The sequence below is a fragment of the Lontra canadensis genome, unplaced genomic scaffold, assembly GCF_010015895.1.
Source record: "Lontra canadensis isolate GAN:19392208 unplaced genomic scaffold, GSC_riverotter_1.0 scaffold32, whole genome shotgun sequence".
NCBI lineage: Eukaryota > Metazoa > Chordata > Mammalia > Carnivora > Mustelidae > Lontra > Lontra canadensis.
In genome coordinates, this window is record NW_022631026.1 from 16134434 (window position 1) to 16206522 (window position 72089).

Genomic DNA, 72089 nt, shown 5'->3' on the forward strand with positions numbered 1-72089 from the left:
ATTTCAGTTTTTTCTATTCTTAACTCCTTATTACACATGAAGATCATGTTCCCAATTTCTCATAATACTAGCCCTTGTATTAGACCACGTATATTGTAAGAGCTTAGTCAATACTTTTTGATTGATTGAATGTATGCATATTTTTAAATCCAAAGAATAGTTTTCTAGTTTCATTTTTGTGATGTATTTGATTATTTATGATAATACATATTGAATCCATGGTAGTAATAAAGTAAAAAACCACAATTTTGTTTATGTACAAGTTCAGTTTGTTTTCCTTGGATACAGCATCTATTTTTCCATAGCTATTATGAACTGTAACTACCACCCTCAGCACTGGCCCAAAGCTATACTATTGGTTATAAGCGGTATGTGGTATGAATACAAATGATTGGTGGGACTCAAAATGCCACAGGAGAATGTTTGTGTCATCTTTGTATTTAAAGGAATAGATACATATTCAAAGGAATACATGCTTATATATGTATGCATGGTGATAGATAGATATTTACATAATGTCTTGAGGATAATGATAATCCAGGAAATATTTGTTAAATCATTTAAACTGAGCTACTTATTTGCCTTCAGTTGATTCACATCACAAGAAAGGTGATTAACCTCTGACTCAAGAATTAGTGTCCTGAGCTTTGGTCCCATTTCTTACTCTGAATAAGTCATAAAGAAATGCCTCACTTGTCCATAGGTCATGTTTCCAGGCACTCCATCCACACAAAGCACTTGAAATTAGTTAAACAGATTTCTAAGAAGCAAAAGAGTTTCACAAATAATATGCTCTTGCGCCTTTTGGTGAGATACAACACGACCTTCAGAACAGAGGAGACTTAGTATGGCTAGTAACGTTAAGTTTCTTAGGAGAGATCATTAGAAATAATGGAACAGTGAAGGTTTTGGTGTATGGATAATTCAGTAGAGTGCTTAAAATCTGTGGTAACACAATGCATAAGTAGTTTCCAAGTCCAAATTTGTTTTACCTCTCTGGCCTCAATTTCCTCATATGTGAAATGGGGATACTTCACAGGGTTTGTATAGACTTTACTTCACATGGTGCAGCACCATGGGACAGAAAAAAACAAATTACACTTAATTATATGGAAAAGTCACATATATGAAATAGATAATTTTCTAATAATATTGGAAAAATGAGTCATCTCTCTATATATCTACATTTCTGTATTTTATGTTAAACCTAATTCTGAAATTCCAGTGACATGCATACAAAATGCATAAATTCAGCTCGCATCTCTATGCTCCATAGAGAAGGTGATATCATAAAATGCATAAACATGCATTCAGACAAACATACTCAGATACATAAGCACACACATGAAATTGTTACCATCTCAGGAAGTATGGAAAGAAGGAGCCTACAAACTTTTGTTTACTCATGAATTCTGTTCATTTTCTGCAAACAGAATAATGATTGAAGAGAGGTACTTTCACTTTTCTCTCTGTCTGAAATTCTAAAGCCTGGAGGCCATCCGAGTTCTCCTTTTAGGTTTTGACAGTTATTTGAGAAGTGGCATAGGAGGGTAAGTAATCACAGCAGGTTCTAAGGAAGGAAGCACCACCTGAATTGCTATTCTAAGGTAGTAAACAGGATTCCAGCAACTTCTGAGAGTCAGATAACTTCTAAGAGAGTAAGCCCAAGACTGAAGTGGGATGTGTAGCCCTGTTTTGTGAGCTTCACTCTGCTCTATTGTTGACGAATTTATTATTTTTCTCTTTGGAGAGTAAGTACAGTTTCTGCCTCTTGAACTAGGTTATTTTAGTCTGCAGGTTGCAGGAGTGGGTTAGTGAAGAACTTTCCTAAGTTTGGAGAATCAAGGTTGGGTTGGGACAAGTATGAATTGAAGCTTGGATAGTGAGACTGGGAGGTCAGGACTAGTGGAGTTGCTGGACATTTTGCATTGTTGGTGTGTTCAGCACAGGTTGCAATCCTCATGTAATTGGCAGATCTCTCTGAAAAAAAACGCTCAAGTCATGGTCTTAGTCTAGACTCTGTATCTGCACTTTCCCATATAGTAGCCACTAGCCACATGTGCCATTCAGTGCTTGAAACATGGCTAGTCCAAACGTATATATCTGTAAGTATAAAATGCATACCAGGGTTCAAAGATTTAATATGGAGAAAAGGATAGAAAACACTTATTACTAAATTTTTATATAATTTGCATATTGAAATGACAGTATTTCGGATATCTGGATTTTTTTTTTTAACATCTTAGTGTGGCTCCTAGAAAATCTAAAATTGCAGATGAGGCTTACACTATATTTCTGTGTAGAATATTGCTGTTCTACATAGCGGCAGACTCAAAATATAGGTAAGACTTACCCAGCCAGCTAATGAGCCTACTAAATAGTCACATCCCTTCTAAGAACCTGTTTTGCTGATTGTAACATAAGGTATATTGGTAGTAGATCGGAAAAAGTTGGGATTTGAGAGGGATAGTAAGAAAAGTAGACAGAGAAGGAAGTAGGAAAGTGGGTACAACAAGCAACTATGTATATGTATGGAGTTATACACATATAAATACACATAAATTTTATAATCTATTTACATATGTGTAATTATTTACAATACAGTTTTGGAAATAGGAAAAAAAGAGAAGTAGGAAAAAAAAAAAGCAGAGACCAAGTCCACTTAAGCTATCTATTAGGGTGGGAAGATTAAGATATGGATGAGAATCTGATGGATTTGTGTCAAAGCAGGCAGCAGACTTTGTCAGAGGGAGAAGTTACGCTGTGATAAAGTTTCCATCCAGATTTCTGCTGACCACACAGAGATCTCCTACCCTGAGATGGCCTTTTAGAGTTTTCCAGAGATAGAGTAAAGGGCTAGGCCTTTAACCTTACATTAGGCAGTCAAAGGATGTTGTTTTCATTGGCAAAGGGATTCATCTTTGCATAAAGCAATTCTCTTTATGGAAGCAACTCCTGAAGAAGGTTGCTGATAAGCAGCACTCCCCATAGCTAGGAGCTAAGGTCTTCACTTCTGAAAGGAGCATTGGGCATACATGGCAGCATCCCCTATACTCATCATGACCAGCCCTATCATTTGGCAAGGAGCGTGCAGTATCCTGTAAGGCAATATTGTCTGCTGGGTTTCGAGGGGGTATTCAGCAAAAACAGCCTCTTTAGTTTTCTCCTGAGTTTGAAGCCACTTGAGATGCAAAATAGAGGAATCATACACTTGGAGTTAGATGTATTACTGATAAAGGTGAATTGGAGAAAGTAGAGTTATTTCATTCAATAATCACCCTATATGATATGCTTCCTCTCTGGAACTGGACATAGTCTCAAAACTGTAGGTCTCCCTCTACAGCATCTGGGGCTGGCACTGTCTGAAATGCATACCACTGGGCTACCAGAGGACACCCGTGTCCTGAGGGCAGTCCAAGTGGAAAGAGGAAACATCCCCAGAAGCAACTGAGCATTATATACTCAGTGCCTTCTCTTCATTTCATCAGAGGTCATGGAAGAAAGCAGAAAGTGTTTCCATGCCCTTCTCTCATGGGGAGCAGAAAATGAGAACATTTCTCATTCTGCAAAAATGAGGAGTGGGATTTAAGGATTCCTTCTTAATTCTGCTGCTTCCTCTGGCTTCTTGTGGCCTCCCCCAGAGGCTTTGCATCCTCAAAATAGCTCAACAGAAGATGTTGGTACCTTCTAACAAGGTCCTTCTGTCCCTGAGGCTAGCTTCAGGCTTATTGAAAGAGAATGTGTAGTTATGAGTCTGAACTTTGTAGACATGCAATACATTTTTGTATTTCCCACAGAACACATAGTTTAAAGACATAAATTCAACCAAATTAATTTTGAGAAATATGATAGTCTTTCCACGCCCAATTACTCCTCCAGAAACTGGCAGCTTGCAAATATTTTTGCTTTCCTTTGTTATCTGACTTCACATTAACACCACCCTTACACTGACACTTCTTGATTTTACCATTTTTAAAGCATTATCTGTTGACTTCCCACTGTGGAAGAGAAAGCGCCAGTGTGTTTTGTTTGTTTGTTTGTTTGCTGCTCCCCTTCCACTCCATCCTACCATCATAATTATGACTTAATTTTGGCTAGATCAGAATTATGATTGTGTTAGTGTTATTCACAAGGAAGCCATGTACTATATCATGACCACTTTTTCTTTCTTGCAAAACTTCTTGGTTTCTCAGGAATTAGGAATACTCTTTTTTAATGTTTAATGTTCCATGGTCTTACCACTAATTCATCATTAAACTCTTATCTGTGATGTATACATCTCTTCTCAACATGTCAAAACACATCATTTATCATATATTTGGTCACTTTTCATCTTCTTGAAGAATCTATTTTTTTGGAGGGGTGTTATTGTGGTCCCTCTAACCTGCTCCAATCTGAGCAGATTTATCTCTAGGACTGAGAAACATCTTTTATTACCACATCTCCTCCCATTATCAGATTGGGGATTTCCTTTTTCTGCCTTGATTCCTAGATCCCATGTGTTTTCATTTCCTGGTTTACTTATTTTGGTGTAACACCTCTTCTAGCACTTTCCTGAGAAAGGGTATATGGAAGACAAATCTCTGATATTACATGTCTCAAATGCTTTTATTTATACTCCTGTTTCAGTGAGAGTTAAGCTGATTAAAGAATTCAAAATTGGAAATAATTTTTCCTCAAGGTTTTGAAGACTTTGTTCCTTTATTTTATAAATTTAAGTACTACTTTTGAGAAGTGTGAAGCTTTTCTTATTCTCCATTCTTTGAAGTCGCTTACTTTTTTCTTTTTTTCTCTTCAATTTTCAGATTTTTCTTTTTTTATTTCAGTGTTCTAAAATTTCATGACGTTGTGCCTTGTAGTGTATTTTTATTCATTTTTTTTTGCAGGGAACTTGATGACACTGTTCATTCTAGGAGCTCAGATAATCATGTCTAAGAAGCTCTTTTGAATTATTTTACTCTCTATTTTTATTGTTTATATATGAAACCTCTTGTAGTAATCTTAACCTAACCATAATCTTATTTTTTTTTTTTTTATTTTCTTTTCTATTCACTGGTCCCCATCCTCTCTTCCACTTTCTGGAGGAAACCTACAACTGTTCATAACTGTGTAGTTCAATCCATTTATTTAACTTCTAATTTTTCCCTTTTTGCATTCATTTTCAGCTATTCCTTTCCTCTGGTTATCCTCTCTGTATGATAGTCTGTTACTACTTAGGGGATGCAGTATTTTCTTTTATTTCACTAAGGATATGATTAGAGTAGTACTTTTTTTTTCAAGTTTTGCTCTCTTAGATGATTTTTAAATTTCCTCCAATGTATTTTTACTGTTTGTTTTGTTCTTTGTCTTCTGCATGCTATTTTACTTGGATTTCTTGGTCCTTTTTTTTTTTTTTTTCTAAACTACATGTTCATTTACGAGAATGACACAAAAAACCTGATTAGATGTTAATAAAGTGTTCATGTTGGTAGGTTTTATTATAGGTGGAACTGGTTAAGCTTTTCACTGGAGGTTTAAGTTTTTTCTCCAGGACTGAGAATTTTCTGCCTACATTGTATAATTCTGGCTGCCTACAGTCTTAGAGCCTTGTGAGAGGAGAGTAGCATATCACATCTTTGCTCTCATCTCTTTCTGGTCTTTTACCATCTCCAGGGCTGATGCCTCCACCTCCAATCTGCTAGCATGGTATGGGAGGAAAGTTGCTCAGCTGATCCAAGAGGAGAAGGGAATCTCTGACCTAGCTTGATAAAAAATCTTTTACCTAATCTTTTTTCTCTTCGTCCCTTCTAGATGGCTGATTTTGGCAATTCTTAAGCTTATGGGAGACTTTTTTTGTGGGAGGTAAATTGAATCTCTTCTCTATTTTCCCTACTACGAGTTGAGTATTCAATATACTCACATGTGATAAGTTAGATTCACTCATTCTTCTGCTTTCTTGTTGCAGCATTTGGTTATTATCATCCTTTCTCCTATTTTCTATCTGGGGTACCAGTGGTCCTCTTGCTGTTGTTTCAGTTGGATCTGTAGAGAGGTAACAGAGACAAATGTGTTTGCTCAATATGCTGTCTTTAACAAAAATGTCTTCTTTAATACATCAGTGCTGTATTCTCCCCAGATGCACACATTTATTCCCTTTTCTTTATGTCCCATACATTCATACTTCATGTTTAGTAAATATGTGTTCACAAATCTGGACATTCTTTGAATCTTTTAAAATTCATACACAAAACAGAGATTGATTTCCAACTGCTATCTCCCTGCATACTATCCAGAACAGGTCTTACACATTTCATCTTAATGACTACTTTAGACCCAAAATAATTTTTATTGATAACAGTAATATGGTAATTCATTATGGTATGCTGTTACCCGAGTGCTAATTAAAAGGAAAGATAGTTGAAGGATAAAGGAGGGCTTGAAAGCACATCACACAAAAGTTCCTTCCTAATATATTTCTTGTCTATCACACTTATTACTGCAGGGTGGGTTGACAGGTTAATTATGTACTAGGCAGGAGAGCTGGTACAGAGGATGTTACAATCTCAAAAGCAAACACTTATAATCATTTTATCTAAATATAAGACAAACTCACCTTGATGAAGGACTGCATTTAGTGATTATATGTAAGGCGACCTCCCTACCTATAGATTACAAATGGCACCTAGTTAGATGTTATACCATAGAGTTAGTACATAAATGCTGACCCTGCAGCAGCTAGCTATGACTCGTATCTAGGGATTCTGTCAAAATTTGCAAATTTGCTTTATTCTTTCACTGTTGAGGATTCTGCTTTCCCTATTTCCTTTTCAAGCCATAGTTTTTAATAACATCTTCCATATGATAATCATAAACATATCATTGAAAAATATGATATTCACAGTGCATGTTTATTTTACAATGCAAGAGTTTATTATTTTACTTAGGGAGGACCTTTGCATCATGAAAGAATCTTCTATTAACATCCTGCCAGGGGCCTCCATCTTGCTCTGTCCTGTACTAAAATATATCTGGGGCAAGAAGCTCATTTCTACCTTGGACAGTTCATTGCACCACCTGATTCCCCTTGGAAAGTTATGGTTACTGTTGTTTTATTTTGTTTTATATTGAGAAGGTACTTCCTTATTTTTTCTTTCCAGTGACATTAATTCTTACTTTCTGGACTTGTGCATCAACTCTCAACATTTTTCACAGGAAAGTTTTCTAATATCTGAATATAGTTGACATATCTCTTGAAAATCTGTTTTCTCTTTTGTATCCCTATTCAATTTCGTCTTTTGTTCCTACTTGTCATTTTTTCCCCAGAATCTTTTTTTAAGTTAGTTGCCATTCTACGTAAAGTTCTCTATGATCCTCTAAATGAATAGCTCATAGCTTAATATAATATGTCAGATGTATAAATATACAGCTTAGAGTAAACCTATTAAATTTATTCCTATGAACATTATGCTTTCCCTGTGCATTTCAAGATCCCAATGTCTGTGCTGGCAGTGACTTTCCATTGTAGTAGCTTATAATGAAGCACAGACTCCTTCCTGTCCCCACAACTTTACTGACTACTCCCAAATAAACATGACTTTTCTATTTTCTATCAAGATATTTTCAGACTTCAAAAAAATAGAAACAACACACAGCTTTGTGACATTCTCAATTTATTTTCTGTCCTAAAAATTCTACGTTTTCCCAAAATGGGTACATTTTTTCTAATGTGCAGACCACATGTAGAATTTAAGTCACTCTTCTTCACTGTTTAGCACTCAGAATATGGAGAATAGTTAGTAATACTTAATCCATTTCAATTTAACAATAAAATAAATATTTATGGAACAAATACAGACCCAGGTACAGTGCTAAGTTCTGCTGAGGTACATATTAGTAACCAAGGAAGATCTAGTCTGCAATACGACGGAGCGTGGACCAGGAGCTCTAATAAACTGATCAGTTCGGTAGAACTTGTATTATAGATGTAATACAATGACAATGAGGCAGAATGGTTCCCCCAACCTTCCAGGCTATCTTTAATATGCTATGTCTTTCAGTGGCCAAAATCATAGGCCCATGAGTTGATATGATGCTTTGACAAATCTGAATTACTTGACAGTTCATAAATGATAATGCTACCTCGATAAGCCTGCCAGCTTGTTGATATTGTTTTATTGGTATCATCAGATGCTCAACTCTGAGAAAAATGGTAATCAACTGTGAACAAAGCCAAATAAAACTCATTTAGATTTATTAATCTCTAAAGTGCAAGAACAATGTCATTCCTTCTCTGATCATCCTTGACCTAAGGACAGTGCTTTGCTTCTCACAGAACATTTTCATATCTTCAATTCTGTTTGATCCTTATAGTAACATGATGAGGTAGGAGGAATAGAGATTGCTTGTCTCCACTTTGCAGATTAAGAATACTGAGGAGGGGGTGCCTGGGTGGCTCAGTCGGTTAAAGCCTCTGCCTTCGGCTCAGGTCATGATCCCAGAGTCCTGGGATCGAGCCCCGCATCAGGCTCTCTGCTCATCAGGGAGCCTGCTTCCCTTCCTTTCTCTCTGCCTGCCTCTGTGCCTAGTTGTGATCTCTGTCTGTCAAATAAATAAATAAAATCTTTAAAAAAATACTGAAGAGATATGACTTGCTGGGCTGAAGATTTAGGACCAGTAAGAGTCACCCAGCTTTTTGATTCTATCAAAAGCCAATCTGAGGGGCAATCTTATCTGTATGTATGTTGGGAGAGAGAACATTTGGGTGATGCCCACAACTCAAAGGGGTCATGCATAGCTTGTGAACTTTACTGAGCAAGTACTCAGCACAGATCCAAAAGGCAGATTTGTGAAAGGGAGTGCTGGGCCAACCTAATTTAGACCTTCCTTCGTGAAAGCTAAGGCATTCAAACCATGTGATGGATTCTTTTTAATATGGTATTATTGTCAGGGAATAGCTTCAATATGCACTGTAAGCATTAAATGCTAAAAATAATAACAGCAATTATAGATTGTTCTGACACCAGAAGAGTAGAATTATACTTCTTAACTGCATTGTCTTCAGCCAATAAAAATGCAAAATCACTTTTCTAGAAACTGTTTCCTCTGTGCTAGATTACCAAGAGGTGGCAGCATTCTATCCATCATTCAGCAACTATATATTCCTTGTTGAGAACTAAGATTTCCTCTTTTCTCAAGAAAGTGTTGAGAACAAAGAATAGAATTTAAAATATGAATTTGTTTCATAATCATCCATTGTCACACGGTCATGCAGCTCTCGATTGCCGACATCTAAGTTTAGGAGCTGATATAAAGAACTATAGAGATTCCAGTGACCTATTTTAAAATAATACATGGCATTTAGTTGATGGTAATATACAAAAGCCACTAAGTAATGATTCGAGAAAGTGAATGGTGATATATGATTCCACCTTGGATGCACCTGAAGCCTTCCATTTGAGAGTTTCCTTTTTCTGCAGAACTTGGTAATCCAGAGTCAAATATACTGTGTTAATAAAGTCAGGGACAGCTCTTTGTTATTTTGTTTGGAGTTTGATGTTATATTTGGAGTTTGGCAGAAACTCCAGAAAATAGAAAATTTTAGGAAATGTACCATTACAATCCTCTAGTATATGCTAGTTGATGCAAGAAGCCCCAGATATGTGATCATTTCTGGGGAGAGGTGGAAGAAATTCTTTATTAAGGAGGATTGAGAAATGGTCATAAAGTTAAGTATTTCCAAAGTTCATATTTTCAGTGCTCAGCTTGTCATAAATTTTAAGGGTATTTTTTTCATAATTGAGTTATTATTTCATGACAGAGGCCAATGGAAAAATAATTTTGATATATTACTCATACCAAAAGTGGATACTTTTAAAGTATATGGATACATTGCTAGTGTCCTGTTTTCTTTTTTGGAGGGTAGTAATTATATACTTTTTTAATAAGAAATTGTCTTTAGTTATCAAATACCACAGATTTGTCATAGAGTTAACTTGTCAGCCAGTGACCTCTTATGGTGAAGTTCCTTAGACTTAGGTTTGGAAACTATAGAATCTCTGCTAGAGATCTCCTTGCCTGAAGCTTTTATGGAGGACATTATATCCTCACCTGATCAAAGAGCCATGGATCTGGGAAGCATTATTTATTTTCATCTCACTCTGAAGAGATGACTCATTCTTCCCAGAGTTGAAGAAAGGTACTGAAAATCACACAAATTAGTGGTAGAGGCAGCCACACCCATTTCTAGTTTCCTGACTTCCAAACTAGCATATTTTCTACCATATCGTGATACATAAAAATAAGTTCAGAAAATGACACCTTTGGTTTTTAAGGTGAGCCAGTGCCACTGTCCCCTTTAGGTATCCACGTTAACTGGAATGAAGGTATTTGAACCACCATTAAAAGAAGGTTTGGGCCTGGCGATTCACAGACCTGTACCCCTGGGGCTAAAATTACATGATATGTTTATAAAAAAAAAATAATAATAAAAATAGATGGTTGAGAGTAAATTTTTCAAAAAAAAGAAGAAGGTTTGGGGCAAGCTGATGCAGCAGAAATAAGTAATGGATCTCTGCATAGCCAGGGAATCTGCCAGTGATTTCTGCGTGCTCACTTAGAAGGCATAGGTCCACTCTCACGACAAGAGGTCTGAGTATTCTCAGCTTTTCTCCATGTCTGGGGCAGGAATCTTAATCTTTTATAGGAAACCCTGTGCTCTTGTTTCTACACACTCCTAAGAGAGAGGGTCAACCAAGCAGGACCTCAGAGAACTTGCCAGTTGTTTCCTGAGGATAGGACATTTTTCCTAAGCAAACTGGTACCTTTGATGGGAGGGATATCCTTCTCTCTTCGGGGAGCCCAGGATAGGTTGCACACAGATCGGGTCCTGGGCTTAGAGTTGTTGAAAAGTATCACAGGTACTGTTGCAATCACGGGAGCCTGAAAGATGGCTCTTACGTGGCTGTCAAACAAGTGAACTGACAGTCTTTCAGCTTCTGTCAACAGTGCTCCTGGTAGGGACTTACAGTGATATGGGGTGTTATTGGTAGATCACATAACCTATCATCTTGGTTTCCGTGCGTATTCCTATAATAAACAGGACAACATTGAGAAAGGAGCTGCCTCTTAAGAAGCATTTTTTTTTTACTTCTACAAAGAAATCATGAGAAGATATTATCCAAAGGCCTGCATAGGTGGACCTAGTTGTCATTTTCCTAGGCTCAAATTAGGAAAAAGGTATGAACAATTTTCGGTAATAATGGTAACCTTTTGTTATGTGTCAGGTATTATTTGGAGTGCTTTTTTCATATATTTATATTTATTCCCCATAATAACTCTGTGGAATTGCTACTATCATTACCTCCATTTGCATGTGAAACTGAGGCTTAGAGAGATTCAATAACTTCTTATGGTTACCTAGGTAGTAAATGCTAAAACCAGGGATTGAACTCAGGGAGGCTGACTTCAGACTCTTTGCTCTTAATCATACTGTCCCTGTGCCTGTTTCTGTAACACAAAGACAATGAAGGTGTGAGTCTGGATAACTACAGAGTTTCTCCCTGGCTTGGAAGTTTCACAGGCTGCCTAATAGGACCGTAGGTGGTGCTCAGCCCTGGGGACAGCAGCCTCCTTGCTGAAGCTGTCCTTCTTCACATGGCTGCAAAGAATCCACCAGAAGTGAAGCTGCTCCATAGCAGGTTTGGCCCCTTACGTGGAAAGGTGACCTGCCTGGGCTTGCCCTCTAATGAGAAGGATCTCATGGGCATTGATTTTCCAGCAAGCTCTAGAGTCATTCTGTGGGGAGCCTTTGCCTATTTGAGTCCATCAAATTTATCTCATTTTCATTTATTGCTGGAAATAGAAATGTAACTCTGATGTATACTTCTCTCAGAAAGTAAACTTTTCAGCCGTTGGTTTCCAGAGAGCTTCCTTTAGGAGATATTCTCATGGAAACATTCACCTAAGGACTTTTCTCCACCTCCCCACCTAGTTCAGTCTGGACTAAAGAGAGACCCCATAAACATCTTGCTCCTTTTTTAACCTCTGGTGCTTCACCAGTTTCTACACCCCAGTAGTTTTGATCTGGTCTCTGCTTCAGGGTCTCTACCTGCCTATCTTTCTTCCATAATGTTGAGTTGAGTCTAACTGCTCATGAATTCCTTAGTTGAAGAAGTTTGCCAAGGTAAATTCGGCCGTTTCTATATTTCATCTGTGACCGTCTTTGAGGATCCTTCGAAATAACTCATGCCTCTGTCCCCTGTTATTAACAGCATGGCTTATCTCCAGATATGTAAAATGGTTTGCAAGAGGACTTTTACTACTGTGCAAAGCTTCCAGAGACCTAGGAAATATTTTATGGCAAAAATTTGACAAAAGTCTTAGGAACTCCTTAATTACTGAGTGTCAACGATGCAGTAGAAAATGATGCCCTTTGTAGGAGTAAGGAGAAGAGGCCTCAGCCTTGGACAAGAGTCAGGATGACTGAAAGCGTTAGGGAAAATGGATAGGTCATGAACACACTACCCACCTTCCCTATTTCTGTATCTTTGGACTCAAGGCAGCCTGAATTCATGCTGTGTGCTGTGCATTGACATAGTAGAGAAAATTAACCATTTAAGTCAACCAAATCTACTTCTAAGATACATTTACTTCCTCAGTCACTGTAGGGGTTCGGTCATAAGGCTCTATATATCTTAGTAGCAATATCACTGACTAGAAGAATTCATTTGTTCTGTTAGATTTTATTATCTTGTAGGTGACTGTGGTTATCCTGACTTGGAAGAAGATGATGAAAGGACCTCCATTAGACTGTGTGCTTCATTTTAATAAAAGAATAATATCATTTATTAGTATTCAATATCAGTTTATAACTATACAAGGGTTTTAACCATATTCTTATATAAATACATATATACATATATACCTTATGAGGTAACTAGTATTAATTATCCCCATTTTACTTGCCCAAAGGCATGTTGCTGGTAAGGAGAAGAGCAAAGTTTTGAATCTGGCAAATCTGCCTAAGAGGGCTACACTAGAAACAGTTATGCCTCTCTCTCTGTGTCTCCTTGGGGCTTTAATTTTGTCCTGGAGTGTAGACCCCACCTGTCTTGTTCTTTACATCCTTGAAGCCTGAAATATGGAAGGTGCACAGGAAATACTTAATGGTGTTGACATATTAGATTTAATGGCTCTTCTCAATGAAATCTTCCCAGACGTGATGTATAGTTATAGTTGAAACAGTTTTTAGACTGCATTCTACTCCTTTGACCCTGCCTAGCTAGACTTCATACCATATTTGTGTTTTCTCAATAATGATATTATATGCAGACTTTAAGTTCCTTAGGAGTAGGGATTTTGTCTTTTGCTTCATTTACTGAGTAAGTCTTTTGAACAGGGATGACCTCACAGTGTGTGTGTGTGTAGGTGAATATGTACATATATGTCATTATATTCAAAGATGACATTGACTTAATGGATAAAGCATGGCTTGGAATGTGTCACAGAAAATCATGCTGGGGCTGACTTCTCATAATGAGTGATGTGCCATATGCTTTCATTTCACTCTGTACTGTGCCTTTTGCAGTATCTGGTATATTTTACAGTAATTGTGTCTATTCACTTTTCTGTCTTTCTGGCTGGACTATGATCTCTAGAAAGGCAAATACCATTTATCCATAGAACTCAGCACATGATTGCTCATTAAATATTTGAGGAATGATTGAAAGTGCTTATCTGTGGTTATCCACATCTTCAGATGCTAAATACTAAGTATGAGTCATTTGGATTGGACAAACTAAAGCACAATCCTGAGACCTGGGGTTGGCAAGCACGTAGAATCCTCAGAAATAGGTGGACTTGTGGCATTCTCAACAACAACAATAACAACAAAACGGGATGAATTTAATTCTGTGTGGAAGAATTTTGAATGCTCATCCTTCTGATCAATCCTTTTAAGTGGCAATTAGAGAATAGGAGCCTGAAATCCTGCATATGGCACCAACATTGAGGTCCTCCAAATGCAGTGGACTGAGCCTTCTTGACGTATAGGTCTTGACCCATTCAGTACATAGACGTGACTGAGACAGAGTCTGCGGAGTTTGTGCCACATGCAAAGGTCACAACCATAGAGCTGCAAGATACAAATTGAATTTGATAGATATTAATGGCAGAGCCATGTGCTTGATTCCTAGAATTCCACAATTCAGAGAAAAGCTGGAGAATCTTCTTTTTTCAAGCTAATAGTAGATAAAGGGTTTAATAGGCCTCCCTCCATCTATACAGAACTCCGGTCAGGCTGTGAATGCTTTTTCTCCTGTAACACAGATCCCTGCAGGAACTAGCTGCTTGCTTAGAAATGCCAGCACCAGAAAAAAGCTGCTCTAGGCTGAATAATTATTTCATGTCTGATCCCTAAGTCTAATACCAAGTGAGTGAAGCAAACCCTTTAGTAAAACAAATACCCACATTAGGCCAATAGGAACAAGGAGACAAATAGGAAGAGGCAGCCAATCTGCTGCAGATGCGGGCACCAGGCACTAGGGAGGACTGCCAGAGGGCATCTGCCCTGGCTAACAACAAAGCCCATTGCTGCGTGGAATCCAGGGGTGCTCCTTGCTGCTAGCCAGCCCCAGTCCCAACACAGAAGGCAACACCAAAGCGGATATTAGGGCAGCCCCGCTTCCAGCATGGCTGTGGGGTTTGGTAAATTGATTTCCATTTTTACTAACTGAAAGCCAGTAGCTAATGGGAGAATAATTTCTGGGTGCCATGTGGGCACATGGATATTTTCTAATTTATTTGCTCGAATGTTATCTCTTCCTCTTTATATTAAGACATTTTATTATAATTATTTATACTGCCCCCCAGCTGAAACAAACAGAGCTATTTGTTGAAAGATTAAATGAGGAGAGTTGATGACTGCAGTTCATGTTTGGGGAATCAAAAGAGATATGACACCCACATTATTTCAATTATGTTCCAGGAAGCACAGCATGTCAGGAAAAAGTATGGTCTGCAGCATTGATCAAAGGATGGCAGGAAAACTCAGATCTCATTCACAACCCTAGAGCTGTGGGCTGACAGAGCTGGAAGCACCTTAGGGATCATTTATTCAAAAGCTTTTATTTTAGAAACCCAATGCCTGGAGAAGGGAGGTGACTCTCCCAAGATCACACAGCTATTACAGAGATTTAAAAATGTTCCAGGTCTTCTGAAGCTGTTCTGTGAGCTCTCCACTTAACCCCATGGTTCTGCCTCCTCCTTTCACCTGGCCTTGGTTCATTTTCTAGATATGATGTCATGATTACACTGGTTTCAAAACTGGAAAATGTGCTACAACACATATTTTTTTGTGTGTGTGATAAAATCTTTAAAGATTACTCTCCTAGCAAGTTGTATATATACAATATAATATTATTAACTATAGTCACCATGGTGCACATTGTATGTCTATGAATTCTTTATTTTATAACTGGAAGTGTATACCTTTTATATATTTTTGAAGAAAAAGATCAGAGTCAATAACTTACTACTGGAATGTGGTTGATATAGCACTTATGTGGTACAGACAATTAAAAATGTTCCATCCGTACTTACAGCTGAGTTTCCAGAGACACTCAGTCCTTGACCTTGTTCTCTGGGATGCTGAGGGTGGAGGAGCAGAAGAGATGTTAGAGTGAAATTCTTGTGTGATGGGTACCTGTCATCTGCTGCCAGGTCAAATTCTCATACACCGGAATCTCTCTCACTTGCTCACTTGCTTGCATACATGTATAATTGTGTAAAGTTAAATTAATCAGGTGTTATCTGACAATCGCTAAATAATTGATTTCCTGAATACTATAGAATTTAAGCAAACTGATAGATTTCTTTTCCTCGGAGAAGCATTCTTGGAGCCGGTGGGACTTAATGGATGTTGAAAGATGAAGAGAATCTGGATCATAATCAGAGAAGAGGATATATGATGTAGGATGAAACATGATGTATTAGTGATGGGCTGTGGCTAGGACTAGGTGAAACAGTTGGCATTGGACTCACTGGCCCCAGGGGCATGGGGCATGTATAGAGGCAGAAGTAAAATATGCTTTCAGGGAGATCCAGGAGATTAAGATTATTGAGAAGACATACTAAGACAACACACTATAAAGTTGACACTATACACTATGTGTAGGAACAATACTTTTTTTTTTTTTTTTTTTTTGGTCAAGAACTAAACTGGATTCTATGTAAAATAGCTTTCTTTCTCTTTGATTGGTGCCATAGAGGGAGCTATCTCTTCCCTGACTCCCACATCCATCTGGCCCCAACCTCTTTCTCTGTCACTCCAAGTCAAATTTAACGTAAGGAAAAAAAAATCCTGTAATTGAAGTTGTCTATTTTTTGCTAGTTATATCTGGCTCTTCACTGCTGTCTATGATTTAATCAAATGTTCAAATAGCTGCTAATAGGGATAGTTTAGATTAAAACTTTTTAGTCTCATTCAACACATATTCAACAAATATTTATTAAGTCTTACTGTGTACCTGAAATTGGGTTGGGACTTGGGATTTGAAACAAGAACAAAATAGAGTCTTAGTCATTAAGCAGCTTCAATCTAATAGGACAAATGTTAGAAAATATTCCCGATGTGATACCAGAAATCCGTGCAATGAAACATGGCACATAGGGAGCATTTAATAAATGTCTGTGGAATAGGAATCCCTCCTCTTGTGCTCTAGACTCCCTTCTTTCTTGCCTTTCAAGGACTTTTCTCCAGTATTTCTCTCCCCTCCCCCCGATTCACTGAGGTTTCCCTTTCTGTAAGATCAGTTCATTAGCATACAAACACATTCTGATTATTCCTATCTAAAAAGTAAGATGAGCAAGCACCTCTTTTGACCTCAAATCCTCCATCAGCTGTTGTCTCCCCCCTGCCCCCTTAATAACCAATTCTGCTTCTTCACTGCATGTGCTTTCTCATATTTATTCCAGGGAGGTTTCCTATAGTCTCACTCCTTCATTAATGTTGCTACTGTAAGAAGCATTCTTTATCCCATTGTCACCAGTCAAAGTGACTTCTCTCCTCTTATCTTACTTGATTTCCAGTGGCATTCAACAAAATGGACTCTTGATTTCCTGGAGCTGTTTTCTCTTGGCATCATGGCACCAGACTCCCCTGGTTTTCCTCCAAGCTGGTTTGTTGGCTCTTCCCCTTCTGCTCTGCCTCCATTTTTACCTTCCATTTTCTCTCTTTGGACTCTCCCTGGGCGATCGAACCTGAACTTTGGTTTTAAGTATTACTATATGCCAGTAACTCTCAAACTGTATCTCCAGTTCTTATCTCTCCCCAATAACCCAAGTACAAATATCCTCCTCCTCCTCTCTATTTGACATTTCCACATGGATGCCATATACATATCTCCAACTTAACAGAGTGAGTATAATTTTCTTAATTTCCCACTTCACCACTGCTCTAACATAAATTCTTTACTTCTCAGTTTATTGCATTGTCATATACCTAGTTTTTCAAGTTAAAACTGAAAAATTATCCTTGTTTCCTCTCATTCCTTCAGTTCCTACATCAAATCCATGAGCAAGAAGTATCTATTCTACTACTTCTATACCAATAAGTCTCAAATTTTTAATTTTCTTCATTTTTCTTTAGTATATCCTAGTCAAAGCCACTGTGGCTTCTCAAGCAAATCAACTGATTTTCCTATTTCCCATTTTTTCCTACTTTCAGTTTTCTGCAACACAGCCTGAACTGTCTTTTAAAATGCAAATCAGATCACATCCTTGTCCTATTTAAGACCCTCTAATGGCTTCTCATCACACTTAAAATAAAATAAAAAACTCCTTTACCCTGGCTTATAACGCCTTCAGTGTTTGGTCCCTGGTTACTTCTCGAGTTTCCTCTCATATCCACCCTATGGTATGCTGGTAAATGTTTAAGAACAGGCTCTATAAATGGGGTGTTGAGTTGGAGGAGGGGACTGGGAACTGTAGGGAAGCTTGATTTACAGTGTTTTCCAATTTCTTTCTTGTAAATTCTCCCACCAAGGCCAGTTACAAGCTACCAAAATGATATCAGCTGATTCAGAAATTCCCTGGCGATGTAACAATTGTCTCTCAGTAGCCAGTACAAGTCAGCCCCACCACCTGGTATAAATCTTCATCACAGTGCTCTAGCCACTCTAGCCATTTATTTCCTCCAACACGTTATTCAAGTTTCTGGTTTAGGCATCGTTTCTCTCTCTGCCTGAAATGCTCTTCTACTTGATCATGATGTAGAATGAGAAGAATTCTGTTTATTTAGGTCTTACCTGAGCCCAAAGTGCTCCTCAGTGAGGTTTTCCTTGAATATCCCTTATAATTACCATTTAGTCATTCCGTGGTACATAGCGATATTAATTCTCTCCATGAGACTTGAATCTATCTGATGTTTACCTAATGTATACATTTATCTATATTCCATTTGCCTCACAAATGTAATATCTACAATGGCAAGGTTTTTGTCTTAGCACCCCCAGCATAAAGAGCAGTGCATAACACACCCTGGATGCTCAATTTGAAAAACAAATTAATGAATAAAATAACATTTCCAGCACAATTGATCTCTGCTTGTTTATCTAGTCCTTGTAATAACTAGATAGTCAAATTTCTCAAGCACATCTCGCTTTTCTTCCGTTCTGCCATTTTGCAGTCACTCATTTCCTAGCCTACAATGTTGTACCTGTCCTTTTGCTCTTTATCTATCGGGATGTTTTTTATCCAGCAAGGCTCAAATCATGGCCCTTCTATTAAGAAGTGTTTTATGGTCATTGTAGGCTATAGAGTTCCTCACCTCTGATGGCCACCAGCACATTTTAACTGTATACATTGATAATTGTTCACATACTGCCAAGTGACACTCTGTGTTGCTCTCTTGTCCTCTGATTTATCACTTCTCTTTTTTTTTTTTTAAAGATTTTATTTTATTTTTTATTTTTTATTTTTTTTAATTTTATTTTTTATAAACATATATTTTTTTTCCCCAGGGGTACAGGTCTGTGAATCGCCAGGTTGACACACTTCCCCACACTCATCATAGCACATACCCTCCCCAATGTCCATAATAACCCCATCCCCCCCACCCCCCTCCCCCCAGCAACCCTCAGTTTGTTTTGTGAGATTAAGAGTCACTTATGGTTTATCTCCCTCCCAATCCCATCTTGCTTCATTTACTCTTCTCCTACCCCCTTAACCCCCCATGTTGCATCTCCTCTCCCTCATATCAGGGAGATCATATGATAGTTGTCTTTCTCTGATTGACTTATTTCGCTAAGCATGATACCCTCTAGTTCCATCCACGTCGTCGCAAATGGCAAGATTTCATTTCTTTTGATGGCTGCATAGTATTCCATTGTGTATATATACCACATCTTCTTTATCCATTCGTCTGTTGATGGACATCTAGGTTCTTTCCATAGTTTGGCTATTGTAGACATTGCTGCTATAAACATTCGGGTGCATGTGCCCCTTCGGATCACTACGTTTGTATCTTTGGGGTAAATACCCAGCAGTGCAATTGCTGGGTCATAGGGTAGTTCTATTTTCAACATTTTGAGGAACCTCCATGCTGTTTTCCAGAGTGGTTGCACCAGCTTGCATTCCCACCAACAGTGTAGGAGGGTTCCCCTTTCTCCGCATCCTCGCCAGCATCTGTCATTTCCTGACTTGTTAATTTTAGCCATTCTGACTGGCGTGAGGTGGTATCTCATTGTGGTTTTGATTTGTATTTCCCTGATGCCGAGTGATATGGAACACTTTTTCATGTGTCTGTTGGCCATCTGGATGTCTTCTTTGCAGAAATGTCTGTTCATGTCTTCTGCCCATTTCTTGATTGGATTATTCGTTCTTTGGGTGTTGAGTTTGCTAAGTTCTTTATAGATTCTGGAGACTAGCCCTTTATCTGATATGTCGTTTGCAAATATCTTCTCCCATTCTGTCAGTTGTCTTTTGGTTTTGTTCACTGTTTCCTTTGCTGTGCAAAAGCTTTTGATCTTGATAAAATCCCAATAGTTCATTTTTGCCCTTGCTTCCCTTGCCTTTGGCGATGTTCCTAGGAAGATGTTGCTGCGGCTGAGGTCGAAGAGGTTGCTGCCTGGGTTCTCCTCAAGGATTCTGATGGATTCCTTTCTCACATTGAGGTCCTTCATCCATTTTGAGTCTATTTTCGTGTGTGGTGTAAGGAAGTGATCCAATTTCATTTTTCTGCATGTGGCTGTCCAATTTTCCCAACACCATTTATTGAAGAGGCTGTCTTTTTTCCATTGGACATTCTTTCCTGCTTTGTCGAAGATTAGTTGACCATAGAGTTGAGGGTCTATTTCTGGGCTCTCTATTCTGTTCCATTGATCTATGTGTCTGTTTTTGTGCCAGTACCATGCTGTCTTGATGATGACAGCTTTGTAGTAGAGCTTGAAGTCTGGAATTGTGATGCCACCGACTTTGGCTTTCTTTTTCAATATTCCTTTGGCTATTCGAGGTCTTTTCTGGTTCCATATAAATTTTAGGATTATTTGTTCCATTTCTTTGAAAAAAATGGATGGTACTTTGATAGGAATTGCATTAAATGTGTAGATTGCTTTAGGTAGCATAGACATTTTCACAATATTTATTCTTCCAATCCAGGAGCATGGAACATTTTTCCATTTCTTTGTGTCTTCCTCAATTTCTTTCATGAGTACTTTATAGTTTTCTGTGTATAGATTCTTAGTCTTTTTGGTTAGGTTTATTCCTAGGTATCTTATAGTTTTGGGTGCAATTGTAAATGGGATGGACTCCTTAATTTCTCTTTCTTCTGTCTTGTTGTTGGTGTAGAGAAATGCGACTGATTTCTGTGCATTGATTTTATATCCTGACACTTTACTGAATTCCTGTACCAGTTCTAGCAGTTTTGGAGTGGAGTCTTTTGGGTTTTCCACATATAGTATCATATCATCTGCGAAGAGTGATAGTTTGACTTCTTCTTTGCCGATTTGGGTGCCTTTAATTTCTTTTTGTTGTCTGATTGCTGAGGCTAGGACTTCTAGTACTATGTTGAATAGCAGTGGTGATAACGGACATCCCTGCCGTGTTCCTGACCTTAGCGGAAATGCTTTCAGTTTTTCTCCATTGAGAATGATATTTGCGATGGGTTTTTCATAGATGGCTTTGATAATATTGAGGTATGTGCCCTCTATCCCTACACTTTGAAGAGTTTTGATCAGGAAGGGATGCTGTACTTTGTCAAATGCTTTTTCAGCATCTATGGAGAGTATCATATGGTTCTTGTTCTTTCTTTTATTAATGTGTTGTATCACATTGATTGATTTGCGGATGTTGAACCAACCTTGCAGTCCTGGAATAAATCCCACTTGGTCATGGTGAATAATCCTTTTAATGTACTGTTGAATTCTATTGGCTAGTATTTTGGTGAGAATTTTTGCATCTGTGTTCATCAAGGATATTGGTCTGTAGTTCTCTTTTTTGATGGGATCCTTGTCTGGTTTTGGGATCAAGGTGATGCTGGCCTCATAAAATGAGTTTGGAAGTTTTCCTTCCATTTCTATATTTTGGAACAGTTTCAGGAGAATAGGAATTAGTTCTTCCTTATCACTTCTCTTTTTATTTAGTGTTTCTAATGCCCATATAGTCTCACCCCTCTTCCCTTTTTGATTCTGACCTCTTATAGTTCCAAAATAGACTTGTACCCCTTTCAGCGTTCACTAAGATTCCCAGGTTCCCATTCTGTGAACACAGTGTGTCCTTAGTAAATGTCTATTTGTTAGATTTGTTTTATGGGTTTTGATTATCCATGAGCTGGCTCTTCTTTTGCTTTTCTCTGTAGATAGACTCTCCATCCCTCTTTCTCTTCCTTTGTGCCCTAGGAGACTGACATGTATGTACTTTATCAAACAACCCTCTTGCCTTCTGGCTTTGAACTGAGATAAGTCAATAAGGAGCATAGGTCAGAGATCTGGAGGAAGAAGGGAGAGTGAGGGAAGAGGTTTCGTTCTCTGGTTCCTCCTCAGCCTGCAGGATCATCACAGACTCTTTAATTTGTTGAAATGCCTTGCTCCACTCTCATCACTTTCTCTACACACAACACTCTCTAAATTCCAGGGGCTATTTCCTCACTTCAGTGCATCAATCCTAAGGGTGGTCACTAGATCTCTGGCTCTTCACCATTGCTTACGATTTCTATATCCATTGCCCATATCCTTACAAATACTCCTTTACTTAAACCCTCCTTAAATTACCCAGTTTGAGGGTACCTCCTGTTTCTTGCTAAATTCCACAGGAATCTTTTCCTTTTTCATAGAACCTGATCTATTCTTTAGTACATAGCTTAGGTCCTACCTCTGCTGTTAAGGTTTCTCTAATTACTTCTGATAGAAATGTGGCTCAGTAATTTTAGTTCAATTATATTTGCCCATGTCATGTTTTTTATATATTTAAATTCCTTTGCCTGTAACAAAAAAATTCCTGCCTCTGACAGAAATTAAATTTCCTGAAAACAGAGCTGTGGCTATACACCTAAATATCTCTCAGACTCTCCTGTATATCCTTCATCACCAACCTAACATAAGCTACCAACCTCTCCCTCACTGCCCCTGGTTCATGCCCATTCTGGAGACTTTTGTAATTAATTTCCCTGTGTCCTCTTTGGATCTTCTCAAATCTGCTCTCCACACCAGGGTCAGGATTATGCCCAAACAATGCAATTCTGATCATGCGTCATCTACCACATCCCAAAGACACTTACATATAGATACTACATCCACGTACACTTGTAGATACTACATCCTTGTACACTTGTAGACTTCCCATGCTTTGAGAAAAAAGACGAAACTCTTGCATTTGATCCCATATCACATAATCTGGTCACTACCTGTTTCTCCAGTCTCTTCTCTGACTCTGGCTTCCTTGCTCCTTCCACATAAAGGGAACTGAACTTGTAGTGTCTCAGATGCCCCATACCTCCTCCTGGATGGAGACTTTGCTGTGGAGTCTCCATTCTTTCCTTTTCTCTCTTCCTCATTGAATTCCTGCTTCTTGCTCAGGTCTCAGCTTAAGTGTCATTTTGCTCCAGGAAGTGTTCTTGATTTTTCTAACTTAGTCACATCTTTTTAATTCCAAGTTGCTCTCATTATAGCACACATTGTAGTTGCAACTTTACATGTATTTGGGTGATTACTGATGTATCCATATTTCCCACAAGTTCAGACACTGCACAATCAATGTCCAGATTTTCTTACTCCATACCTCCCGTTTCTGGCAGTACTGGGCAGTAAATATTTGTAGAACAGACATAGAATCCTGATCCAGTCGGGGAAGAGGGTCACCTCATATCTAGGTGACTTCCTCCACAGTTATGTTTGTTATTCTTTTGACAAGTACTTTTCTCTTAATTAGATAAATCATCTGACAAAATCATTTTGATCAAAATATTATGTGAATTTTGACCAAAATATTATAATGCAGTGGCAAATGCAGAGAAGGAAAAGAAAAAAAAAATAGAGATAAATACTGTTACTATATCAGAGTATATTATTCAAGAATATATATCTGTGTTATTCAGGGGTCCTTTGGGTACAAACAACCGTAAGTGGACTGTGAGCTTGGATAAGAATTAGATTTACTGGAAGGATATCTGGTAAGGTCATAGAATCGAAGGAGAGGGTAATATTCCAATTTAGGAAGGCCAGGGAGTAATTGGAACCCAGGTCTCAAATTCCATTAACATTTTTGCTCTTTGTCCCCCTAACTCACTGTCCCATTTCCAGGGTTGTTAGCATCATTATGTCTTTCTCTAACACAGCTTTTTGCAGATGGAGGAAATTCTGACTCTGGAATGGACTTTACTATTCCAAGTCTGAGAAGAATTCTTATTCTAGGGAAAAGTTCTCATTGGTCATATTAGCTAGAGTCTGATGCTAAACAAGAGAATTGGCATCTATAGGAATATGGTTGGACTTGGGGCACAAACAGTCACAAAAAGAAAAGAAGTTCTGGAGAAGGTTGGTGGAAAGTATGCACTACTGTGTGTGTGTGTGTGTGTGTGTGTGTGTGTGTGTGTGTGTTGGGATGTGCATCCATGTGGCATGTTGTTTCATATCCTCTTACCTCATGTAATGATACATCATGACCATCTTTAAAAAGATGGCTCTGTGACTGTAACAGATCTGTCATCCTGATGGGCCAGACAAAGCAGGGCCTGGCCTGGGCTGGATGGCAGGGGAGAACAGTTTTGGTCCTCATTTTCATTCTTTCAGTTAAGGTACCACTGATGAACAAAATATGGAGGTGAGGAAACCACAGGGCAGAGTAGGAGGCCTAGATGCATTTTGAGCAAAAGGATCCCGGATTTAGGCCACAAGGAGGAAAAGTCATTCAAAGAAAAGGCAAGCAGCCCAAATGAGCTCATTTCTGAGAGAGGAAATGGGAGTTAATGAATAAAGATAGAACTAAGAATCCAAGGAGATAATTGGCCTTACTAGATATAGGGTCTCTTGCCAGAACAGTACATCCTAAAAATGCTAATTCAGAACCCCAGAAGATTAGAGAGCCTTAGATAAGAACAGGCTCATCAGACCTATTTGCAGAAAAGTCCGGAAGGACTTAGAGAACAGGGATATATATCAGCATCTCGAGTGCAAGAAGAAAGATGTATGTCACTCATTTTGCTCTGGCTGGGCCTCTTCATAAAGTCTCCTGGGTTCAACAATTCCCCTCTACTATTCTTGCACATCGGCGGAGGTGACAAGATCAGGTCTCAGGTTCCTACTCATCATGTTCACTGCAGATGTGCCCTTCCATCCTGAGGTAGCTGTGCTCCAAGAGCTGTTCATTCCAGAGTTTTCCAGAAGTCCTGAGTGCATATTTTCAGCTACCTGTCCCAGTCCCTCAGGGATGCTTTCAACCCCAGGGTCCTAAAACCCTGACTTTTTGGACCTAGACAATGCCAGCCACCTCCTGAGCAACCTTGCCATTATTTAAATACCAGTTCTCATTTTATATTCTCTTGGCAGGTAACATGATCTTGAATTCATGAAGCATCTGCTCTCTCCTCATCCATCCACTCTGGAGATAATTTTTAAAAGATATTTTTTCTAATGACTTTAAATTTAAAGCTTTTTTTTTTTTTTAAAGTGGAAGTTTGGGAGACTTTGAAAAGTCATGCTCAGCAAAAAAAAAAAAAAGTAATTTATACTCTTTCTAGTTAATAACCTCTTATGTGCTTTAATAATTTAAACCAATTATCAATGGGAAGGTCTATAGTGTATACTTCAATGATTGCTTTTCGTATATTTCCTCCTTTCTTTCATGCCGTATGCCACATGTCCTCAATGTGTCTCCAGTGCCTATTATCTCTGCTACACACATAAAATAACTGCTTTAGCTAGGAGAACATGACCTTGACACCGAGGAAAGCAGTCCTTTAAAAGATAGCTCAATTAAAATCTAAGGCCTCTGTTCCTGATTGGATTTCATTATTATTCATAATACTATGTAGCACTGAGTCACGTGTTTGCAGGGTCCTCAAGGCTGGTTTCAGAAAACGTGTATTAAAGTCATCAGTGGGATGTCTGCCTGGAGCCTGATCATGCTTAGTCACCAAAAAACTCATTAGCTTGAGTTGGTTTGTGAAGGCTTAACCCCCAAATGAATATATTTGTCCCTCTGTTAGACTGTGAACACCTTGAGGGAGACTGTGCAGTGGACTAGTGAGATTAGATTCACACACATCTACGTTCAAATTAAACATCTGGAATTTAAAAGTTGGGTCCTGAGCAATTTACTTAAATTCTCTGAGCTCAGTTTACTCCTATGGAAAATGGGAATAATAACATGGTTCTTACAAAATTGAGGTGGTACATCTAAAATGCTTAGCATGATCCCTGGCTCATGAAGAGCACTGAAACTCTTAATAATGATGAGATGTTGATGATGATGATGATGATGATGATGATGATGCAGGACAAAGTCTTTTTTTCTTTTTATTTTCCTAGTGCCCTTAATAACCATTCATGGCTAAGATAAGATTTATATCATCAGTAACCACTGAGCACAAGTAGGGGTATGAAGGTATTCCACACGCAGTTCTGTTTCTCAGAAAAAGGAGAGAAATGTGAACTAGAGCAGGTAGGGGAGGTTACCCTGAAGAGATAGGATGTGAAACAGGTCACAAAGAAAGGCTATGACATGCAACTTCTTAGAACCTAAGGGCTAATGATTTGTGCCAAGTTGACAGGAAGTACTTCATGGATGAATCACACTCAGTCCTAAGGATAGGACATCTGAACTAATCAGAAAGAGGCCAGAGAGGGTATTACCAACAGAATCTGTTCATAAAGTATCTGAAGGCTTCAGAGAGGAGGGCCAATGCCGAATTATATGCCAAGTTCAAAGCAGCAACTTTAATATTTTAAAAACGAGCTCTGACTTTTGTTCTTCTATGTAGCAGGCCCTTCTTCCCCCTTAAGAATATTATGGGAAGTTGAACATGCATGGAATGAATATGTAGTGCAAGCACATATTGGAGGATGGAATAAAGACCAGCGTCTTAAGGTGGATGTGTCAGTGAGGGAGAGACCTGAGAAGAGTCTAGAAACCTGCCAGTTTGGTTAGTGGGGTGTCATGTGTCCCAAGAACAGCTAGAAAATCTTTTTAGCTCTACAATACTCCAGTGATTCCAGGGCAAGTCTTGTCAACTTTGACACTATTGATATTTTGGGCCAGATAATTCTTGCTAGCGAGGGACTGTTTCATGCCTTGTAAGACATTGAGCAGCATCCCTGTCCCCTTTCCACTAGATATCAGTAGCAACCCCTCAACTATAACAACAAAAAAATGTCTCCAAATATTACCTGGGGGTGGTACCTCATTCCAGTTGAGAACCATTGCTCTAATCTGAGCAATGATAATAAAATGGGGAGAGAGGCATTCCTAGACACGTACAAACCTGTTGCCCAGCATCTCTCATCTGGACCCTTTTTAATGTTGAGGCTCAGCTCTGGCATTTCTGAGCCGAACTGATGTTAGTCTTTTGACATATGGACAGCTACCAAGATGTGAAGTCGTATGCATTGGTCTAACAGAGTCAAGGAAAACCTAGTTACGTACTAAAGAACTTTTCAGATGAAGAAAATCATTTCCCCAAGTTTAATTTTTTTTTTTTTCCTCAGACTCCATTTCAGCACTGGGGTAAATAGCAAACAAACTTGCTTTATTTATACTCCCAGAACATAGAACATATGTTAGGGTCCATTCCACTTGCAACAGAGATGTGACTGACATCACAAGTTTGACCTGGATTTCTAAATCTTGCAACCTTCTCCATTCTGACTATGGAAAATTCACTTAAGCACAGAGGCAATCATGTGTGGTATAGGAGAAACACATTTCAAACAGTGCTAGCTTTTTAGGCAATGTTGGGGGAAGTTAAATACAAACTTCTTGCCATTGTTCTAACGATCCCCACCCAGTGGGGCCACTTAAAGCCATGGACAATTTCTCCCATCATCCTGGTCCCCTATACACATACACATCTTAAGTGCTCTTTCCAAGGCAGTGTGGAACTAAATTCTGAAGTCTTAACTACTTGCTAAACATAAATCACATCATCTTTCTTTTTCATCTGAAACTCTTCTACAGTTGTCACTCTTGGCCAAACACTTTTGGAGGTTATCCATTTTGCTTCTCCTCAAGAGTGTCAGGGTCAGCTGCATAACCAATGGAGTGTGACTGTGCCTCAAAGCCACTGGCAACAGCACTAGGTAGCAGCTCTCAAGACGCCTGTTAGCCTGGACCATAATGAGAATACCAGGTACAAAAACAGAGGCTAACCACCTTTCATTTTATGGGGATGAGATGATCCTTTGTAAATTGCTCTCTTAATTCATGTTTTTCTCTTTTTTCAGTAAGGTCTATTTTTCTTACAACATTGCAGTCTACTTTGCTGTCCTCTTAAGCTCAGCACCTTTGGCAATGACCAAAATTTCTGCTCAAGAATAAATGTCAAACCCAACAGAAACTACAGATGAAATAAAAGGTCTGTAGCTCAGTCTTTTCTCCACTCCAGCCTTGCCGTTTCCTGATATTCGTTTTGAATTTATTTCCCTCTGTTTGGGTTCCCCATCCAGGGGGGATTTAGAGATGAGCTTAAATACTGAGACACATTTGCACATAGTACTTAGACCTTTAGAGTCAAAATTTAAAATGATGAATGAAATATTACAATGAAATATCATAAAGAGTTTCAGTATGCAAATCACGTATGAGCTTTGAAGCACTGGATATGTTGCTCTTGAACTTCCAAAGACTGAAAGATCACTAACACTATATTGACCTTATTTTTAGCTTTAAATAATGATTTAAATATATATATATCAGAGATATACTGTTGATCCATATAGAAATTAATTGCTTCAATACCATGAGTTTTTTTTTTTAAGATTTTATTTATTTATTTGATAGAGAGAGATCAGTAGGCAGAGAGAGATGGAGAAGCAGGCTCCTTGTTTGCGAAGCAGAAAGCCCGATGCAGGGCTTGATCTCAGGACCCTGAGATCATGACCTGAGCCGAAGGCAGAGGCTTTAACCCACTGAGCCACCCAGGTGACCCAATACCATGAGTTTTAATGTAAAAATTCCTTTTATCATTGCTGCTCTTTAAACATAAATAGAATTAAAAGTGTACATCCTTTTTTATTAATTGATCAATAAGACCTACTACTGTCTTTTACAGTTTAATGTACAAGTCCTGGGTTGCAGTCATCAAAATGGAAAAAGAGGGATAGTCATAGAAATTGTGGAGTTGATAAAGTGTAGAAGCCCACTGTAAGTGATAGAAATGACCTGAAAGGGAGTGTAAGTATTCCTTGCATTACATACATGATTAGGTCTCTCCTCCCACCTGAGCAAAGCAGTTTCACTTTCTCACTAGTCAGTGTTTCCTTACACCTCAACAGGAATATATGGACAGACTGAGGACATACAAGCACCATGATGGCGTGAGTGGGGGGAAGAATAAACACACTACCAGCTTTGCAGAAGATGCTTGTTACTGACCACCACACTGTTGGTCATCTGATCCTGGTGAGAGGGTAACTAGGGGGTAGTGTTAAGCTATTTGGCTCAAAAGTTCAAAGGAAGAAGAATCACAGCTGCTTCCCTTGTAAACCATAAGGGTGAGATTGCTGCAAAAGGCAACTTATGAGAGTTAAGGGACGTCTAAAATGAATATGGAAAATTGGAGCTGCCTTAATGTGCTGAGCCAGCATATGCTGCTGAATAAATAAACTGTGCGGGCAAAGCCCAGACCACACAGAGAAGCTCCCACCCCTAGCCAGGCCAGGATCTTGAAGAAAGACCTGCACATCTGTCGGCCTGTCAGCTGCCGGTCTGAGCCCACAGAACTTCTGCAGCCGTATTTTTGGAATGTGGCTCTCTTTGGGTGTGAGAATCTCTGTGGATGAGAGAGAAAGACAGATGGGAGGTCTCCCATGGATAGGACAGGGCACTGCACGTCCCGCAATGTAATGGGCTTATCTGATGCTCAACATGCCTGAGAGCTTTTTGCTTCTGCCAGTGTTTCTTCCTTTTGTTATCATTAATACATAGATTATCTTTTGCCAGCTCCCACGAGCTTCCTGCCTGTAAGGAAAAACGTTTCTTTCATCATCAGCTAATGAGGACATTTTGTCCCTGTAATCCCTAAAGAAGTATACTCCTCCCCTAATTAATCAACAAATATTTATTGAACAGCTTTGGCACAGAATCCTACCGCCATCCCTTCTGAACCTGCCCTTCTTTCACAGAGCTCACTTTGCTTGTACTTTTATAGCATGTTTACCACAATGTATGATCGTTACAGGCCTGCATAGCTGATTCACTCACTAGACTGAGAGCTCTCAAAGTCAGGAACCATACTTTATTCATCTCTGTAACTCTAGTGCCTAGATTAAATCCTAGCATAGAGTGGATGTTCAGTAAATGCTTGAGGGATAAATGAATGGACGAATGCATAGTTTCCATGTCCCTGGACATAAGAAAGATGGAAGCCACATCCTCTACCTCTCGAAGAGCTCAAAGTCTGGATGTGGGCCAAAAGAGAATAGACACAGCAGACAATAAATTACTAAATAGACTCATGTAATATATATTATAACTGTTTAGAGGGGGTAGTTAGGATGGGCTATAGAGAAACCAGGCAAGGTGCACAGAGTGGTAGGATTTGAGATAGGTTTGGAAATTGGAAATGATGGCTCTGAATTCCAAGAAGACAATAGGGAGGATATCCATCCCAGCCAACCTACCAGTCATTCCTCCAGAGGATGCAGTTTTCTCTAGTGTGTAAAATACATGGCCTCACATTGTGTTTGGTCTAGTGGGAAATCAAAGTTTGTGATTTTCTTTATAATGGTACACAGTTTCTCTGGAAAAATTAATGAAAGAATGAAACTATTAGGGAAAGCCATCTATTAGGGAAAGCCATTCCTCATCTGCTAAAATCAGAGAGCTCCTGTGCCCCTATTAAGCGTCCTCAGAACATTACCTGATGCTGGTCCCTTCCTCAAACCTCCTGTTCTTTTTCCGTTTCACCTTGTTGGACTGAGGAGACATTCAGGGTGCTTCTAGCTAAACACAAGCCATAACCAAGAGCATGTGGAAACCTTGAAGGTAGAAGCTGGACAGAATGAAAAATGGAAAAGCTGTGGTAGGTAGTACATAATTTCAGTGAAGACCGGCATTAGTTTCTCCCTCCATAGCTATCCCTGCTACTTTCTTTTCCCTCATGGGGTGTTGCTCAAACTAGTAGTTTAAATATCCTCTCTGGGATGTCCACTCAGATCCAGGACTTAATGTATTCCTGTCTGCACCATCCTATGCTTGGTCAGTGACCTATGGCTGGAGTGCTCTGTCTGACCAGCCCAACAACAGGGCTTTCCCTGCTTCCCTCTCTGCTCCTCCTCATGCTTGTGCCTCTGGACAGATACTTATAGAAATGAGGGCTTGATTAAAGGAAGTCAGAGCAAGTTTAGAAAGCCAGGCTGTAGACCTAAAATAAGACATATGGCTTCTGCTTCATTTCATGTTTATGTGGTTTCCATGGGGATTGTCATCTGTAGGATGATGTCATCATCTTCAGTAGAGAGCTTGCCTTTAAACTGAAAATTGGAATGAGGGTAAGGGCTATGGGATTTGGGAGGGAAGAGAAGGAGGAAGAGGAGTAGCCTTGATAAATGATGTGGACTGATGGTCCTAATAGTCTTATGACCCCAATAACATCTGTGAAATGTTTGTGAACATACAGAACAGTCCAGAAAAGGAAGAAGGTGTAGAGATATGCTTCCTTCCTCATCGCCCAGGGAGTTGTGAGTACAGTGGCGTCTTCTGTCTTTAGAAGAAAGAGATGAGCTGGCAATTGACAATAAAGAACTCCTGTCTAGATTTTGGGAACCCTGGGTCCTATATCACCTAACTTAATATGATGTTGAGTGGGCTCTGCCTTTATCTGAGTCTTCTATCATCTGTAAAATTAGAAACAAAGAAAATGGTCCTTGCGGGTCCTTGCAGCTATGATGATCTGTGAATCTGTGGCTTCATGTTAAGTCATTTGAGGAGAGAATACTGGTAGGGCATATTTTAGGTTAATATGTGGAGTCTCAAAAGCAGGGTAGTTTACACATTATATGTAGAGAGAGGTCTAGGTAGTAGCTACCCCAGTTACTTGCCAGGATGGCTGGCTGGATACCAAATTTCTGGGACACCTATGTTCACTAATAGAGTCCAATCCATGGGTTTCAGACAATACATATTAATGGGAAGATGGGTTTTATTTTTCACTTATTCTGTCATTAATTGACCCATCTATTCAGTAAATGTTCTTGAATGCCTTCTACAACTGGCTCTGTGTTGGGGATAGAAGAAAAACAGAGAAAAACAAGATGCTGTTCTTGCCTCAAGTTGTTCATTGTCAAATGCCCAGAACAGGAGCAACAGCTCAGGAGAGGCCCCCAGTACAGAGTGGCAAGCCAGAGGAAGCTCCCTAGCAGAAGACTCTCAGAGCTAACTTTTGAGGACTGATTGCATTTTTATGGAACAGGATGTTGGAGGGGAGGTAAGTAAGGCATTACTGGGGATGGTGCCTTCACTGACATAAAAGGAAAATAAAAGTAAGATTCCTGCCTCACACAAAGGACAAGATAGACAGTGAGAATTGAACCACAGAGAATAAAGATACCTGACTCCAATATCCATCCCTGTTACTGCCATGTTTTGTGGCTTTGTGCATCCTGCCTGGGATACTTTCTGCAGCTTGTGGATGCTTATTATCCATAATAATCATAATAATTAATAAAACCTTTTAAAGGGGGCTTTAATCATGCTTGTGCTTTGCTTCCAAACACATAATAAAAAGGAATTACTTATAAAAGTGACAAATTTATTCCTAATTATACCATTATTTTGTTATGCAATACAAGTAAAGCAATCTTTGAAGCTGGAAAAATGTCTCATGCAGAATTAATTAGAACAGTACACGGTTTAGAATTAGGCAATTATTTTATTGATATTTCACAACTGGAACTTTGTAAGAGCACCTCAAATATTTTCATTATTACCAGTAAATAGTTATTTTAAACACTTACTGGTATGAGTGCAAAGATAAACTTTGGACTGTTTTTGGACCTCGTGGAAATGTTTTTAGTCTGAGAGAAAATGTCTAAGACTCACCAGTCACCGTGCCCTGGGGAAGTTGTGAGAAAGCAGATATTGCACTGTTCAGTGAATTCACTTGTTGTTCAACATGGTACCACAAGGGAGGAGCTGCCGAGACACAGTAGTGTTCCCTCAGCTGAAAAAGACCCAGGTGTCCTCACCAAGCAGGTGAGGGAATCCAGGGAGGGAGAGTGATTCCTAGGACACGTGGTAAATTATGGGCTGAGGTCATAATTCTCATCCTTGTACACTCATCCCTGTGTTCTTACTTTCTTTGAAATTTTAGACTTGTTTTTTAGTAAAACTATTCACATCCAGTGCTTTTTCTTACTGCCTTCTGACCCAAATCCACACTGACTTCTTTATTTCATTTTTGCAGTAAATTAAAAGCCCTTAGGCATGTCATCTTACTTTGTCTCATGCATGTTAAAACTTGCCTCCTTACTCTTCTACTACTACTAGGCTGTAGATAAATCAAAGGCTAAGTTCCCTTTCAGGCTTCTGCCTTCACCAGTCCATGTTCAGGGCTAGGCACATAGGACAGGGACTATGAAGATTTGCTCAGGAGATTCCAAGTTCACGGAACCTGAGCAGTATACAAGAGGCTCTATTCCCCATGAGATTCCTGTGGGCTGATGAAGGGATTCTGGTCAGCTGCTTTTACTTTTGGGAGGCAAGTCTCCCTATACCAGCAAGCAATGCTCTGGACACCAGGTAGGTGTCCTGTAATTCAACTCAATTCCAACACTATCTTTCCAGAGGTAACATCAGATTCCACAGGTTAATATTTCAGTCCTATGAGACTCCCCTCACTCACCTACCCCCCCCCCCAGACATTAGTCACAAACCCAGGGTGTCACCTCTGCTTCTGACCATCTGGCTATAGATTGGAGGTTCCAATGACCCCCTCCTTGGACTTCCAAAGTCTCTTACAGGTCCAGGTTGTTGCCTATACATTTGGCTGACGGTCTATGAATCAGAGATTCCCACACCCCACTTCTTTGTTGATTCTAATTTGCTAGAGTGGCTCACAGGACTCAGAGAAACATTCTACTTATTAGATTACTAGTTTATTATAAGATGATATAATTTAGGACCAGGCAGGTAGAAAAGAAGCATAGGGCAAGGTATGGAGAAAGGAAACAGAGCTTCCATGCCCTCCTAGGCCTGCTACTCTCCCAAAATCTCCTTGTATTCACAAACCCAGAAGCTCTCCAAACCCTGTCCTTTTTTTAAAATTGCATTTATTTATTTGACAGAGAAAGAGACCACAAGTAGGCAGAGAGGCAGGCAGAGAAGGGGGGGGGAAGCAGGCTCCCTGCTGAACATAACAGAGAGCCCGATGTGGGGCTCTATCCCAGGACCCTGAGATCGTGACCTGAGCCAAAAGCAGAGGCTTAACCCACTGAGCCACCCAGGGGCCCCAAACCCTATCCTTTTTTATGGATGTTTCATTACGTAGGATTGATTAAATCATTGGCTCTTGGCAATTGATTCAGCCACCAGGCTCTCTCTTCCTCGTGGAGGTTGGGGGTGGGACCAAAAGTTCCAAGCTTCTAATGACTTTTTTGCTTCTCTGGGCAACCAACCCCCCATCATTAGATCTATCCCAAAGTCACCTCATTAACATAAAACAAGACACCATGGTTATCACAGGAAATTCCAAAGGATTTAGGAGCTCTGTACTAAAAGCAGGGACTAAAGCCAAATATATCTATTTCTTATTGTCAGTCACAACATCACAACTAACATCTTGGATTCAAAGAGGTGTGGTGGGGAACCACTTCATGGTCAGGTAACCACTTTCCGAGCAGGCCCCAGCAAGCAGCAAAACTGCCATGAGAAACACCCCCACCAATTCCTCTCCCCCAGGAGAAGAAGCTGTTTCAAAAAATAGAAATGGAAGGAAAACTTCCAAACTCTTTTTATGAGGCCAGAATTTCCTTGATCCCAAAACCAAAGACCCTACCAAAAAGAAGGATTGCAGACCAATATCCCTGATGAATACAGTATAGTACAACAGTACATTAAAAGGATTATTCACCATGACCAAGTGGGTTTTATTTCTGGGCTGTAAGGGTGGTTCAACATCTGCAAATCAATCAATGTGATACAATATATAAATGGAAGAAAGGACAAGAACTGTATGATTCTCTCAATAGATGTAGAAAAAAAAATTGACAAAATACAGCATCCTTTCTTGATTAAAACTCTTCACAGTGTAGAGATAGATGGTATACACCTCAATATCATAAAGGTCGTTTATGAAAAGCTCACAGTGTACATCATTCTCAACCAGGAAAAACTGAGAGTTTTTCCCCTAAAATCAGAAACACGGCAGGGATGTCATTGTTGTTCAACGTAGTACTGGAAGTCCTAGCCTCAGCAAACAGAAAACAAAAAGAAATAAAAGGCATCGGAATCAGCAAAGAAGCAGTCAAACTTTCACTTTATGCAGATGACATGGTACTCTATGTGGAAAACCGAAAAGACTCCACCCAGAAATAGCTAGAACTCATATAGGAATTCAGCAAGGTAGAAGGATATAAAATCAATGCACAGAAATCAGTTGCATTTCTATACACTAACAATTAGACAGTGAAAAAGAAAGTAAGGAGTTAATCCCATTTACAATTGCACCAAAAACCATTAGATACTTAGGAATAACCTAACCAAAGATGTAAAGGATCTGTACTCAAAAACTACAGAACACATAGGAAAGAAATTGAGGAAGACACAAAGAAATGGAAAAATATTCCACAGTCATGGATTGGAAGAACAAATATTGTTACAATGTCTATGCTACCTAGAGCAATCTATATATATCTAGTGCAATCCCTATCAAATTACCATCAACTTTTTTTCACAAAACTGGAACAAATAATCCTAAAATCTATATGGAATCAAAAAAGACCCCAAATAGGTAAAACGTTGAAAAAGAAAACCAAAGCTGGTGGCATCACAATTCCGGACTTCAAGCTCTATTACAAAGCTGTAATCATCAAGACAGTATGGTACTGGCACAAAAACAGACATAGATCAATGGAACAGAATATAGAACCCAGAAATAGACCCTAGACTCTATGGTCAATTAGTCTTCGACAAAGCAGGAAAGAATGTCCAATGGGAAAAAAAAAAAAAACAAAAACAAAAAACAGTCTCTTCAACAAATGGTGTTGGGAAAATAGGACAGTCACATGCAGAAGAATGAAACTGGACCATTTCCTTACACCACACACAAAAACAGACTCAAAATGGATGAAAGACCTCAATGTGAGACACAAATCCATCAAAATCCTAGAGGAGGACACAGGCAGCAACTTCTGTGACCTTGGCCACAACAACCTCTTGCTTCTACCTCTGAAACTAATACATTATGTTAATTAATTGAATGTAAATTAAAGAAAGAAAACACAAACACAAGAAACAAAAACAAAGAGAGGTTGCAGATGGGGAAACAGCCATCTTTATGAGACTCAAAATTTAGAGATGATTACCAGCCCCTCCTTAGAATGGATGTGCTCATTTAGTGTCCATAACCTCACTCCTGGGCCGTGACATTGGAGCCTGCTAAGAGAGCAGAGGTCCTTTAAGTTCCTTAGGTTATTGGGAACAAAACAACTTTTTTTTTTTTAATCAGATGCCAATAATGCTGGGAATATGAGGACACAGAAAACACCCTGTCAGATATGGTACTGGCTGTCAGATCAGTTGGTTCCACACTCTAAAGGAGGAAGAAAATAAAAATCTGGGGAGGCAGAGAGTGAACAAGCAAAAGAACTATAAGAAGTCTATGGACTACATGGTTGCTGACCAGCTGAGTTATGTTACTCATTCTGCACCTGAAAGTAAGGCAGTATTTGCTTTGGGCCTCAGTTTCCCAAACTGTGCAACGCAGACACTGGGCTAACAGGTACCTAGGGCTTTTCTGAGGCACACCGTAGTTATCAACCATACCGCACAGGTGGCTTTTTTTACCAGAAGTGCCGACACAGTAAGTTTTGTAGAGTTAAAATAATAAAACATTGTCTTCAGTCTTCCATGGCAGCTTGCTCAATCACTGTAGCCCTCTCCCGGTTCAGCTTTGCTACCTAATACTTAACCTAAACCTTTTCACTTCTTTTGTTTTAGTTCATCATCACTTGTTCGGTTCTATCAATCTACCTATGCATTTCTATGCCACCTCTCACCAGAGTGCTTAGCACCTGTCCTCTCTGAGCAATGAGGTTAATATTGAAGGTAAAATCCATTTCGTAGAGATAATGTACTATAGACCTTTCAGAAGAGCTCTCTATGATAATGAGGAATGAGTTACCATGCTGAGGTTGTTTAAATGTCATTTATTTTAACAAGTGACACTCTGAATTTATTTAAAGTTGACTACAATGAAGGAAGTGTGGAAAGTTTTAAAGTTTCATGAAACAATAATAGAACTGCAAAGCAAGGAGCCCTGAAAGATGGATCTGAATGGTAATTCTGATTACAAGCTCCATGGGAGGGCTGGTTGGGTTGAATACTTCCAGTGGATTGTGAGAGACTCTGGGGGTGTGGAGAATAAGTATGTCACCGAGGACAAGAGTTTGGACTCTGAACTTCCCTCTCTTTCCCACTGTGTTCACATGTGTATATATGTGCTCGTGTGTATACAGATATCTGGGCAGGTACATGTGTGAGTGAGCTAGGGTGATCATTCTCTATGCCCCTTAACTGCACTCTTCCCACCACAAAATCAGGGGCAGGTATCTTGAGGCAACTGCCACTTATTTGCCCCTGCTTTCTTGTCTAGATCAGTATTGAACAAGAACGAAGACCATGTTTACTACTCATTTCTACCAACAGAGATTAACAAAGTTAGATATAGTGATTTATTCTTGTTCATTGAAAAATGGAATTTAGAGGGTAGCAGTGGACAAAGACTGCGGAGTCTTCTTGGGAAAAACATGGTATAAGGCAGAGGCACCTTTTAGCTGAATGAGTTAAGTATTCTTAAGTGTCTAGGAAGAGATTCTTTTGATTGCAAGCAACCAAAACCAGTTAGAACTAATTTAAGGGAAAAAGCTGGTTGGATGAAAGTGGATTTATTGTCAGGTTGCTGGTGCTTCTTGTGGGACACATGTATAGGATCTTTTAAAGGCAGAAGGAGGAAATGGGAAGCCATCAGTAAACCATTTAGTGGGGACTTCTCTGTCCTTTGTCTCTACTGTTCTGCTTCTCTTCTTTTCTTCATTTATCCTCTCTCTGAGACTGTCCTCTGTTTCTCTCCATATATACTGGGCAGAAGATGGCTACCCAGCAATCTCCCAGTTCTATTCTTTTAATTCCAGCCACACTGGCTGAATTGAATCCCACTTTCGTATTCCTAGGAATGATCATCTGATGGATTTGACTTAAGAATCCTCTCCCAATGGTTAACTAACTCTGTGTATCCATCTTGTTCCTTTGGCTGCTGGTGTAGATAAAGTACATCTTCCCATTGGTAAACAGTAATAATGATTTTTTAAATAATATATAAAAAAAGATCAGCCTTTGAACCAGCCGTTTATGAATTAACAAATATGCACTAATGGGGGCTTGTTCCTGTGTGTGGAGGAGGCAGTCATGGAAACTGGCCATTTTGAGCTGGGCAAATAGCACCGAATATTTCTAATACACCAGAGAACTTCAGGGCATACATAAAGCTGCACTCAGTATTGACTTCAATCTTGTCTTCCTTGAGACAGAACATGGCAAATGGTAGTTTGCCTATCTAAGTGAAATGATGTCTGAAGGTGGGTGATTTTATTAAGAGTTAGATCATAACAACATTTTTAAACTTAAATAAGTTATTTTCTTTTCAGTCCAATCAATTCCCTTATTTGAACATTTAAGATAATTATAGGTTACAGGTAAATTATATATTATGCACATGCTAAATTATAACCCATCTCCACCAATTAATATTTATTGAGCAATGAATGGGCAAAATATGCTAACTTGGAGATTCAAGACCTGCGTGTAATTAGGTATTTCTGCTGGGAAGGATTATAACTGTGTCTTCCCAAACAGCCCTCCCTTTTCTCTCCAATGCATATCAAGGGAAATGTAAGGATAATATGCTAACCCTTGGCTTATCTCTGAAGTTGTTTACACAGGGAAAAAAAATCAATTACTTTAAATATTTTAGGTTCTGTTTTCCAGAACTAACCAATGACAAGTTATGATGGTCTTAAGAACCAAGCAGAGGACTCAAATGTAATGTCTTATATTTTTTATTTCCATTAGGGCTTCTTGTGGGTCTCTCACTTAAAGGCCTAAAGAACACTACAGTGAACTTGACAGATCCCACTGCTCACGAGCTTAGGATTTAATGTGGTAGACAGACTGGTAAGTTGGTACTTGGTACTGCGGATGGTTCAGTCTGGCTCAGAAAAACGGGTTATGATTGGGCAGAAAGTAGAAATCACAATATATCTACAGCTTTTCCAGCCAACTACAAATAAAGCTCAAGAAGTATTTAGCTATTTATATTTTTGAAGCACTTTGAAATATAGAACTTCAGATTTCAACCATGAAACACATTTTTTTTTTTTTTAAGTAAACTCTACCTCCAACCTGGGGCTCAATCTCACAACCCTGAGATCAAGCGTTGCATTCCTCACGGACTGAGTCAGCTAGCTGCCCCAAATACAGTTATTTTAAAGGGATTATTACAACATGCAGGAAGATAGGGTGGTGCCCAGCAGTTCAGCATTTGCCAAAGCTCCATGGTGATTATTCTTCACCAAAAGGATTGACACACAGACCTTAAGGAGGATCTGAGTCTCTGTGAACTCCTTGGGCAGGAAGGGAGAGGGGGCAGAGATGATTAGAGTCGAGTGAAGGTGATCCGGGGAAGATGTGACAGAGACGGTGCCTTAGGTAGAAAGTACACTGATCATCAGAGCAGCCTTACAGAACTGATTTTCTGGGCTGAATCTGAGAAATCTAGAACTCTACTGATCGTAGGATCCATGCCTCATTTGCCAGGACATTTCAGGTTTATGCCTGTTTGCATTTGGATGATGAATTATTTAGCCCCCTATTGGCCCCAAGTATCAGCTCACACAAAGGGTTTAAAACCTACCATGTGTAATAGACTAGTTCACCTTTCAAGCTGTATTAGTGGAGTCCTTTCTAAGCCTACATATTTAGTGTTCCACCCACATGGGTATCTCAGACAGCTCTAAATATCCCTACTGTCACTACAGATGCATACTTTTCATGCAATACCTACTTTCCAAGCTCCGTTCTGTGAGTTTTCTCCTTTGAATCTCACAATCGCCAAGGGATAGGCAGAGCCTGAGCTATTATTGCTGGGAGATATTAAAGTACTTGCTCACAGTGATCATAGTTGTCAGGGGCAAAATCCAAGGTAAAACTAAAGCTCCCAATTCCCAAGTCAATGCTTTTCCTGACATAGAAAGGGCAATGCCATTTACAGACTGAAGTCTCCAGGGTAGAGCCCATTTCTTCCTACCTGGGTATTCTCATCACCGAGCACAATATCTGGTATATGGTCAGCATCCCCCATGCTTGAGTAACTAGAAGAAAGAGCCCAGCACTACCAGTGAACAACCCGGACTGTAGTTCTACCACTAAGCAACTGTATTATGTGGCCCCTCTCCCACTTTAAAAACATGTCTGGATCTTTATTTCTCTTCTGTAAAATGAGGGCAGTAAGATTAGCCCTGTGTACTCAGGAGTTACAATGATAAATGTAATAAAGAGTGGGGTAATGTTTAGGAAAAAAGGAAATGTTCAAAATTTAAAAATAAATAGATGTAAAAATATAATGAATTCTATTCCCGGGTAGGGGAGCCTCAAATGATCTTATGGAGAGTGATACCCTATAGCCTTTGTTTTACCACATTGCAGGTACCCTCCAAAATCTGAGAGCTCCTGGTCACCTTTGCCACTCTGCGTGTGAAGAAGAAGAGGTGTGCCTGGCTACTTCAGAAAAAAAAGTGAGTAGGAGATGCAGCTGGTATAAACCAACCAGGTACTGTCTCTTTAAAAGAAAATTGAGGCCAAGTCCTAGGCATAATACCCATAATTCGCATTTTGGAAACGAAGAAGGCATATTTGTGCTTATCAGACCATATACAAACTTGTTTGAGTGGCCGTGGGTTTCCCTTTCACTTCCTAACTGCAACTGTTGGGTGTGCTGCTGTTTTGTGCTAGAGAAGGCATATCAGAGTCCAAAGGAAATGCTGGCAATTTAATAGGAGATAAAGTGATCCAACACAGCTCACACACACAACAAATGAAATGAGAGGCGACAGACTTATAATGTGTCTTTAATGTAATTACAACTATAGTCCAAGAATGAAGGTGTGATCTCAATTTGTAGGGATGCACACGGGTTTCTTATTTGAGATCATCATTAGCGAGTTGTGTGCACCTTGTTGAAAAGGGAGTCCGTCCCATGGAAATTCAGTGACCCTAATGAAACTGGAAAATACAATTGTGACAAAAGGGACTGGGCTGAGTTCAATCACCCACACAGCTGAATGGTCCGATTTTCAGAGGTTAAACCGAAAGATACTAAATTCCATCCCTGAGTGAGAACAATACGGTGCAATGCCTTTCAAACGCTGGTAGGACCTAGCAGGACTAAGTTTCCGACTGTACTGACAACAGAAGACCACATGTCTGGGTGGGGCATTTGGGGCTACTTTACATCTTTGCTATATTTGACTTATATACTGGATTTGATCCTCATTCCTGTTCCTCAGGAAGGAAAGCTATGTACATTTTAAAGTATGTTTTTATAACTCATATTTCTTACTTTCTTGGATTACCATGGCTTTTTATCTGTTTCTTACTGCATTCAACCTGGCTCTCAGTTACTTATGTCTCAGGTTTATTTTCCCCAGCAGACCATGAACTCTTTGATATCAAGGTCCAGTTTGTAATCATCTTTTCAGTCCCTCCTTATACTTCAGCACAGGACCTGGCAAAGAGGTGGCTTAAGTCTGCTTGGTGAACAGAATTAAAGCACTTCCTCCATCCCTGGCAAGCAGGACCATCCCTCTGGATAAAATTCTATACAGGAAATAAATTAATCAATTTGTTACATTTTTTCCCCTCCTATGTTAGCTTAGTCATACCATGTTTATTAGCTATGAGGGAATTCTATTTAGGAAAACACTCTCTTACCAAACTTTCTACTTAGTTTACAAGTAAGTTTTATATTTTCTAAGCTCTGCCAACCTCTCAAACTCCTTAATGAATGGTATGTATGATTAAAAATAGAGTATCCTTATCCAAACCTTATTATTAACCATAACTCAGGGACTTTAAGAATTGGTGTCATGCAGTGACATCACAAGAACTAACAGAGGTGAGTTCAGCTCAGATTGTGATTCATTCATCATGTGGCCTTGGGCAAGGGACAGCTTTGTGGTCTCAGCTGGTTCAGGATTAAAACAGTTATAATAACACCTGTGCTGTATACCTCACAGAGTTATAACGATGCTAATGAAGTGATTGGCATGAAAATACCTAGAACTGGCAGAGCTGTGTGTAAAGGGATTATGGGAAATAAAGATGGTAAGGAATAGAAGTGCTGATGTCTCTTCATACCAATAAATCAAAGGAGGACACGTCTCACAGTAAACCTACTCTATGTTCACGCTAAGATTCAAACACACCTGACCAGGACTGGCAAGCCTAAGAGGCAGGACCAAAGGGGTCTAGGTGTACAAATTACCCAGGAGTTCCCTGAAGGGGAGGACAATTTATAAGAGAATGAGCACACAAGGATGTTGAAAGGATGGTGAGTAAGGGCCCAAGGGGGAGGAGGAATTGTGAGTGTGTGACTTACCCAGCTCTTGGCTTCTACCTGTTCCTTAACCCCTAAGCCCCCCAGAACTCTTTGGCTGTGCCCTGGGGAGTAGAAATGATAACCAAAGACAAGGAATAAAAAAAAAATGAAACAAAAGAAAATAATTCCATTAAAATCTCTGTGAGACTCTGTATGGTGTGGAAGACCTGTTCTAGTTCCCGTGTAGCAAAGCATAACTCCACGAGGGAATGGAGGCTCTTTTTCTGCCTCGGCATGGGATACAAAATGAGCTGGATCATAGTGAGAGTTTCAGAAGACATAGTCTGGTTTGGGCACACAGAGGGCATTGGTGCAGGCAGCAGGATTCATGGCAGTGATGGGACTCAGGGTGGGCGCATCCCAGTTGGAACAGTGGTGCCCAGCCTCTGATGCAGCAGGAATGCCACACAGATATGGAGGTGGAAGTGTGCCAGTGACTCTGGGAAAAATGGGACCCAATGGCCTTGCTCTGGACATCATTGCTTCCTACTTGAAAGTAGCAGGCAGTAATGATGGCGTCCCTGCAGAGGACATTTTTATCCCCTGTGGGCTTGCTGTTGTAGAGCAATGATGGCATAATCGACAGGGATGGAGGAGTAGGAAGAGGCATCTAAGAGGTTTGGTGGAGTGGAGTAGCAGCTATAAAAGTTCTCATGAACTAATAGGAAAGCACTAGCAATATCAATTATAGGACCCTGAGAGAGGGTCATTGTTATGGTACATGTGTTTGTGAGAACCAAACCACAGATGTCACAAAACTTGGAGCTGAGTGTCTACATTGCTTCCTATAGAAAAGGACTAAAAGCCACTGGCCAGTGTAGCTCCAGCCCCATTCTCTGATTCCAAATTAAACTGAGAGACCTGTTTGCCACTAATATGCATTAAATGATGGTAAAGACATTGGAACCCTTAGAGCCTTGGGGAAAATGATCTTAAGTGGTAAAGAGAGTGAGAAATGTTTTATTCGTTTCTTCCATTTTACCATCCCCCAGAATCACAGCCTTCTCGGGCCCAGGAAGCACCACCTCATTCCTTAGAATTTACATTTCTTACAAGATAAAACAAGATCTGTTATAGATAATTTAGCCCCAGGAAGCTTAAGCCAGGGACGGTCAAGCAGGGCTTTAGTAACAAGGAACACCAGGCCTCTTTATTTCTTTACCCTGGGACTTTTATTTCTGAGCCAAGAAGATAACGCATCTTAATAGCAAGCAGCTGAGTTAACTAGATAAAAGGTTTCATAAACAGTTAGTGAAATCTTGAAATCAGAGAACCCAGAGATTCACAGCCTTCCCTTGCTTGGCTGGATCTAAATGTACATCACAGAAAGCAACACGGAATGAGATGGTGAGATACTCGGCACTGCTCCCGCGAGCCTATGCACACAGGTTTCTATTCATTCATTCATTCTACAGATAAATATTGAATGCTACGACATAGTTTCCTCTTGGCTTAAGTCTGAGGATAAGAGATGCCAAAAGAATCAATCAGCTAAAATGGATTTAATGATCCTACATGATAAAGATGACATCAAACCAATGAATACATGATACAAATAAAAGGCCATTTTTACTAGTTAATAGAAAATAAATAGAAAACCTAGAAAGTTTAGATCCATAAGTAAATAATGGTACTAGTAGTTAATATAAAACTGGAAAATGATGTAAAAAGGATAAGTTGACATGTTGTGAAAGGACCAGAATGATAAATGATGGTGATTCTATGGTTAAAAGGAAGTGGTAGACAAAAAAAGCAGGAAAAATTCCAAAAATTAAAAAAAAAGGGGGGGGGGGGGGGGGAAAACTAATCAGAAGGAGCTCAGTGAGCCTTTCAGGGAACTGACTTTGGTGAAGGATGAGGATAAAAATGAGCCTGGAGGACCAAGAGCCGGAGGCACTTGCAATTAGGAGCTGTGGCTGGTGAACTACTGCTGTCCTCCAAATTGACCACCCATAACCAAAAGTTTTTAAATGAAGTACAAATTCAAGAAAATTCCAATTACTGTGGCTGCATATAGAAAAAGGGAATATCAAAGGAAGTATCAAGGGGAAAAATGATTGATTCTGAACAAAGGAAAATTAAAGATCAAAAGCAAGAAGATAAAGGAAATCATACTGGTTTTGGACAAAGACTACACGCATTCAAAACCTATAAATAGATAAATAGGGAGCAATTTTCTGAAAAAGTTAATGAAATGGAGCAACAACTGAGATATGGGAAATAATGAATATGTGACGATGGGAATAAAGCCAGTCAAATGCTACCACATCAATTAAGTAAACAGCAGGCCTCCACAGCAGAGACAAAAATAATACAACTTCTGAAGACCCAACATTTACAAGACAACATAAAAGAACCAAAAGAAACATGTGCCTTTCACTACTAATCTGCCTTTACATGAAATATTACCAAAAAAAAAAAAAAAAAAAAAAAACCTTAAAAAACAAAACATGAAAATGATTCAAATTGCAAAGCAAATTCTTCAAAACCATGTATGCTTCATCTGAGCATGCTATGCTCCTCTATCATCTCTAGGTCGTGTGCCCTCATTTATGGAGGTGACCACTTTAAGTGGTGGCACCAACTCTGTAGTTGCTAAAACCCTCATTGGGAGCAGAAGGGCTCATAGCCTCTGCATTCTCTAAGCCTCTACAATGACTCTCAACTCTCTCTCAGGCCAGGGGAATGTTTTGAGTCAATCCTGTCTGGCTTCTCCCTCCCAATTTCTGATACCAGTGAATAATCCATCCATGGATTTTGTCCCTAGACACAGAGACTGAGGACACAGTTGTATGAACAACTGGACTGAACTTTTCAGTGTCCTTGACCACCTCTTTCTTCCCAGCTACCAAACCAAGGGAGACACTAATGTTTTTTCTGATGTCATTAATTAGCTGTGCTTTGTGGTTGTGAGTAAGTACAAATGAATTTTTGTTCTCAAGTGTTCCTTCTCTTCCACTTTCCTCTCGTGTTTATTTTGACGTCTTTTTACTTCCTTTACATCTTCAGTGCCTAACAGAGTGCTTATCTCATTGTCAACGTTTGCCAAATGAATGGATCTCTACACACTCACCTTCCTCCATGTTGAACCCACTCTGCCAAACCCACCTCCGTCTGACCCTCTTTAGTTAGTTTTTCTAGGTCTCTTTCTTACATACTCTGGCTCTAAACCACAGGATCTTCCAGATTTTCTCTTTTAAGTCTTTCCCTCATCCCACTTTATGGTTTTCCCTTTTTCACTCACTTCACTTTCCTTCTTCTTTCATTATTTATTTGTTTTAGAAAATGAAGTAATTCATTTCAAGGCAGTGGATAGATCACCAAAAGACAGAAAAGCAATAGATGCCATCGGAAAGCTTAAACTCAAGATATTCTTTGGTTCTTCCTAGGTGCATCTTCCTTGAGTATGATTTCCTAAAAATAGGGCTTCCCTCAAAGCTTATTTAAAAATAGCAAGATATAAACTAAAATAACATACATATTAATAACGGATAATACATAAAATAAATATAAATATCACAATTTTAACAAAACTGAAATACAAATATGTAGTTATAACTGAATGTGATTTACATCCATTTATACATATTTCCGGTAATGTAATCCTAGCTTTCCCTTCATATTTGTCCTTTGTTTTTCAACTCATCCTAAATTAAAAGAAAATTGAGTTATAAATTTCTCATGGTAGGTTTAATAGGTCCTACTATCTTATATTAACTTTGTATATCATTTTTTAAACTTTTATTAAGGATACACAGGAATATGATTTAAAGAGTCAGATATTTCCTCAGAGTTTCTTATGAAAATTTTACCTGCTTCATTGTTAATATTTCCCACTTCTCATGTGTATGAGTATTCTATTGGCTTAACAAATTACCACAAACTTAGTGGCTAAAAACAACACAGATTTATTATCTTATAGTTCTGGAGGTCAGAAGTCTGACATAGATTTTCCTGGGATAAAAAGAATATGTTGTTGAAGTTGCAGTCCTTTCTGAAGGTTCTAGGGGAGAATCTGGTTCCTCATTTACTCACATGTCAGCAGACTTTAGTTTCACGCAGTTGTGGGACAGTTTCTGGGTGGGACCCCCCAGCTGCCTGGAGCCTTGGTCTCTACACATAACCTCGTCCATCTAGAACAAGCAACAGAACTTTGGGTTATTCTAACCCTGCTGTTTCTCTCACCGCATCTGCCTTTCTCTTCCACTTTAGTGACTCATGATTGGGCCTACCCTGATAATCTAGAATAATCTCCCCCATTTCAAGGTCCTTAAACATAATGATATCTTTAACGTTCTTTTTGCCATATAAAGTAACATTCCCACATCCGAGAATTAGGACTTAGACATCTTTTGGGGTAGGGGCATTATTTTGCCTACTATACAAGGGATATTCGCATTCAGCTCTTTTAGATAATTATTTGGTAATAACTCCAGCTTCTCTGAATAGAATTCCTAAATTAGAATTTCTTGATTTTTTTTTCAGTTTTTGTAATTATGTGTTGACTTCCCATTATAGAAGATGAGGATTTAGCTACCTTTCATTCTCAACATCCTATAAAATATGTCCATTTCTTGTCCTTTCATCTTCCTTATATGGTAAAATTAAAGTAAGATCAAATACAACTTTTGCATTACTACTATTATGAAAACACTATTCATAGCTGAATTATGTATTATAAAATAATTTTCTATTCTGGAAAGACTTTTTTCTTTATTAAATTTCTTATGTATTTACCTCTTAACCATACTCTCTTCCAGTTGTGTAGATCTTCTTTCAGCCTTTCCAGTCAGATTAGGTATTGTCAGTCTCATATTCCTTTTTTTTTTTTTTAAGATTTTATGTATTTATTTGTCAGAGAGAGAGAGAGAACACAAGTTGGGGGAGTCGCAGGCAGAGGGAGAAGCAGGCTGTCTGCTGAGCAAGGAGCCCAGTGCAGGACTCAATTCCAGGACCCTAGGATCATGACTTGGGCCTAAGGCAGATGCTTAACTGACTGAGGCACCCAGGTGTCCATGTCTGTCCCATATTCTTGAAGAACTTTCTCCCACAATTTTCTGACCTGTTCAGTCTGGATTTGTTGATTTCTAAGTGTACTGCCCAACTGCATTGTGGGACGGAAACTCCCTGTAGCTCCATCTTGAAGAGTCTTTTTACCTCATAACATGTGAGATTTCAGCATCACTTCAGTTGAACACATTCTTCAGAAGCTTCTTAATAAAAAAAAGTAAGGGAGGTAAGATAATTTAGATTTATATACATTCATCCATAAAACATCTTTTCCTACTCTTCAACTTAACTGAGAGTTTGGTTCTGGAACTTTATTGGCTATTATTTTCCCTCAGAATTTTGGTCAAAACATAAGAGTTGGCAATCTTGAGTTTCATCAGGCTCTCTGTTTATAGTGTGTTTATTATTTCTGTTTTCGTTGGTGCCCAGTATCCTTCAGTCCAGAAAAATCTGTTTTATTCTCTCCACAGAAAAGCCCATTAGGCTCCTGCAGTGAGGAAGAAGTTACATGGAATAGGAAGATGATCTGTGGGAGTCTAACTATGTCATCAAAACTTTCTATGACTCAAACTGTTCTTTTTTTTTTTTTTTAATTTTTTCTAATTTAATTTTATTTTTTCAATTTTCCAGGATTCATTATTTATGCACTACACCCAGTGCTCCATACAATAGCTGCCCTTTATATCCCACCACCAGGCTCCCCCATACCCCCACCCTCCTCCCTTCCAAAACCCTCAGTTTATTTCTGAGTCCACAGTCTTTCATGCTTTGTCTCCCCTTCCAATTTCCCCCAGTTTACTTTTCCTTTCCTTCTCCTACCATCCTCTATGTTATTCCTTATGCTCCATAAGTGAGTGAAACCATATAATTGACTTTTTATGCTTGATTTATTTCCCTCAGTATAATCTCCTCCAGTCCTGTCCATGTTGATACAAAAATTGGGTATTCATCTTTCCTGGAGACTAATACTCCATAGTATATATGGACCATATCTTCTTTATCCATTCATCCATTGAAGGGCATCTTGGTTCTTTCCACAGTTTGGTGACTGTGGCCATTGCTGCTATGGAAGTTGGGGTACAGATGGCCCTTCTTTTCACTACATCTGTATCTTTGAGGTAAATACCCAGTAGTGCAATTGTAGGGTCATAGGGTAGCTCTATTTTTAGTTTCTTAAGGAATCTCCACATTGTTTTTCCAGAGTGGCTACACCAACTTGCATTCCCACCAACAATACTGTAAGAGGGTTCCCTTTTCTCCACATCATCTCTAATACTTGTTTCCTATCTTGTTAATTTTGGCTACTCTAACTGGTGTTAGGTGGTATCTCAATGTGGTTTTGATTTGAATCTCCCTGATGGCTAATGATGATGAACCTTTTTTCATGTGTCTGTTAGCCATTTTTTATGTCTTCTTTTTAAAAAAAAAATTAAAAATTTTTTATTAACATATAATGTATTATTAGCCCCAGGAGTACAGGTCTGTGAATCACCAGGTTTACACACGCCACAGCACTCACCATACCACATACCCTCCCCAATGTCCATAACCCAACCACCCTCTCCCTAACCCCTCCCTGCAGCAACCCTCAGTTTGTTTTGTGAGATTAAGAGTCTCTTATGGTTTGTCTACCTCCTTATCCCATCTTGTTTCATTTTTTCCTTCCCTAACCCCCAAACTCCCCACGTTGCCTCTCAAATTCTTCACAACTATCATATGATCTCCTTGATATGAAGAATTTGTGTGTCTTCTTTAGAGACATGTCTGTTAATATCTTCTGCCCATTTTTGACGTGATTATCTGTTTTTTTGTTTGTTTGTATTTAAGATTTTATTTATTTATTTGACAGAGAGTAAAATCACAAGTAGGCAGAGAGGCAGGCAAAGAGAGAGGGGGAAGCAGGCTCCCTGCTGAGCAGAGAGCCCAATGCAGGGCTCAATCCTGGGACCCTGAGATCATGACCTAAGCCAAAGGCAGAGGCTTAACCCACTGAGCCACCCAAGTGCCCTGATTATCTGTTTTTTGAGTGTTGAGTTTGAGGAGTACTTTTTGATCTTGGATATCAGCCCTTTGTCTGTAGTGTCATTTGCGAATATCTTCTCCCATTTCCTGGATTGTCTCTTTGTTTTGTTGACTATTTCCTTTGCTGTGCAGAAGCTTTTGATCTTGATGAAGTCCCAAAAGTTCATTTTCAGTTTTGTTTCCTTTGTCTTTGGAGACATGTCTTGAAAGAAGTTTCTGGGGCCAATGTCGAAGAGGTTACTGCCCATGTTCTCCTCTAGGATTTTGATAGAGTCCTGCCTCATGTTGAGGTCTTTTACCAATTTCGAGTTTTTCTTTGTGTATGGTGTAAGAGAATGGTTGAGTTTCATTCTTCTATACATAGGTGTCCAATTTTCCCAGCACCATTTATTGAAGAGGCTGTCTTTTTTGCACTGTGTATTTTTTCCTGCTTTGTCAAAGATTATTTGACCGTAGAATTGCAGGTCCATATCTGGACTCTCTACTCTGTTTCATTGGTCTATGTGTCTGTTTTTTGTGCCAATACCATGCTGTCTTGGTGATCACAGCTTTTAGTAAAGCTCTTCAGAGTCAGGCTGTTTTTAACCCTATATTCCCACCCTCCAATACAAATGAATTTCCTGGATACCTGCTTCTTCCAATTCTAGAGCCTTTAGGGAATTTATGATGTAAATGGGTATGTTTCTTAGCTTCCACAGATTAGGAATTAAAGTAGATTTAACATTCTCCAGCCATGCGAAGGCAGTTAACACTGACTGCTTTCCAGCTTCAAAATTTTATTTGTCTTATTTCCACTGATGTTCTTTTTGCCATTGTGTCTATGTCCTTTTACAGTTACTTTATTGTGTTTTATATCTTGACTTGTTTCTTTCTCGCTGTGGCCAAATCCAATTTGTGTGATGAACCTGCTGTCATTAATGGAAGGTCCTCATCAACTTTTAGAGTTCAACTGTCTTTATTTTCTTATTGTTGTTGATAGGAAGATCGAAGTTTCTAAATATACTAGCTCACTGAAGGTCTACTTTTAAAGGGTTACTTTCCTACAGAACGGCTTTACCTAGATATTCTAATCAGTTATAGCTCAACTGGAAAACACCAAAATACTCTTTGTAGCTTAGTGCTTCTCTCAGGCCTACTCTTGTAGCCATGGATACCACCATTTTCTAGATTTCCAAACTGTTATATTACATTGCCAATTTGTCCCTCAGTTCAATCTATTAGTAATGCATATTGATTTTTTTCTTCATTACATCTCTCAAATGTGCCCTCTTTTGTCTCTAACCATTTCTTTTTTAGTAGTTCAGGCTCTCATTACCTCTCAACATGATTATTGCAAAACAACCTGTTGGCAAGGTCTGATCCCTCTCATTCTCCATTCCCATTTTATTCAAACCTTCCTAAGACCACGGTCACCATGATATCTTCCAGTATATATGAATATACATATATATGTATGTTTATATACACACGTGTGTATATATACATATATGTGTATGTGTATATGTGTGTGTATGTGTGGAGATATATATATATATATATATATATATATATATATATATATATATAAAATATACAATTTCCCCCTTCTCTTTGGATCAAGTTTAGCCTAAACTGTCAGTGCCTGAAGATAGAAAGCATTTAATAAATGAAGGGAGGAGCTGAATGACATTCACAAATCTCTATCAGAGCTTTTTACTTTGCCTAACAACATTTTTCTCTAACTTAATAATATGAATCCTTTCTTCCTATCATGACCTTCTCCCCATCCCCACTTGTTTCCAGGGTGAATCCCCATCCTGCTTCTATCTTCCTGTTTAAGCTCCACACTCCCTTGGGCTTTTCTTCTCCCCACTTAAATCTACATTTCCTCAAGGATCTACTTTAACTCCAAATGCTCATGGAAACCTACTCTGATTATCCAGACTATGCAATCTCTGTCTTTCTGCAAACACTAATAAGACATGGAACTTGCTGCCTTCAACTCATATGTGTGCCTTTTGCCTGCATGTGCATTTTCTTCCTCAAGCCTTTGAGGGCAGGGATTCTAACATTTCTCTCAAACTCATTGATGTGTTAAGCACATGATTTGGCATACATAAATTGATATGTTTTAAAATTTTCTACAAAAATATCCTTAAGAAAAAAATGTCTTTAAGTCAAGAAGAGTAAGGATCTCATTCTAAGAGATACACTTAAGTTTGCCTTTCCTTGAAGTTGCATATGTGATTTTAATTTATTTTTGTTTTTGTTTTTTAATTTTACTTTGTGAACCATAATATACCTGTGTCAAGAGACTGAATCCAAAATTTGACTCCACCAGTCTTGGGCCAATTACAAGACAGCCTTGGCCCAATTGCTCAGCTTCTTATACATTCATTTTCTCACTTTTAAGACAAAGATTGCAGTTGTTTCTACCTTATTGTTGAGGTAAGCAAATAAATTCATTAATTTATATAAAGCACTGAAGATGGTGCTAAACAATTATTAGGTACTCAACAAGTATTAGTTACTATTTTAATAAAGATTAGATTATTTTTCCTGTAATATTCAAGTTAAAGTAATGTCCCCAAAATATGTGTCATATTTGTCCTAGAGAGTCACATGGTGGATCCACATCACATAACAGATGTAGGAGTCAGTCAGGCAGGCAAGGTGTGATCCTACTTAGAGAGCTGCAGTCCAACAATCCAAGCCTTGACCCTCAGAGAAGAACTGACAGCCATACACCCACACTGTTGAAGTCTTAGCATGGCCATCATAGCACACAAGCCTTCTTCACTCTTTATCCAAATCATGTGAATTTCGATGATTTGTTTCCCTTGAAAGATTTACTATAGTAAAGTATTTACCTCCCACATACCTGGATCTGGATTTTGTTTCAGGATTTCTGGAGGGTCCACAATAAAAGAGATGTTTCTGTCCCAAGATAAACCTGGCTTTTTTCTTCATTATTCCTTATGGATTGAAAGTGTTTGCTCTATCTCCAAATTATTCTATAGTTTCTTCTGTGATTTTCAGGGGAGCCTGAAGTGCATTAAGTTGTAGACAAAATCTTGGTACCTTGATGTTGCAATGAGAAGTAAGAAAAAGAGGAAAAAGAGAGGCTAAAAAAGGGATTAAGAAGTGCAGAGATTTAACCCAGAATGTTGTAAATTACCTCGAGCTTGGCACTTGTCACATTTGCTTCTCAATCTATGTCAGCTCTAAATATAAGTTCCCTGGGTTCCCAAAATATTTCTCCCTTCATATGCCCTTCAACAATCTTATTCTTTGGCAGATCTCAGACTGGCATGAATCTGTAAGTGTCCATTTAATTTGCTAAGGTTAGATTCAGTGACGTTCTTCTAGCAGATGGAGAGATATTTTAGGGAGGTCATAGTGTTGCCTACTCAGTTATGACACATGGGGAGGCCACTTGATTACTGAAGACAGCAAATGATGTCTTCACTGAAGGTAAAAGCATGTGCCATTTACACCCCTCTCATCACAACGTCCATTTGAAGGAAACACAGCACTATCTCTGCAATGAAATTCATGTATATTCTTCAAATTCCTGTGCAAAAATTGTCTCATCTAGGAAACCAGGGCTGATGTCTCCTCCTTGCTCCCTCAGCATGTTACTTGTACTGATTTTGTGATACTGAGCTGTGTGCATCTTGTGCTATAATGAGTTAGAGTTAAGACAGGACTCACCATCAGATTATGAGTTCACTCAGGGCAAGGGATGGCTAAATTTGACTTGTTTAGAGAGAAGAACTGCTTGTGTGGGTGCTCTCTCTGGGCTCTTAGTTCCAGGGCCCTTCTGTGAGGCCAAATTTTGAGTTTAGGAGAGAGGCATCTCTTCTGTGATGGTCCTCCTTCCCTTTGTTGCCCTATTGATTTTACTTCCTGCCCTAACCAAGCGTGCTCCCAGATCCCTGCTCAAACCTCTTTGGGCTCTTCTGTCTATGAATAATCTTTCATGGGGAAAGGATAATCCTTTTTTTTCCCCACTGAGATTTGAATGAACAGCTTGAGCATTCCAGAAAGATTTTTTTTTTTTTTTAATAGGAATCTTTGTCTATCTTCCTATGTCAATCTGCAATATTGGTAGTTGTAGAGGTAGCAAAGCATAGGTCTTCAGTGGTTGATGTTTTTCTCTTGGCCTGAAATTCATCTCAATTTTTTTTTTTTTTTGAAATGACTGCTTTCCCCCTTTGAAACTGGTTAACAATAGGCACCATTTGGAGCACACCTGAAGCCTCTGTGCATATGAAATCAATGGAAAACTCACAGCAGTCTCCAAGGACTCTTTTTAAAATCACCTTGGACCCTATATCTCAGAAAGAAACTAAAAGAAGAAGCTAAATATCATTGCCATGCACGAAGCATTCCACTACTTGCTACTTTAATTTCTAAAAAAACTACAGCTCTATTATAAGGAGCACATAGTCTATTATCTCTTGATAATAACCTTAAATAAATGCCAAACACAAAGGTCTAAAATTATTTTTGGCCTCATGCATCACTTACGTTCTATGTGATGGCCCTGTGGTCGACTAAAAATAATGAAATGTATTCATTAGGTAGAGGGTGTGTGTGTGGGGGGGGAGGGGGGCTATTCTAGATGTTAGTGCCTAAATATCCTCTCTGATAGTGTTAAGCCTTTGCAGGCATGTTAAGCCTTTGCAGAAATGCAGGGGCCTTGAGTGAGCCACACTGTAATAAAAATGCCTTGATTCCCTGCTTTTCTTTACTTGCCACTTTCCATTGGTTACCAAGTCTTCTGAATCGATCCTTTTGTTGTTAGTCCTACCTAATCCCCATACCCTCTCGTTATTCTCATTCTCACCACCTCCATCCGGATCTTCATGACACCTTGACTGAGTTATCTACAGCTTTGTAAGTTTTGTCCTGCTGAAGTCCTTTCACGCTGCTGCCAGAGTAGTTTTTGCTTTGTTTTGTTTTTAACCTATAAAACTGAGCTTTTTTCAAGGTTAAAACTAAACTTAATATTCCAAATATTAAGATATTGCTTCTGCCTGACTCTATAAATCTGTTTTGCAACACAACCTGGTAAATGCTCCCCCACTTTGGCCATAACTAGAATCCTGTAGTTACTTCAGTGCTCCATTCTGTTTCAAAGACTACTGTTATTCTATTCTATCTGTCTAGAATTCCTTTCTCCTGACTATCTGCCTAGCTTACTCCTGGAGGTCCATCCAAAGTCAGTAAATTGTCACCATCTCCAACAAAGCTACCAACATTGGCTCCTGAATATAATTAAACTCCTCCCTTGATGTTCTCATAACACCTTATATATAAAACAATTCTAAATCAATCTCCATGATGTCACTACTCTTTCTTTTTCCCCAGCTGCATTTCAAATGTCTTATTGGGAACGATTCTGTCTTTGTAGCCTTAGAATTTAACATAATATTTTTAGCACATCTTGCACCAAATTAATATCTTTAGGTGAATTAACAAGGTTGACTTAAACTTTCAAAAAATAAGTGAGAATTTATGTCTTTAAATAAACATTGTCTTTCCTGAAAGAATTTTCTTGGAGGTGTAGGCTTAATCTGGTGAGAAAAATTCAAAACCTTATGGAAACTCCTCTTTGGGGACTGCTTTGGAGCCTGCTTACAAATCACATAAGGAAATTGGGCTCAGCTTCAATAGCACATTGCTGCATGTGGCATAAAACTAACTCCCAGCTTTATCACCCAGCTTACTCATCAGACTTTAACTCTGAATGACTTCTAAATGAGGGTGAATTTTATTTTTTTGGCAATAAAAGACATAATTTTCTGCCATTGAGAATTAAAAAAAAAAAATCTACTGGCTCTGAAGTCCATTCTAAAGAGGAGTCTAGACATATTCTGATGAAAGGCAACATTTTTGAAAAATACATATTATCTCCTATGGAGGCTATTTGGAAGAGCTGGTCTCATTTTTTGCTGATGGCCTGGCTTGCTAATTAGTCTTATGACACATAGACACCTTGGGTCTGGTAACAAAGGCATGAAACTTACAATCAGATATGTTTTAGACATGATTTTTTACCCTGACACTTGCTACTTAAGTGGTCTTAGATAAGTGACTGACTTTTGAGGAAAAATAGATTTCAGGTTATTGTGCTAAAATGAGGTCATGGGAACTCCAGAATTATAATAATCAAACTAAATGTTATTACATTATTTATTTATTTATTTATTTTTAAAGATTTTATTTATTTATTTGACAGAGAAAGAGATCACAAGTAGGCCGAGAGGCAGGCAGAGAGAGAGAGGAGTGGAAGCAGGCTCCCTGCTGAGCAGAGAGCCCGATGCAGGGCTTGATCCCAGGACCCTGGGATCATGACCTGAGCCAAACGCAGAGGCTTAACCCACTGAGCCACCCAGGTGCCCCTACATAATTTATTTTTATTGATTATCTACTATGTGCTAAACTGAGCTAAATTTTTCATAATTTCTTATTTAATCCTCTCAAAAAACAAGCCATGGATAAGTAAGCTGAAGCGCAGAGCAATAAGAAATTTGTTCAGGGTGACACAGTTATGAAAGGGTAGAGGAAAGCAAAATTTTTCATTCAGTCTGACTCCATAGCTCATATTCTTAAACCCTCTTTCCCCATTTCTCCAAAACTATCACCAAATCCAGACCCTCTAGCAGTACCGATTCAACATATTAATGAATTTGAATTTTGGCCTATTTCCTCATCAAGCATATTCATATAAATGAAAGTTTTTGGTGAACCTCATTGGTAAACATTTTACATCACATACATTTAAAATTCAACATAGGGGTGCCTGGGTGGCTTAGTTGATTGAGCGTCTGACTCAATTTCAGTTTAGGTCATGATATTGGGGTTGTAGGGTCAAGCCCCACACTGGGCTCCATGCATGGCAGGGTGTCTGCTTGAGACTCTCTCTCCTTCACCTTCTGCTCCTCACCCCCTGTGCTCACTCGCTCTCTCTCTCTCAAATAAATAAATATATCTTTAAAAAAATTCCACACATATATAGATACACACACACACACACACACACACTTACTTTACTAAACTTACACTGTAATTCCCCTGGTTTGAAGATCACTTGCTAGCCATCTCTTTGGTAATTGATGTATCTCCAAAGGAAAAGGAAATCTTTCTGTATGGCTGTCATGTGGAAGAGCGTACAGACTGCTCACGTAGCCTCTAGAACGGAGAAATAGAACCACTGGGTGGAAGTTACAGGGAGACTATTGCAATGTAATGTGAAAAGGAGGCAGGTAAAAATCCAGGCAGTCCAACAAGAAGCTGTTTGCCTTATAAGGCACAGAACTTCCTCTCACAGATGGTGTTCAAACAAAAGGTGAAAGACCCCTGTCAAAGATGCTATACATATTATCCTGTGAGGGAAATTGGGTCACATGTCCTGTAAGGTCCCTTATAACCTTCAGGATTTGAAATTTCATAAAGAAGCCTAGACTGTGGGGACGTCACCCGCCTCAGTGGACACTCTGTAACTCAGAGTGGTAGGGGCTCTGGGCAGGTCCCTTAGGGCACAGGCAATGGCAGAAATGACATCTCAACACCTCTCCTAGTTCTTGTGACATACAGGGTTATTAGTACTTAAGTCTGTGCACAAATTAATAATCACGTGGAAAATCAGTAGCTTATAGTCTCATTGATATTTGTCAACTTAATATTCACATATTAAATAGATAATGACTGCTAGAAAAGGTGTTTAAAGATTGAAATGGTTTTAACAGATAATGATAACATGAGTCACTATGTCCATGTTGACTTATTTAATCCTTTCAACGGTGCTATGCAAATAGGTATTATGCTCATTTTAAAGACAAGGAAACCAAGGCTTAGAGAGCTACATAGTTTTCATTACCAGAAAGTGAAATGACAAGCATAAAGATATTAAGAGACAGTGTGGAAGGATGAAAAGTGTCTTTGGTTAAAAGATGTGGAAATATATTGTATAAGCAATAGGTAATGTGTCCCCATTTATAAGAATGGCTTCTCAGCTCTCCACCTTCTAGATGTTGGGGTCCACGGTTTTGGTCTCCATTTTCCTTACCATTCACTCTCTGGATCCAACGGTTCCCTGTTTTTGAATTCCTGCTATCACTAGATATCAACTAGATACCTCAGTATCTCAGTTGCTTCTTCAGGGTCAGTAGAAGCACCCAGGGAATTGTGAATCTGACTGGTTTGAATTGAAATTAATTTTCAGTCTGGTGTATTAAATGGTCTATATTCTGTAAATGGTGGAAATCGCTTTTGAAATTATTTCTTCTCCCATGTCAGTGAAAAATCATTGTGGTTTTGTGTAGAGGATGATCCAGAGTGGGTTTTTAATACTATCTCCTTTTTCTACATTTCATCCTACCTCTCCCAATAAACTGAGTCATTAGAGTCTGAGGTCTTTGCATTTAAACCAACGTCAGTCACTAGTCTGTCCCGACAGCAAGCTAGTTTAAGAATTAGCTCAGAGTTCCTACAATGGAATATTAAGCAGCAATGAGAGTGAATGAATCACAACTGCACACAACAGAATGGACAATCTCAAGAAACAAGGTTAAACAAAAGAAGCCAGCCACAAAAAGAGTACCCGATACACAGTTCTATTTGTATAAAACTAAAGTATGGTACAGTATGGAAATAATGATGATAGTTATACTTGTGGAATAGGTATAGGAGGGACTCCAATAGGAGCTTCAGGGTGCTAGTGATATGATTTTTCCCCCTCAAACCAGTATTTAATATTTCACAAAACTGAATGCTTCTGATTTGTGTACATGTGAACTTATGTGTGCTTTTCTTTATGAAAGCTATATTTCAATAAAAAGTTGAAAAGAAATTTTGGGAAGGAAGTGTCCACATCCAGACCGCTGGTGTAAAGTTCTAGGGAAGTAAATGACTTCACTGAGTATATGCTAAGATTTACATACAGAGATCTAACTGAGGCTCCTTAACAACATTCTTGTCTGCCACAGACACTTCAACTACTAGATCTTGCCAAATCTCATGGCCTAACTGATACTCGAGTGGGTCTCTTGACTTGTTTCAGAGCCTTTTCTTGCTCTGGGCTTTTTTGAGGTCACATTTTGTAGTATTTTTCAATTGAACTTATTGTGAACATATTTCATGTCATACTTCTCCAACATAATTAACATTTACTTAGCAATTACTATGTAATAAATACTATATTTGTATTCATTATCTCATTTTGTCAACTACTCTGGGGAAAAGACTGTCAACATCTTTATTTTCCTGTATGAGGAAAATATCTCATTAAAGTTGTAACTTGGCCCAAAGTGTTGAAGCTATCAATTCTTTATTAGGTAGGGGCATATCTATCTAGCTCTAATATCAGACACTAAAAGAGCTGCCTCATTTCCAGCATACTGTCTACTCCATGTAGTAACCTAACAGATCCACATGACATACTACAGAATGAAAAGGCTACTGAAGACACTATGGTCTAGATTATGGCATAGTGCTGGAAAGTCAGTCCTGGGCGGAACAAGGAATATCTCTTGGTGACCTTGCCAGCTGAAAGAAAACTCTTTTTGATTGTCTCTACTAACCAGATAAGGCATTGATTGTCTTTACTTAAAGAGAAGACATTCATCAGATGAATTGATGCCTACCAGTTAGCAGGGAATGTGTTGATTTTCTCCAACAATGAATTTATATATACAGCTATAATCATCACGTGAGTAAGTTTTTAATAATCCACTGTCATTCCCAAGATCAGATAGTCTTTTGCATAGGCAGATTGAATTGGACTGTGGAAGGATTTCACACCTCTGCATCTTTCAATCCTTGATGGTAATACTAATCTCTGCAATCTCTTTAGGAATGTAGTATTACTTTTGGTTTTCTATTTTGATAGAAGCAGTTAATTACAGTATTCTACCTTTGACTTTTCCTATAATAATAGCCTACATCCTACAGGTCAAGGAACTGATGGGGATATTCTATCAGATGCATAATTAATCTACATTAATTATGTACACTGAAACAGGGAAAATAAACACAGAGTATGATTTTGGTAACTCGGGTTCACTGTGAGTCAGAACCCAATAAAATTCCATTAATCTTCCTATCTTCTCAAGCCCTTTTTCTGACTAGTAGACCAAAATGGTATTATGGATCTCTGGGATCCATATAATTTAAAATAGTTTATAATCAATGCCAATAACTCCTAAAATGTGTGATTAGTTTTCCTTCCCTAGTGTATTATCATTCTGATAAATAGCTAGGCCACAGGTTTTTTTGAGGAAGGGGAGAGAAGATTTATGTATAATTGCTGGCAATATGGCAGCATTTTTCCTTAAGGGGTCTAAACCTCCTCTTCTTTTAAGAGGCTCTGTGTCTATGAATTGGCTCAAAACGGGGAATTGATTGACAGGTCATGACCATCTTTTGTGGTGATTCAAGTCAGACTTCTCCTCAGACCTAGAGATTCTTCCTAATACAGATCAAGTAAGACTTTAATAGTCTGCCCATCTATTTCAGTTCTGGGGACACCATTATCAAGCAACCAACACTAAAAACTGTTCACTGCTTTGTGCAGCTTATTAATGTTAATCTCTCTTACTTTGATTTTGGTGACTAAGTGCCATCACCTGGCTCTTGGATTTCTCAAACCCATTACTTCTAATGAATTCAGTTCACTGGCAGAAATTCCTACTGCCAATCCCAATATATAGAGAGTAAATGTGTATTAGAGAATTCTTAGTGTTCTGGGGCTCTCCTTACCAGTGTATTCCTCATAGCCTAGGTGAAGGATGTATCCTCTGGGAGACATAGTAACAGGGTAGGGTGTTACATGAAAGACTACTCCAGAATTCTAATTTCTCCAAGCAAATTAATATTTTCCTCTACAATATGATACCAGACAATTTTTGGCATTTTAAGTTAATTTAATATCGGTCACTTTGAGTCCAAATTTCAGTCAACCTACCAAGCAAGATGGTAGGATCACTTCAGACACCTGAGCTAACATATTGAATCCTGAATCTCTTTGGTAAGCCTGTATCAATAAAATGGGCTCAATGTGGTATTCCTCCCGTCCTTACTCCACAGCCTTAGGATTCATTCCAACACACATGGATTTGGTTGATAAATTGTAAAAATCATGCAATTATTTGGATGTGTATTTCCCTCTTCACAGGTCATGCTTTGTACTTCTCTGTTTGTGAGTCATCTGCCAGGATTTGAATCTGGTTATAGCTGAAGAAGTAACAGAAGGTGGTAAGGATATGTCCTTAGAACAATCATCAGGCCTTTGTAGGGAAACTGTATTACATACAGGAGAGGCCATTATCAGTCAAACCTCCTCAGACTATTTGCCAAGATATGGGGATTAATGGTCACCAGCTTTACTGAAATACCTTGTATGTCCCCATCCTAATTTTCACAGTCCCCTTTATTTCTAGTCAATGTCTCAATGTTATCGGAAGAGCTTACAAAATTGAGAATTCAGTTTTAATTATAATTCAACCATCTGCAAGATTAGACTTTGGGTTTGGTTTTCAAAAATCCTGAGCCTGTGACCCTGAGATATCAAGATTTTATTTAAAGCAGTCACAGAAACTTCCAGGTCCTTGCTTATTAGTTTTTTGTTGCTGCACAAAAAATTACCACAAACTTAGAAGCTTAAAACAACCTCCATTTTATTATAATTCACAGAAACTTCCAGGTCCTTGCTTATTAGTTTTCTGTTGCTGCACAAAAAATTACCACAAACTTAGAAGCTTAAAACAACCTCCATTTTATTATATTTCACAGATTCCATGTGTTGGGATTTTAGATACAGCTCAGCTGGGTCCTTTGTTTAGGGTTGCACAAAGCTGTAGTCAACACATGGGTTGGAAATGTGATCTCAGCTAAAGCCCAGGTCTTTTTCCAAACTCATGAGTTTGTTGGCAGAATCCATTTCTTTGCAACTGTAGAACTCAAGATGGCATCTTTATTTAAGTGCAGCAAAATAATTTCTCTATAGCCTTTTATGATGGAGTCTTATATAATATACTTGCTTTATGGTAGGATCTACATATTTGCCATGTTCTGTTGCCTAAAAGTAAGTCACAGTTTCTACCAACATTCAAAGGAAGGAGATCTTACAAGGGTACAACTCACTTGGATTTACTGTAAGGTAGGTGTGTGAGACACATACCTTGAGTTGGAAATTTAAAACTCCCCAATAATTTTATTTCTCCTATTTCTCTGGTGCACTTAGACATAACCAAACAACCATATTCTACAACTTATTTTTTCTACAGTGTTCTATGACACCAAATACTTGATCACTTTCAATGGGACTTTAATTAAATGCACATGGAGATGATTAATTAAGTAATTGTTGCATTAATGCATGACATGAACTATTAGAGTCTCTTACCATTATAGATTGGGTCAAACCATTGTAGATATGGTCAAACACCCTTCATTTTCAATACAGATCAGAGAATCAACTCCAGACAACCCAGAAGCCAGACAATTCAGAGAAGTCATCATTATAAAAAATATAGCTACTGTTTCACATTAGCCCTCTGAATCTTCTGAAAAATGTTGTTTGTGGCCCACACCAACCTAGAACTCTGCGGGGAGGCATAGTTGTCCCTTAGCTAAGTTGACACAATACTATTCCACCACCCTACTATTAGCAGGGCAGTGATGGCTAACTCCAAGTTCATCTCATGATGTGCATGTAATTTGACAACAGAGGTTAAGTCTCTGCTCTAATCACTTTGGTAGTACTTGGGCCATGATGCTGGACCACATCAGGTGAAGGTGCTGAGTCAGCTACTTGGTCCTGTTGCCCCAGGGACAGAGATGTGGCCTGGGAAGAAGAAGTGCTACCTTTGGAGTGAGGCTGGTTAGTCATGGAGGGAAGGCTGAGGGAACTCCTGTAGTTTCAAGGCTATGTAAGTTATTACCAATTTTCTATTAATTTCCAGATTATGCTCCTTTGTGTCAGGTCTGCAAATGTGAAATGTAAAGCAAGTGTAGTATACTCTGAACTTTTTATATATTTAACACTATGTAACTATGTGTATATTGGGGTAAACAGAATACCAATTATTTATTTAGTTCTTATCACATGACTTTAGGAATAGGTTTTTTATATATTATCTTCTGTATTTCCTTTTTAAAAATAGCTTTATTGAGATATAATTCATATCCCATATATTCCACCTATTTAAGGTATACAATTCAGTGGTTTAAGTATATTAACAGTTAAGTATAACCGTTACCATAGTTGATTGTAGAGCATTTTTATCCTCTCAGAAATGAATTCTGTACTCTTTAGCAATCACCTCTCTGTTCCTCTTTTCATCAGCCCAAAGCAACCACCAATCTATTTTCTCTCTTTATATCACCCTTTCTTGACATTTCATATAAAAAGAATTATATGTTATATTTTTTCACTGACCTCTTCTATTTAACATAAATGTTTTTAAGGTACAACAATGCACATTGTAACATCAGTGTTTCATTGCTTTTTGTGGCAGATTAATATTCTATTGTATGGATGTACCACACTTGGTTTTTCCACTCGTCAGTTGATGGACATCTGGTTTGTTTCCATCTTTTGACTATTATATATAATGCTACTGTGGATATTCATCTATAGGTTTTTATGCATCTTTAAAAAATATTTAAATTCAATCTAGTTAACATATAGTATATTATTAGTTTCAGATGTAGAATTTAGTGATTCAGCAGTTGCATATAACACCCAGTGCTCATTACATCCAGTGCTCTCCTTAATATCCATCATCCAGCTCCCTAACCCCATCTCCTTACCCCCCTCCCCTCCAGCAACTCTCAGTTTGTTTCATATAGCTAAGAGTCTCTTACAGTTTGTCTCCCTCTCCATTTTCATCTTATTTTATTTTTCCTTCCCTTCCGTGTTCATCTGTTATGTTTCTTAAATCTTACATATCATGAAATCACATGATATTTATCTTTCTCTGACTGACTTACTCTGCTTTGTATAAAAACTTGTATTTCCATCTATATCATTGGATATGGCAATATCCAAAGAATTTCATTCTTTTTGATAGTTGGGTAATATTCTCTTTATGCTTTTTTTTTTTTTTTTTAATGAGTTCAGTTTTCCTTTCTCTTGAGTAAATCCATGGGAGTAGAATTACTGAGCCTTGTCTTCCTAACAATCTATGTAGGATCTATGTAGTTCAATCTATGTACTGATAAGGAAACTGAGCTTCAGGTGAGTTAAACCATTTGACCAATGTCATAGAGCAAATATAAAGTGAGATTAAAACTCTGTGTCCTTTAAGTCCGTAGTTCACATTTCCTCCACTATACTTCTGCCAGATGTGAGCACTAAATATACAGCTATGTCCATGCATTTGATGAACATCGCCCCCTCCAAGTACAGACATGCATAATTATCAGAATGACATCAATTGTGGTTTAGGACAAACCTGATATCACCATGACCACTCTGTCCCTCACAACATCTCCCCTGCTTGGAAACATGCAGTCCTGCTATATCTACCTCCCTTCTATGGATTTTTTACAAAATGAACTCTGGCTTGTCTTTAAGGAGCAGAGTCTGAATTACCTTTCATATGAATTAGCCTTAGGCTTTATGCAGTGGGGAGACACAAGAGCATCCCTAGTCCTGGATTCTCTCTGAGGCTCACACAGAATGAACTCGCCTGGATGCTGTCTGCATGTTGATCTCTTGACAAACAGGTTTCCAGATCATCAGACAACTTCGTCCCCAGAGCCTCCTTTCTCTTTCCCCTGGAGTCCTTTCTCAGCTTGGGCCCACCACCGCTGTGCACACATTCAAGGAACCAAAGCCTCATTATCCTGAAATATTGCTCATTAGGATTGACTGCCTTCTCCCCAACTAAGATACAGAAATCTTACAAACTTATATTTTTTAAGAGCAAGCAGTTTGGAATTGGATTACTTTTTCACATTTTCATACAAAGTGGATTAATGTGCCCCTGTCTTTATTACATTTTCCACCTTTGTCATTTGTGATTAAGCCAACACTATGAAGATGTATTACAGATCGGTATAAATGGGAACATTAAAACACTGGCTATATATCAGAGAAGCTCAAGGCAAGTTGATTTGTGCTTCACACACTCTCAGTGCAATACATCTGGAATATTTCACGTCTTTTTGGACAAAACAATCTTTCTAGGGTACCAGAAGTAACAAGAGGTAAGAAAAAAGGGGAAAAATAAAGGAAAGAAAGAAGAGTGCCCATCTTTGTTCTAGAACAATGGAGGGAAACCACGCCTCTGCAATAGTCTCAATATAGAATTTTTCATATTAGGTTCTCAGACCCAAACCATCACCTGGGATCAAGGAAGCAGAAAAAATGTGGTTCATCACCATGATTCCTCATTCACAGGAACAAGAAGGGTGTTTGACCAGACCCCCACTCGATGGTTTTGACCTTATGTTCCATCTCTGCCAGGTCATTCCTGCTCTGTGAGTATATTTATGGCTCAGGCTTTCTGTGGAAGCAGCTAGCCCCAGAACAGCTCAAATCTGAAAGGCAAGGCCAGTGCCTGTAGAGGTGCCACTCATTCTTAGTCCCATGAGACACAGACACAAGATTCCAAGGCTCATCACATGGGGCAGGCTGTTCTGGTAGGAAGAGGAAGGGATAATGTCCACTGAAGTGCTACCTTCTGAGCAGAGGCTGATCCTATTGCTTCCCTAAATACTCTTACCTGCAATATATTCTTCCCTTCACTTCATAACTTCTTTCCCAGATTTAGGAGGAACTCTAAAGAGCTATGGGGCCTATGGCTGCAGTTCCTTCCCACAACATGCTGCCCAGACTATAGCCACAGGCTCTCCCTGGACTGCCATCACCTCCCCTTCTGCTCTGCTAGCTGCCCTGGAGTCCTGCAAGGAAAAAAAAAAAATATATATATATATGAACAGAGCAAAGCAGTTTTCCCTCTGACTTCTTCACTTACGCTGATGACACAATCTCAAGTGTGGTTTAAGTAGCCTCTGTGGTCTGTGGAGAGTGGTTATGACTACATTGGAAAAGCATCAGTGACCAGCGTCCCAGAGCAAAGAAGGTGCTAAGCAGCTCTTAATTAAGACAGTCTTTGTTGATAATGCTGAGGTGGCTCCATATATTACCCCTCATTTTAATGTGATACTATCCAGTTGTCTTTTGTGATTGAATATAGTAGAAATAAGACAGGGTAGGGTTTCCATGCTCAGGAATTTTGTGGAGAGTCTACCAAATAATGAGGAATTCTGTAAATTGTGTTAATTATGAAGAAGAAAGAAAAATAGGAAGATAATGATACAGAGAGTTGAAGAAACTAGTTTATCGACTTCAAGAAGGTGGCTTTTGATGTAGTCTAGAATAACAAGAACCTATGTGGATCCTAAATTAATTGGGGTGTTTTAGGCAGTCAACTCTAGAGTCCTTTGACATAAACTGTTATGGGCAAGGCCAAAAGCCCTATTTCTGGTGCCTGCTTGGAATTGTAGTTTTTCATACAAAGAGCTGACTTTTCAGTATGGCATGAGGAAATCAGATGAAAGCCTGCTTGAAATGTTAGATTGGATCAGAGTTATGTAGTTCAACCTGCTTTCCACGTGTACATCTGAGAAAAGGACACAGATTCAATTATTAATTCAACAAATGTTGATCAAAACAGACACAGTTACCATGTGATGGAGATTTCAGTTAGATGGAGGAACTCAATATTCAAATAATGGTAGAAATATAGTTTAGGGGTGCCTGGGTGGCTCAGGTCATGAACTCAGGGTCCTGGGATCGAGCCCCACATTGGGCTCTCTGCTCTGCGGGGAGCCTGCTTCCCCCCCACACACACACCCGCCTGCCTCTCTGCCTACTTGCGATCCCTCTCTCTCTCTCTATCAAATAAATAAATTAAAAATATATATATATATTTTATACATTGTTAAATGTACCATAAAGGAAAATGAGAATCTGATCACAGGATATGTAACAGAAGACTAATTCTTATCTTAAATGTGAAGGAATGTTTTCCCAAATGATATAATTTGAGCTAAAGACTAAAATTTGTGTAAGTAATAACTGGATGTTTCCTATGGGGTGAGGACAGTGGGGAGCCTTCCTTGTGGAAGAAACAACAAATGCAAAGAGCCAGTGACTAAAGGGAAAAGGAAATGTCAGTCAGGAATGAGTATCAGATGAGTCTGGTGAGTTAAGCAAGTGCCAGGATATGTAGAATCTTGTAGGTGATGTGAAGTTATTGATTTTTCATCCTAAGAGCAATGGGAAGTTGCTGAAGAATTTTCACCCAAGAAGTCACAAGTTCATTTGCATTTAAAAGGTCACTCTGGGCAAAGAGGAAGTAGATGTGGGAAAACCAGTTAGGAGACCTTCTATATTGTTCAAACTAGAGATCATGGTGCCTTGAGCTAGAAATATGGCAGCCCAGAAGTGAAGAAGTGAACATATTAATGATCTGTTTACGAGGTCAAACCCATAGCACTTGTTAATGTGCTAGAATATAGCAACTGTGAAAGAAGAAAGTATCAAAGTTGTTCCTTAGTTTCGTTTGTTTATTTGTTTGTTTTTTTAAAACACCACTGTAAAGATGGTGATTCCTTGATAGAGAATAAACTTTGGTGAAAGGAAACAGATAGCTCACACTGTCTATTGACAAATAATGATTGAATTAGTCTTGCCTGGTTCAAGGATGAGAAGAGGAGTGGAGGGGAGGGAGATTCTTCATGTGGTCATGTGGCCCTTGAAGAAATACTAACAAATGTTGGGAGACTAGAGGAAGATTTCTAGAAATAATGTGTTCTAATTGTCAAGGAGAAAATTTAAGGGCAAAGTTTGGCATTCTCCTTAGAGTAAAAAAAGATTTTACGTTATAAAACAGGAGCACAAATGATAAAGAGGGAAAGAATAAGATGATTTTGTTGGAGAAGCAGCAAGGCAAATTAAAAAAGAGAGATGATATGAGGAAGAATGCAAGAGGATTAAGAGCACAAAGGGGTGATGAGGTCATAAGAAATATGTATGATTCTGTAAAAAATTAATCTGTAGTGTAGATAAAAATTTGAAAAGACCTCTCAAAATGTGGAACAATAGGATAAATAAATGTAAGAAAAATAAAAGCATATATATATATACACATATATAATATATATATATATATATATATATATATATATATATATATATATATGGTAGAGAATAAACAACAGAAGAGAAGACTAGTTAATATCCAAAAATATAGCAGGAGGAAAAATCAAACAGACATTTATTCCTTTTGCCTGAAAAAAGACCTTTATGTGGAAGGAAGTATCTCACCATTTTGCAGGCATGATGAGATAAGGAAAATAGCCACACAGATAATAACAAAAATCTGAATTGCAATAAATATAAATAGATGTTATATCTCATAAGCATTTAGTAAGGGGGAAAAAGCAAAACTAGAAATAAGGGTGTTTTAAAGAGAAACCAGTTTCAGGGTAGCTTCAATTTTTGCTCTACAACACCAACTATAAGAAGATAATAGATGAAAAAATCTGTAGAATTTTGAAGAATTTTTTTGTGATTTAAGAATATTTTATTCAGCTTGGGTTTTTTTTTTTTTTTTTTAAGGTAAAAAAATGGAGAAACATTTTCAACTTTGCAAACGATCAGATCCTCTACCAGACAAGTATACTCAACACACATGCACACACACTCAAGCTCCTGAAATTACAGTCTTCTGATAGAGAGATAAAGAAGGAAAAAGAAAAGAATCAAAAGGTCAAGAATGTAGCTGTTATGAGATAAAGAGGTAGAGTAAAGTCCATTTGAAAAGTCAAAGTAAATATTCTCTAGCTCCAGTTTCAAAACTGAACGTAAATTAAAAATAAAACCTGGATATTTGCATATTAATGACATTGAGAATAAAGTTAATAAATTCCCAGATTATTGACAAAGGGGAATAGGAGTTTAGGAAAGCACAAAATTATGGTGTAAAAGGGTGGAAGATTAAGACATTGCATTTCATCTTAACTACAACATGGAAAACATGACTAAAGTGATAGGACTTGATTTTTCTTTTCTTCTCCCTTTCTGGAGTATGATTAACACTGCCCTCTACTTCTACTGTATTCTTCTATTTACATCCCAAATTAAATTAGACTTTTAGGAAGTTCTTGACTCATTTGCAGCTGTCCTTATCTATAGCTGAAAGAGGAAAAGATATGTGAATGCAATTTATATACTGTGAGGCCAAGCACAAGCACAAAACTTTTATATTATTAATGAAACAAGCTATTCCCATATAAATAGCAGTGAGGTGAGGTCCTACACATCCTATACTTGTTCTGATGTTTTTCACCTAAAAATATAAAAATATACTTTTCTGATATTTTAATTTATTTCTGTTAGTTTCAGCTCAGTATTCCCCCCATTGAGGTTCTCTCATCAGACTTTGCTTCCATCCCTCTTAGCTTTGCACCATCTGGGGATTTGGCCAACAGCCACCTATGCCTTCTTCTAAGCTAGTGTTTTGCAAACTAATTATTTGAGGACCAATGTCACAGTTTTGACACATTTTTGAATATTCACATGCATCTTATAAATTTAATATTTTCACTTTTTTACTTATATAAATTTACTTTTAAAGAATTTTATAGCAGTTTGATGTACAAGATACCTACATACATAAACCAGTTTTGGTCTGTGTCCTAAATAAAACTCTCAGTGAGATACCTACCAGTAGTACAGTACCACCCTTTGGAAGAGATGGTATTTATTCCTGTCATCTGTGGAGTGCTGGGTGCGTTCATGATCAAATGTTTGTCTCATCTATGATGCCACTTTCTGTGGTAGAGCCAAAGGCCAGAGCTCTGGATGATCTAGGAAACCATAATCTGAGAATGTTGACAGATATAGTGAGGGCTGTATAAAAGTCCTTTCACTCAGAGGCATTTTTCAGTCTTGACATATTTGCTTGGCTTTAAAAAGTTCAGATTATTTTAGTTAGTTAATTTGGCTCTTTCATTAGTCTCTGACTCTAAAATTATCCCAATCCAATTTATATATGATTTCACATTCTAACAACATTTTCAGAGCCTATAAATATTCTGATTCAGGTGCAAATATATTTGCAGTATATCATCAGAATCTTTTTGGACTTCAGCTAAAAAATTCCAGATTCAATAATTTGTCAAATTCATTAGTGGTTTTGACCAATATGTATATCACTCCATGCGATTAAATAAGGATAAAATATATTTTAATCTTTTATGTTGGCAGGGACTTAGAAGGAAGAGATTTGTTTGTTTGTTCTACATTCTGTCTCTTTCCCCATAAACTGTCTTATCTTCTTTTGGCTATAAGTTGTTATTAAGGTAGATTTCTTTAATATAATTTCTTTAAGATAGCGATGGTAATTTCTAATGAGGACATCAAAATGACAAAAGCTATTTCATCCTCCTTCTCCAGGACACCATCTAATCACTAGCTGGGGTCAGGAAGAAATTTTTCTGCCCAGAGAAATGTACCCTTAATGCAAATAGTTTCTTTTCTCAGACACAGCAGGTGTGAGCTACTCCTCATGATGCATCAGCTGATTTTCCTACAGCCTTCTCTTCTCATTACGTATTGCTCCTCCCTTTACCTACTTTCTGCCTCAGTGTCTCTTTTTTTGTACTACTTTTCTTCTTCATATCCTACCCCCTTTCTCTCCCTCTTTACCAGTGAGTTGTACATGTATCTGGGTTTAGGAGCTTTGAGAATCATATCTGTCCCTTCACCCCTCTTGGTGTGTTGGCCACCTATACCCTCTTGTCATCATTTCTTCTGCCCAGCCATTAATAAGGACATCCGCTGACATTCTCGTTTGAATTGCAGGAAACAGCTGCTGGTTTGACAGTGCTGCCAGTGAGGGTGTAAAATGGAAAAAGGCAGGTTCTGTGCGATCTAACGGGAGACATTAGCTTAAACAGAGTTTTCAGGGTCTTGGATTAAAGGTCAATTTCAGGGAAAACATTTTCTGATACAACTGATGTTTTCATAGCACATAAAAATAAATAGCCAAAGTTCCATATACATGTTACAACAATTTAAATACATTTTAAGATAGACTATCTTATATTTCATCATATACTTTATTGTGGTAGTAATATATTTGGCATATTACATTTCAGAGATTTCATTTCGGATATCATTGATGGAGAACAATGACTAAGAGAGGAACAGTAATGATAGCAGTAGCAGTACTTCTAGCAGTAAAAATAGCAGTATACTACAGAAAGGTTTACCTACCTTTCTGTTTGAAGAGTGTCTTCAACTTTTAGTATATTTGGGTCAACCAACTTCTCATAAACATTTATTACATGTCTGGGATTGTGGCTGGCAAATCATATGATAAATTTTTTGGTGTGTTCGTGTGGTTCAATAGTCTCACATTTAATTCTCACAATAAAGCTATCAGGTAAAGACTATTCTTGTTCCCTACATGAGGACACCAAGGACCAGATCAGAAAACATTATAGGGCCTCAGACTGGAATGTGCGTTTTAACTACTGCTACACAAAACCCACCCTAATCTCCTTTTGTGATTTCCATGTTTCCTTTTGGTTAACAGAAAGTTTCAGGGGAGAACTCAGTGTCCTCAATGTGCTGAAGACCAAGAGCCTGTAGATTGTGAACATGAGCTGTTTTCATTAGTTCCTGACCAGGACTTTTTTCTTCTCCTCTTGAAAATACAAAGTCTGAATGTTAGAACCACAGAATCACTTACTGGAGTCAGATTCACTTACTGAAGCATTTACATACATGCCACTGAAGCTCAGCTGTCTTCAGATAGAACCAGGCCTGGAACCTACCAGGACCCAGAAATGATGGCTTTTGGGGCTGGAGTTTTTCAAGTGCAGAAAAGCAAGCCCACAATTCTAATTCTTCACTTCTAGAGGAAGTAGTCTTATTAAAACCTCTTGTACTCTTTATCCTCACTTCCTGGGGCATGTTACTATAGTTCCACACTGCCCAGCTCTTCATCCTGGGTGAGTCAGGAACTTTAAATTGACAGGATCTCCTTCCATTACAATCTCAATCAGTACATCACTGTGGCTGAACACCTACACTGTTCATGATTTTTGTAGCGTCCTCAGTTTTCCAGATGAATAATAAATGTAATTCTTCAAAAATTTCAGAAAACCCATGTATTCTTTTTACTCTTTTTTTTTTCCCTTGAAAAACAAGAAATCTATTTGCTTTTGCACGGCATATGGCAGTCAGAAGTACCTCATTCATTCACTTCTTATTCATCTGATGCATGAAAAAAAGGCATTAAATGTATTTCAGCGTGTCACCTCAAATTCTGTGCAGCCAACGGTGATGAATATCCTCACTTCCTCAGCTGGGGTACTGTTTCATTTTTTCGTGACAATATCATTTGACAAGCCAATTCTGCATTGGCAATATTGTATCATATTTTTGTCTGCATGTAAATTATGTTGACAGTCTCATAAACATAAATTGGCAGGC